A 72,089-nucleotide genomic window follows, 5' to 3' on the forward strand; every position below is an offset into this window, starting at 1 on the left:
ATAAACGCAAATATGGGATAAACGAAAATATGGGATAAACGAAAATATGGGATAAACGAAAATATGGGATAAACGAAAATATGGGATAAACGAAAATATGGGATAAACGAAAATATGGGATAAACGAAAATATGGGAAGCCGGAAGTATGGGAAAATGCAAATATGGGACAAGACAACTTGTGGCTCAACTTGACAATAGGCAAGAATCGGTTGGTAGGTCAGTCTGTTTCAAGGGTACGCAAATGTGGGAAAGACGCAAATGTGGGAAAGACGCAAATGTGGGAAAGACGCAAATGTGGGAAAGACGCAAATGTGGGAAAGACGCAAGTGTGGGAAAGACGCAAGTGTGGGAAAGACGCAAGTGTGGGAAAGACGCAAGTGTGGGAAAGACGCAAGTGTGGGAAAGACGCAAGTGTGGGAAAGACGCAAGTGTGGGAAAGACGCAAATATGGGAAAAACGCAAATATGGGAAAAACGCAAATATGGGAAAAACGCAAATATGGGAAAAACGCAAATATGGGAAAAACGCAAATATGGGAAAAACGCAAATATGGGAAAAACGCAAATATGGGAAAAACGCAAATATGGGAAAAACGCAAATAAGGGAAATACGGAAATAAGGGAAATACGCAAATAAGGGAAATACGCAAATAAGGGAAATACGCAAATAAGGGAAATACGCAGTAATGGGATAAACGCAGTAATGGGATAAACGCAGTAATGGGATAAACGCAGTAATGGGATAAACGCAGTAATGGGATAAACGCAGTAATGGGATAAACGCAGTAATGGGAAAAACGCAGTAATGGGAAAAACGCAGTAATGGGAAAAACGCAGTAATGGGAAAAACGCAGTTATGGGAAAAACGCAGTTATGGGAAAAACGCAGTTATGGGAAAAACGCAGTTATGGGAAAAACGCAGTTATGGGAAAAACGCAGTTATGGGAAAAACGCAGTTATGGGAAAAACGCAGTTATGGGAAAAACGCAAACATGAGAAAAACGCAAACATGAGAAAAACGCAAATATGGGAAAAACGAAATTATGGGAAAGCCGCAAATGTCATAAGAACGCAAATATGGGAGAAACGCAAATATGGGAAAAACGCAAATATGGGAAAAACGCCAATATGGGAAAAACGCCAACATGGGAAAAACGCCAACATGGGAAAAACGCCAACATGGGAAAAACGCCAACATGGGAAAAACGCCAACATGGGAAAAACGCCAACATGGGAAAAACGCCAACATGGGAAAAACGCCAACATGGGAAAAACGCCAACATGGGAAAAACGCCAACATGGGAAAAACGCCAACATGGGAAAAACGCCAACATGGGAAAAACGCCAACATGGGAAAAACGCCAATATGGGAAAAACGCCAATATGGGAAAAACGCCAACATGGGAAAAACGCCAACATGGGAAAAACGCCAACATGGGAAAAACGCCAACATGGGAAAAACGCCAACATGGGAAAAACGCCAACATGGGAAAAACGCCAACATGGGAAAAACGCCAACATGGGAAAAACGCCAACATGGGAAAAACGCCAACATGGGAAAAACGCCAATATGGGAAAAACGCCAATATGGGAAAAACGCCAATATGGGAAAAACGCCAATATGGGAAAAACGCCAATATGGGAAAAACGCCAATATGGGAAAAACGCCAATATGGGAAAAACGCCAATATGGGAAAAACGCCAATATGGGAAAAACGCCAATATGGGAAAAACGCCAATATGGGAAAAACGCCAATATGGGAAAAACGCCAATATGGGAAAAACGCCAATATGGGAAAAACGCCAATATGGGAAAAACGCCAATATGGGAAAAACGCCAATATGGGAAAAACGCCAATATGGGAAAAACGCCAATATGGGAAAAACGCCAATATGGGAAAAACGCCAATATGGGAAAAACGCCAATATGGGAAAAACGCCAATATGGGAAAAACGCCAATATGGGAAAAACGCCAATATGGGAAAAACGCCAATATGGGAAAAACGCCAATATGGGAAAAACGCCAATATGGGAAAAACGCCAATATGGGAAAAACGCCAATATGGGAAAAACGCCAATATTGGAAAGACGAAAATTTGGGAAAAACGGTAACGTAGTTAAAACACAAATAAGGGAAAAACGCAAATACGATAAAAACGCAAATACGATAAAAACGCAAATACGATAAAAACGCAAATACGATAAAAACGCAAATACGATAAAAACGCAAATACGATAAAAACGCAAATACGGGAAAAACGCAAATACGGGAAAAACGAAAATACGGGAAAAACGAAAATACGGGAAAAACGAAAATACGGGAAAAACGAAAATACGGGAAAAACGAAAATACGGGAAAAACGAAAATACGGGAAAAACGAAAATACGGGAAAAACGAAAATACGGGAAAAACGAAAATACGGGAAAAACGAAAATACGGGAAAAACGAAAATACGGGAAAAACGAAAATACGGGAAAAACGAAAATACGGGAAAAACGAAAATACGGGAAAAACGAAAATACGGGAAAAACGAAAATACGGGAAAAACGAAAATACGGGAAAAACGAAAATACGGGAAAAACGAAAATACGGGAAAAACGCAATTATGGGAAAAACGCAATTATGGGAAAAACGCAATTATGGGAAAAACGCAAATATGGGAAAAACGCAAATATGGGAAAAACGCAAATATGGGAAAAACGCAAATATGGGAAAAACGCAAATATGGGAAAAACGCAAATATGGGAAAAACGCAAATATGGGGAAAACGGAAATATGGGAAAAACAGAAATGTAGTTAAAACGCAAATATCTGAAAAACGCAAATATGATAAAAACGCAAATACGGGAAAATCGCAAATATGGGAAAAACGCAAATTTGGGAAAACGCAAATATGGGAAAACGCAATTATGGGAAAACGCAATTATGGGACGAGAAAACTTGTTTCTCAACTTGACAACAGGCAAGAATCGGTTGGTAGGACAGTCTGTATCAAGGGTTCGCAAAATGTGGGAAAGGCGCAAATGTGGGAAAGACGCAAATGTGGGAAAGACGCAAAGGTGGGAAAGCCGGAAATGTGGGAAAGCCGCAAGTGTGGGGAAAGTCGCACGTGTGGGGAAAGTCGCACGTGTGGGGAAAGTCGCACGTGTGGGGAAAGTCGCACGTGTGGGGAAAGTCGCACGTGTGGGGAAAGTCGCACGTGTGGGGAAAGTCGCAAGTGTGGGGAAAGTCGCAAGTGTGGGGAAAGTCGCAAGTGTGGGGAAACGCAAGTGTGGGGAAACGCAAGTGTGGGGAAACGCAAGTGTGGGGAAACGCAAGTGTGGGGAAACGCAAGTGTGGGGAAACGCAAGTGTGGGGAAACGCAAATATGGGAGAAACGCAAATATGGGAGAAACGCAAATATGGGAAAAACGCAAATATGGGAGAAACGCAAATATGGGAAAAACGCAAATATGGGAAAAACGCAAATATGGGAAAAACGCAAATATGGGAAAAACGCAAATATGGGAAAAACGCAAATATGGGAAAAACGCAAATATGGGAAAAACGCAAATATGGGAAAAACGCAAATATGGGAGAAACGCAAATATGGGAAAAACGCAAATATGGGGGAAACGCAAATATGGGGGAAACGCAAATATGGGGGAAACGCAAATATGGGGGAAACGCAAATATGGGAACAACGCAAAAATGGGAACAACGCAAAAATGGGAACAACGCAAAAATGGGAACAACGCAAAAATGGGAACAACGCAAAAATGGGAACAACGCAAAAATGGGAACAACGCAAATATGGGAACAACGCAAATATGGGAACAACGCAAATATGGGAACAACGCAAATATGGGAACAACGCAAATATGGGAACAATGCAAATATGGGAAAAACGCAAATATGGGAAAAACGCAAATATGGGAAAAACGCAAATATGGGAAAAACGCAAATATGGGAAAAACGCAAATATGGGAAAAACGCAAATATGGGAAAAACGCAAATATGGGAAAAACGCAAATATGGGAAAAACGCAAATATGGGAAAAACGCAAATATGGGAAAAACGCAAATATGGGAAAAACGCAAATATGGGAAAAACGCAAATATGGGAAAAACGCAAATATGGGAAAAACGCAAATATGGGAAAAACGCAAATATGGGAAAAACGCAAATATGGGAAAAACGCAAATATGGGAAAAACGCAAATATGGGAAAAACGCAAATATGGGAAAAACGCAAATATGGGAAAAACGCAAATATGGGAAAAACGCAAATATGGGAAAAACGCAAATATGGGAAAAACGCAAATATGGGAAAAACGCAAATATGGGATAAACGGGAATGTAGTTAAAACACAAATATCTGAAAAACGCAAATATGATAAAAACGCAAATATGGGAAAACGCAAATATGGGAAAACGCAATTATGGGACGAGAAAACTTGTTTCTCAACTTGACAACAGGCAAGAATCGGTTGGTAGGACAGTCTGTATCAAGGGTTCGCAAAATGTGGGAAAGACGCAAATACGGGGGAAACACGCAAATACGGGGGAAACACGCAAATACGGGGGAAAAACGCAAATACGGGGGAAAAACGCAAATACGGGGGAAAAACGCAAATACGGGGGAAAAACGCAAATACGCGAAAAACGCAAATACGGGAAAATTACAAATACGCGAAAAACGCAAATACGCGAAAAACGCAAATACGCGAAAAACGCAAATACGCGAAAAACGCAAATACGCGAAAAACGCAAATACGCGAAAAACGCAAATACGCGAAAAACGCAAATACGCGAAAAACGCAAATACGCGAAAAACGCAAATACGGGGAAACCGCAAATACGGGGAAACCGCAAATACGGGGAAACCGCAAATACGGGGAAACCGCAAATACGGGGAAACCGCAAATACGGGGAAACCGCAAATACGGGGAAACCGCAAATACGGGGAAACCGCAAATACGGGGAAACCGCAAATACGGGGAAACCGCAAATACGGGGAAACCGCAAATACGGGGAAACCGCAAATACGGGGAAACCGCAAATACGGGGAAACCGCAAATACGGGGAAACCGCAAATACGGGGAAACCGCAAATACGGGGAAACCGCAAATACGGGGAAACCGCAAATACGGGGAAACCGCAAATACGGGGAAACCGCAAATACGGGGAAACCGCAAATACGGGGAAACCGCAAATACGGGGAAACCGCAAATACGGGGAAACCGCAAATACGGGGAAACCGCAAATACGGGGAAACCGCAAATACGGGAAAACCGCAAATACGGGAAAAGCGCAAATACGGGAAAAGCGCAAATACGGGAAAAGCGCAAATACGGGAAAAGCGCAAATACGGGAAAAGCGCAAATACGGGAAAAGCGCAAATACGGGAAAAGCGCAAATACGGGAAAAGCGCAAATACGGGAAAAGCGCAAATACGGGAAAAGCGCAAATACGGGAAAAGCGCAAATACGGGAAAAGCGCAAATACGGGAAAAGCGCAAATACGGGAAAAGCGCAAATACGGGAAAAGCGCAAATATGGGAAAAGCGCAAATATGGGAAAAGCGCAAATATGGGAAAAACGCAAATATGCGAAAAACGCAAATACGGGAAGCCGGAAGTATGGGAAAATGCAAATATGGGACAAGAAAACTTGTGGCTCAACTTGACAATAGGCAAGAATCTGTTGGTAGGACAGTGTTTCAAGGGGTCGCAAAATGTGGGAAGGGCGCAAATGTGGGAAAGACGGAAATGTGGGAAAAACGCCAATATGGGGAAAACGCCAATATGGCAAAAACGCAAATATGGCAAAAACGCAAATATGGCAAAAACGCAAATATGGCAAAAACGCAAATATGGCAAAAACGCAAATATGGCAAAAACGCAAATATGGCAAAAACGCAAATATGGCAAAAACGCAAATATGGCAAAAACGCAAATATGGCAAAAACGCAAATATGGCAAAAACGCAAATATGGCAAAAACGCAAATATGGCAAAAACGCAAATATGGCAAAAACGCAAATATGGCAAAAACGCAAATATGGCAAAAACGCAAATATGGCAAAAACGCAAATATGGCAAAAACGCAAATATGGCAAAAACGCAAATATGGCAAAAACGCAAATATGGCAAAAACGCAAATATGGCAAAAACGCAAATATGGCAAAAACGCAAATATGGCAAAAACGCAAATATGGCAAAAACGCAAATATGGCAAAAACGCAAATATGGCAAAAACGCAAATATGGCAAAAACGCAAATATGGCAAAAACGCAAATATGGCAAAAACGCAAATATGGCAAAAACGCAAATATGGCAAAAACGCAAATATGGCAAAAACGCAAATATGGCAAAAACGCAAATATGGCAAAAACGCAAATATGGCAAAAACGCAAATAAGGCAAAAACGCAAATAAGGCAAAAACGCAAATATGGCAAAAACGCTAATATGGCAAAAACGCTAATATGGCAAAAACGCTAATATGGCAAAAACGCTAATATGGCAAAAACGCTAATATGGCAAAAACGCTAATATGGCAAAAACGCTAATATGGCAAAAACGCTAATATGGCAAAAACGCTAATATGGCAAAAACGCTAATATGGCAAAAACGCTAATATGGCAAAAACGCTAATATGGCAAAAACGCTAATATGGCTAAAACGCTAATATGGCTAAAACGCTAATATGGCTAAAACGCTAATATGGCTAAAACGCTAATATGGCTAAAACGCTAATATGGGTAAAACGCTAATATGGCTAAAACGCTAATATGGCTAAAACGCTAATATGGCTAAAACGCTAATATGGCTAAAAAGCTAATATGGCTAAAACGCTAATATGGCTAAAACGCTAATATGGCTAAAAGGCTAATATGGCTAAAAGGCTAATATGGCTAAAAGGCTAATATGGCTAAAAGGCTAATATGGCTAAAAGGCTAATATGGCTAAAAGGCTAATATGGCTAAAAGGCTAATATGGCTAAAACGCTAATATGGGATAACTCCAATATGGGACAAGAAAACTTGTGGCTCAACTTGACAACAGGCAAGAATCGGTTGGTAGGACAGTCTGCATCAAGGGTTCGCAACATGTGGGAAAGACGCAAATGCGGGGAAGACGCAAATGGGGGGAAGACGCAAATGGGGGGAAGACGCAAATGGGGGGAAGACGCAAATGGGGGGAAGACGCAAATGGGGGGAAGACGCAAATGGGGGGAAGACGCAAATGGGGGGAAGACGCAAATGGGGGGAAGACGCAAATGGGGGGAAGACGCAAATGGGGGGAAGACGCAAATGGGGGGAAGACGCAAATGGGGGGAAGACGCAAATGGGGGGAAGACGCAAATGGGGGGAAGACGCAAATGGGGGGTAGACGCAATTGTGGGGAAGACGCAATTGTGGGGTAGACGCAATTGTGGGGAAGACGCAATTGTGGGGAAGACGCAATTGTGGGGAAGACGCAATTGTGGGGTAGACGCAATTGTGGGGTAGACGCAATTGTGGGGAAGACGCAATTGTGGGGAAGACGCAATTGTGGGGAAGACGCAATTGTGGGGAAGACGCAATTGTGGGGAAGACGCAATTGTGGGGAAGACGCAATTGTGGGGAAGACGCAATTGTGGGGAAGACGCAATTGTGGGGAAGACGCAATTGTGGGGAAGACGCAATTGTGGGGAAGACGCAATTGTGGGGAAGACGCAATTGTGGGGAAGACGCAATTGTGGGGAAGACGCAATTGTGGGGAAGACGCAATTGTGGGGAAGACGCAATTGTGGGGAAGACGCAATTGTGGGGAAGACGCAATTGTGGGGAAGACGCAATTGTGGGGAAGACGCAATTGTGGGGAAGACGCAATTGTGGGGAAGACGCAATTGTGGGGAAGACGCAATTGTGGGGAAGACGCAATTGTGGGGAAGACGCAATTGTGGGGAAGACGCAATTGTGGGGAAGACGCAATTGTGGGGAAGACGCAATTGTGGGGAAGACGCAATTGTGGGGAAGACGCAATTGTGGGGAAGACGCAATTGTGGGGAAGACGCAATTGTGGGGAAGACGCAATTGTGGGGAAGACGCAATTGTGGGGAAGACGCAATTGTGGGGAAGACGCAATTGTGGGGAAGACGCAATTGTGGGGAAGACGCAATTGTGGGGAAGACGCAATTGTGGGGAAGACGCAATTGTGGGGAAGACGCAATTGTGGGGAAGACGCAATTGTGGGGAAGACGCAATTGTGGGGAAGACGCAATTGTGGGGAAGACGCAATTGTGGGGAAGACGCAATTGTGGGGAAGACGCAATTGTGGGGAAGACGCAATTGTGGGGAAGACGCAATTGTGGGGAAGACGCAATTGTGGGGAAGACGCAATTGTGGGGAAGACGCAATTGTGGGGAAGACGCAATTGTGGGGAAGACGCAATTGTGGGGAAGACGCAATTGTGGGGAAGACGCAATTGTGGGGAAGACGCAATTGTGGGGAAGACGCAATTGTGGGGAAGACGCAATTGTGGGGAAGACGCAATTGTGGGGAAGACGCAATTGTGGGGAAGACGCAATTGTGGGGAAGACGCAATTGTGGGGAAGACGCAATTGTGGGGAAGACGCAATTGTGGGGAAGACGCAATTGTGGGGAAGACGCAATTGTGGGGAAGACGCAATTGTGGGGAAGACGCAATTGTGGGGAAGACGCAATTGTGGGGAAGACGCAATTGTGGGGAAGACGCAATTGTGGGGAAGACGCAATTGTGGGGAAGACGCAATTGTGGGGAAGACGCAATTGTGGGGAAGACGCAATTGTGGGGAAGACGCAATTGTGGGGAAGACGCAATTGTGGGGAAGACGCAATTGTGGGGAAGACGCAATTGTGGGGAAGACGCAATTGTGGGGAAGACGCAATTGTGGGGAAGACGCAATTGTGGGGAAGACGCAATTGTGGGGAAGACGCAATTGTGGGGAAGACGCAATTGTGGGGAAGACGCAATTGTGGGGAAGACGCAATTGTGGGGAAGACGCAATTGTGGGGAAGACGCAATTGTGGGGAAGACGCAATTGTGGGGAAGACGCAATTGTGGGGAAGACGCAATTGTGGGGAAGACGCAATTGTGGGGAAGACGCAATTGTGGGGAAGACGCAATTGTGGGAAACACGCAATTGTGGGAAACACGCAATTGTGGGAAACACGCAATTGTGGGAAAAACGCAATTGTGGGAAAAACGCAATTGTGGGAAAAACGCAAATGTGGGAAAAACGCAAATGTGGGAAAAACGCAAATGTGGGAAAAACGCAAATGTGGGAAAAACGCAAATGTGGGAAAAACGCAAATGTGGGAAAAACGCAAATGTGGGAAAAACGCAAATGTGGGAAAAACGCAAATGTGGGAAAAACGCAAATGTGGGAAAAACGCAAATGTGGGAAAAACGCAAATGTGGGAAAAACGCAAATGTGGGAAAAACGCAAATGTGGGAAAAACGCAAATGTGTGAAAAACGCAAGTGTGTGAAAAACGCAAGTGTGTGAAAAACGCAAGTGTGTGAAAAACGCAAGTGTGTGAAAAACGCAAGTGTGTGAAAAACCCAAGTATGTGAAAAACCCAAGTATGTGAAAAACCCAAGTATGTGAAAAACCCAAGTATGTGAAAAACCCAAGTATGTGAAAAACCCAAGTATGTGAAAAACCCAAGTATGTGAAAAACCCAAGTATGTGAAAAACGCAAGTATGTGAAAAACGCAAGTATGTGAAAAACGCAAGTATGTGAAAAACGCAAGTATGTGAAAAACGCAAGTATGTGAAAAACGCAAGTATGTGAAAAACGCAAGTATGTGAAAAACGCAAGTATGTGAAAAACGCAAGTATGTGAAAAACGGAAATGTGGTTGAAACACAAATATGAGAAGGATAGAAATATAATAAAAACGCAAATATCGGAAAGACGCAAATATGGGACAAGAGAAAGTTGTGGCACAACTTGACAACAGGAAAGAATCGGTTGGTAGGACTGTCTGAAGCATCATCAAGGGTTCGCAAAATTTGGGAAAAACGTATATGTGAGGAAAATGTGGGGAAAGAGGCGAATGTGGGGAAAAGAGGCGAATGTGGGGAAAAGAGGCAAATGTGGGGAAAAGAGGCAAATGTGGGGAAAAGAGGCAAATGTGGGGAAAAGAGGCAAATGTGGGGAAAAGAGGCAAATGTGGGGAAAAGAGGCAAATGTGGGGAAAAGAGGCAAATGTGGGGAAAAGAGGCAAATGTGGGGAAAAGAGGCAAATGTGGGGAAAAGAGGCAAATGTGGGGAAAAGAGGCAAATGTGGCGAAAAGAGGCAAATGTGGCGAAAAGAGGCAAATGTGGCGAAAAGAGGCAAATGTGGCGAAAAGAGGCAAATGTGGCGAAAAGAGGCAAATGTGGCGAAAAGAGGCAAATGTGGCGAAAAGAGGCAAATGTGGCGAAAAGAGGCAAATGTGGCGAAAAGAGGCAAATGTGGCGAAAAGAGGCAAATGTGGCGAAAAGAGGCAAATGTGGCGAAAAGAGGCAAATGTGGCGAAAAGAGGCAAATGTGGCGAAAAGAGGCAAATGTGGCGAAAAGAGGCAAATGTGGCGAAAAGAGGCAAATGTGGCGAAAAGAGGCAAATGTGGCGAAAAGAGGCAAATGTGGCGAAAAGAGGCAAATGTGGCGAAAAGAGGCAAATGTGGCGAAAAGAGGCAAATGTGGCGAAAAGAGGCAAATGTGGCGAAAAGAGGCAAATGTGGCGAAAAGAGGCAAATGTGGCGAAAAGAGGCAAATGTGGCGAAAAGAGGCAAATGTGGCGAAAAGAGGCAAATGTGGCGAAAAGAGGCAAATGTGGCGAAAAGAGGCAAATGTGGCGAAAAGAGGCAAATGTGGCGAAAAGAGGCAAATGTGGCGAAAAGAGGCAAATGTGGCGAAAAGAGGCAAATGTGGCGAAAAGAGGCAAATGTGGCGAAAAGAGGCAAATGTGGCGAAAAGAGGCAAATGTGGCGAAAAGAGGCAAATGTGGCGAAAAGAGGCAAATGTGGCGAAAAGAGGCAAATGTGGCGAAAAGAGGCAAATGTGGCGAAAAGAGGCAAATGTGGCGAAAAGAGGCAAATGTGGCGAAAAGAGGCAAATGTGGCGAAAAGAGGCAAATGTGGCGAAAAGAGGCAAATGTGGCGAAAAGAGGCAAATGTGGCGAAAAGAGGCAAATGTGGCGAAAAGAGGCAAATGTGGCGAAAAGAGGCAAATGTGGCGAAAAGAGGCAAATGTGGCGAAAAGAGGCAAATGTGGCGAAAAGAGGCAAATGTGGCGAAAAGAGGCAAATGTGGCGAAAAGAGGCAAATGTGGCGAAAAGAGGCAAATGTGGCGAAAAGAGGCAAATGTGGCGAAAAGAGGCAAATGTGGCGAAAAGAGGCAAATGTGGCGAAAAGAGGCAAATGTGGCGAAAAGAGGCAAATGTGGCGAAAAGAGGCAAATGTGGCAAGAAGGCAAATGTGGCAAAAAGGCAAATGTGGCAAAAAGGCAAATGTGGCAAAAAGGCAAATATGGCAAAAAGGCAAATATGGCAAAAAGGCAAATATGGCAAAAAGGCAAATATGGCAAAAAGGCAAATATGGCAAAAAGGCAAATATGGCAAAAAGGCAAATATGGCAAAAAGGCAAATATGGCAAAAAGGCAAATATGGCAAAAAGGCAAATATGGCAAAAAGGCAAATATGGCAAAAAGGCAAATATGGCAAAAAGGCAAATATGGCAAAAAGGCAAATATGGCAAAAAGGCAAGTATGGCAAAAAGGCAAGTATGGCAAAAAGGCAAGTATGGCAAAAAGGCAAGTATGGCAAAAAGGCAAGTATGGCAAAAAGGCAAGTATGGCAAATAGGCAAGTATGGCAAATAGGCAAGTATGGCAAATAGGCAAGTATGGCAAATAGGCAAGTATGGCAAATAGGCAAGTATGGCAAATAGGCAAGTATGGCATAAAGGCAAGTATGGCATAAAGGCAAGTATGGCATAAAGGCAAGTATGGCATAAAGGCAAGTATGGCATAAAGGCAAGTATGGCATAAAGGCAAGTATGGCATAAAGGCAAGTATGGCATAAAGGCAAGTATGGCATAAAGGCAAGTATGGCATAAAGGCAAGTATGGCATAAAGGCAAGTATGGCAAAAAGGCAAGTATGGCAAAAAGGCAAGTATGGCAAAAAGGCAAGTATGGCAAAAAGGCAAGTATGGCAAAAAGGCAAGTATGGCATAAAGGCAAGTATGGCATAAAGGCAAGTATGGCATAAAGGCAAGTATGGCATAAAGGCAAGTATGGCATAAAGGCAAGTATGGCATAAAGGCAAGTATGGCATAAAGGCAAGTATGGCATAAAGGCAAGTATGGCATAAAGGCAAGTATGGCATAAAGGCAAGTATGGCATAAAGGCAAGTATGGCAAAAAGGCAAGTATGGCAAAAAGGCAAGTATGGCAAAAAGGCAAGTATGGCAAAAAGGCAAGTATGGCAAAAAGGCAAGTATGGCAAAAAGGCAAGTATGGCAAAAAGGCAAGTATGGCAAAAAGGCAAGTATGGCAAAAAGGCAAGTATGGCAAAAAGGCAAGTATGGCAAAAAGGCAAGTATGGCAAAAAGGCAAGTATGGCAAAAAGGCAAGTATGGCAAAAAGGCAAGTATGGCAAAAAGGCAAGTATGGCAAAAAGGCAAGTATGGCAAAAAGGCAAGTATGGCAAAAAGGCAAGTATGGCAAAAAGGCAAGTATGGCAAAAAGGCAAGTATGGCAAAAAGGCAAGTATGGCAAAAAGGCAAGTATGGCAAAAAGGCAAGTATGGCAAAAAGGCAAGTATGGCAAAAAGGCAAGTATGGCAAAAAGGCAAGTATGGCAAAAAGGCAAGTATGGCAAAAAGGCAAGTATGGCAAAAAGGCAAGTATGGCAAAAAGGCAAGTATGGCAAAAAGGCAAGTATGGCAAAAAGGCAAGTATGGCAAAAAGGCAAGTATGGCAAAAAGGCAAGTATGGCAAAAAGGCAAGTATGGCAAAAAGGCAAGTATGGCAAAAAGGCAAGTATGGCAAAAAGGCAAGTATGGCAAAAAGGCAAGTATGGCAAAAAGGCAAGTATGGCAAAAAGGCAAGTATGGCAAAAAGGCAAGTATGGCAAAAAGGCAAGTATGGCAAAAAGGCAAGTATGGCAAAAAGGCAAGTATGGCAAAAAGGCAAGTATGGCAAAAAGGCAAGTATGGCAAAAAGGCAAGTATGGCAAAAAGGCAAGTATGTCAAAAAGGCAAATATGGCAAAAGCACAATTATGGGAAAAAAGCAAATATGATAAAAACGCAAGTATGGGAAATACGCAAATATGGGAAAAAAGGAAATAAGGGAGAAGTGGAACTTGTTGCATAACTTGTCAACAGGAAAGTGACGGTTGGTAGGACAGTCTGAAGCATCAAGGGTTCGCAAGATGTGGGAAAAACGCCAATGCGGGGAAAAACGAAAATGCGGGGAAAAACGAAAATGCGGGGAAAAACGAAAATGCGGGGAAAAACGAAAATGCGGGGAAAAACGAAAATGCGGGGAAAAACGAAAATGCGGGGAAAAACGAAAATGCGGGGAAAAACGAAAATGCGGGGAGAAACGAAAATGCGGGGAGAAACGAAAATGCGGGGAGAAACGAAAATGCGGGGAGAAACGAAAATGCGGGGAGAAACGAAAATGCGGGGAGAAACGAAAATGCGGGGAGAAACGAAAATGCGGGGAAAAACGAAAATGCGGGGAAAAACGAAAATGCGGGGAAAAACGAAAATGCGTGGGAAAAACGAAAATGCGTGGGAAAAAGGAAAATGCGTGGGAAAAACGAAAATGCGTGGGAAAAACGAAAATGCGTGGGAAAAACGAAAATGCGTGGGAAAAACGAAAATGCGTGGGAAAAACGAAAATGCGTGGGAAAAACGAAAATGCGTGGGAAAAACGAAAATGCGTGGGAAAAACGAAAATGCGTGGGAAAAACGAAAATGCGTGGGAAAAACGAAAATGCGTGGGAAAAACGAAAATGCGTGGGAAAAACGAAAATGCGTGGGAAAAACGAAAATGCGTGGGAAAAACGAAAATGCGTGGGAAAAACGAAAATGTGGGGAAAAACGAAAATGTGGGGAAAAATAAAAATGTGGGGAAAAACAAAAATGTGGGGAAAAATAAAAATGTGGGGAAAAACAAAAATGTGGGGAAAAATGCAAAGGAAATGTGCGAAAAACGCAAAGGAAATGTGCGAAAAACGCAAAGGGGATGTGCGAAAAACGCAAAGGGGATGTGCGAAAACGCAAAGGGGATGTGCGAAAACGCAAAGGAAATATATGAAAAACGCAAAGGGTATGTGCGAAAAACGCAAAGGATATGTGCGAAAAACGCAAAGGATATGTGCGAAAAACGCAAAGGAAATGTGCGAAAAACGCAAAGGAAATGTGCGAAAAACGCAAAGGAAATGTGCGATTCACAGAAATATGGGAAAATGGAAATATGATTAAAATGCAAATATGGGAGAAGAGAAATTTGTGGCACAACTTGACAAGAGGAAAGAATCGGTTGGTAGGACATAGTCTGTAGCATCAAGGGTTCACGAAATATGGGACAAACGCAAATATGGGATAAACGCAAATATGGGATAAACGCAAATATGGGAAAAACGCAAATATGGGAAAAACGCAAGTATGGGAAAAACGCAAATTTGGGGAAAAACACAAACGTAGGGAAAAACGCAAATGTCAGTTTACCTGGACGTGGCTTTCTGCCTACCGGCGCCAACTATCGTGTTTCCACAATGACACAGCGGATCTCGGGCGTCCAGTGTTTTGGTTTTCAGGAGAGCCAACACCGTGTTACTAGAGGAGGCCGAAAGGCACGTGTTTTAGCTCACGCAGGCTGGCGTGAGGTCTGGAACATGACAAGGAAATTAGAATTTAGAAAAACGGACGTAGCTGGTGGAATACTTAACTTCAATCCGTTAATGAAGAACGTCGGTCTTGACGGTACATGAATCATTATCAATAGTAACTGATAATGGCGACTTGCTAGGTCGTAGCAAATGACGTAGCTGAAGGCTATGCTAAACTATCGTCTCGGCAAATGTGAGCGTATTTTGTCAGTGAACCATCGCTAGCAAAATCGGTTGTACCACTGGGGCGAGTGTTAGGAAGTCTCTCTAGACCGGCCGTGTGGCGGCGCTCGGTCTGCAGTCTCTGATAGTGGCGACACGCGGGTCCGACGTATACTAACGGACCGCGGCCGATTTAAAGGCTACCACCTAGCAAGTGTGGTGTCTGGCGATGACACCACATCCAGAAATGTTTTCACCGAGATTCTGCAGAAAAAAACGCGCTCTTCTTGGCCCACCGGCGCCGTGCTTTTACTGCAGTCGTTTAAACTGGCACCCTATACCTCTGAATGCAGGTAAGGCTTACCGTTATTACTTCCTTAGAGCACACAAGCAAGAGCATGAACTACTGCTCACCATTTCATTATGATGTAGGAAGTCAAACTGCAATAAAGATCGCCCGCATCTCGTGGTCGTGTGGTAGCGTTCTCGCTTCCCACGCCCGGGTTCCCGGGTTCGATTCCCGGCGGGGTCAGGGATTTTCTCTGCCTCGTGATGGCTGGGTGTTGTATGCTGTCCTTAGGGTAGTTAGGTTTAAGTAGTTCTAAGTTCTAGGGGACTGATGACCATAGATGTTAAGTCCCATAGTGCTCAGAGCCATTTGAACCATTTTTTTGCAATAAAGATCACATTTCCTAAGAACATGAAGTGGCATAATACCAATCAGAAGTGAGAGTGCCCTGCAATATCTCACATTTTACGTGCATACGTGTGCCTCAGTGTCACAACATCTTTGATCGAACATTTGTCTGCTTTATAGGGTGTATTACGTTCTAGAAGTACAGCATCTACTTCCCCAGGAATGCTATCAGGGACTTCATGTAGGTCCGAAAGTACGGCATTAACGGCTTCAGCCCTGTGTATGGCTTTTGACAATGGCTGCAAGAGGCGCCATACTTCATCAAACTGCTGCCATTTTTCGCCTCTTTTTTCTTTAGTGTTATTTCGTCTCCCAGCGTCCTAGAAGAGTTTGGAGGGGGAGGGCAGGATGAGCTGTCAGCGGTACAGGCAACCCACTCTTCAGCCAATGGACAGTTAAAATAGAAAAAGTAGGTGATAAGAAATAAATAAAGGAGATATATACTCTAAATTTAAAACTTTTTAAAATGGAAGTTTTTGAGATATACAATGGATGACTTTTTGCAGTGATACTTGAAAATAATAATAATAGAAGGTAAAATACGATAAGCGCACAGTTAAGACATTTAAAACATGTTGCCGAAACACTGATATGTGAAAGAAGGATTTTCCTGTCACTAGAAACTGGAAAGATCTGCCACGGAATAGGTCAGTTATTGGAGGGGAAAAGGTTGGCTGGTGAAGAGGGTTGGAATGTGGTGATATAAGGATGGAGGATTGGTTCATTGCAGCGACGGAGCAGGAGTGGCTGTTGAGATAGAAGAGGGGTAGAGTAGAGGGGGAACTGGTGATACTAATAGTTGTTGGGAAAAGGGGTGGGAGGTGAGGAAAGAAAAGCAGAAGGGAAATATAGGGGGTTAAGAAATGTGGAAAGGAGAAGAAGCCCTGATGAGGTGGATTGGGTGGGATGGACCTATAGGTGGTAGGATGGGTAAAAGTCGGGACAGAGTTCATGATCTGGAATGGGGGGATGGTTTAAGTTTCTCTGGGAGAATATGTGAAAGCTATGTAAGTATAGGGCTGGTGGAATGTGTTGGTAAAGGCGCAGCAGTGTATGGGGACTGGAAAGCAGAGGGGAAACGACAGGATTATTGGTGTCGGGTTTCTGCATGGTGTGGTTTGTTCGGAGGTGTTCAGTTTGAGTGAGGAGAGGCGGGAATGTAATGAGTTGATAAAGCATCCTTGCTGTGGAAAGTAAACGGATGCGGAAATTGAGGCAGAGCGCATGGCATTCAATGATCTGGAGGGACTTGTAGGACTTAGGAGGGTTAATTTTCCGTCTGCTAACACAGAACCTTTAGGAGTTTTGTCGTAACTGCACGGTTGAGCATACAATAGTGTGTGTACAACATCTGTATTATAAAGTGAACCATCCAAAAAAAATCACTGTACCTGCCTAACGTGTTGGTGATCGAAGCTGTAATATCACGAATGTATGACCATACTCCTCTTTCCTCTTTGTTTGCAATAAGGCATGGGGGACATGGCACTCCTTAAGGAATGTCACTTTTTTTTCACTAAATGAAAGCATTCCTCCAGCTTTCTCAGTGACATTGTGTTCTTTATTGCTAGATTAAATATATGTGCTGCACAACCTATACAGGATATGTATATACAGAGTGATTTCTTCCACAGTGTACAAGCTCTGCGGATTGATCGATGAGAAGATACGGATTAAAAAAGGTCTTATGAATTTACGTCCGGTAGTGCAAGGTTTCCAAGATAGAGACCATTTATTCAATTATACTTTGTTACAGAGACTGCAGTCTAATATGTGTTGTACCATGCAGCTACAGTTAGAGTATGCTTTGAAAATTGTTTCCATGTGCCTCAAGGCATGCATGTACACCCCGTAGCATGTTCTGTCTCACACGTTTACATCGATCACGTTGCGTCCGAGCAGTGTCAAAGACAGCATGCATATTATGCGCGTTGTCAGTGGTCAGTGGCCAGTACTACGAACCTCTCCGCATTTATTTCACTAATGACTTAATTAGTTACGAAGAAAAATATTGTGTGGCTTTCCTTTCCTCAGGAGATCGCGTACTTTTATAGAATATTGTATTGGTGTTGTCACGATAAAGCTCATGACATTGAGAGGCACCCACATGCCTTGCTCATACTATGGCATCAAGCAGTCAGGCCTGCAAGATGAGTGGTCTGCAAAGCGAGTGGATTCATTCTTATTTATCGAGTAACATGAACTCTCGTACTCACAACTGAGTCACAAATTATCCTCCTGTGTGAATAATACGCAACGGAAACGCACGACTGACTATTAGTAATTTACAGAACTCTGACTGTTCACTACGCACTGGCAATGCCACATTTTCTTTTTTCTTTTATTTAACGGCTTTTATCAACACGTGGCCATCGCACTGAATATGAATGACGCACACATTACAAATTCGGGACATCATGAAAACATACAATTCCAAGGAAAAGTCCACCAATCTTTTTCTTTTCACTATCTTATTTATTCCGATAAATTCTATAACCTAAACACACAAATTCTATAACCTACAACAATAACACATGAGAAATTCCGCCCAGTGGGCATGGCTTTACATTGGTGATTCTCTACCTTATGGTCTCGTAATTATTTAAGGCTACAGTGCACTTTCTGGATAGGATGGTGGATCTTTTATTATATCTCACACTTCGACTCTCACAATCATCATCACGAAACTTTCCTCCAGACCGAGCGGTACAAAAGGAACACGCATAACCCACTACCTCTGCAACTACCTAGCTACTCTCCCATGCAAACCACACATACCCAAATTACATGACATACACCACACTACAACATGGAATACAATACAATAAATAGTCACAACACTACCACTTTCAGCTTTCCCACTTCAATTAGTATTTATCCCAGTTTCACACGACACTGCCCCACTTCGTAATTCTTCTTTCCTACTATGAACTCTGCAGATATATGCACGTCTTCCTGTGCAATGCAAGCCAAGTGGCGTTGCTGGATAGACGGCTGACTCACCTTGCCTCTCTCTCATAGTATTATAGTTTGAATCAAGTGTCACACGGAAACATAACATGCAAAGTAATATTAAGAGCATATTCATCACATACGCGAGTCCTCAACTGGTACCATGGACGAGTACTTCTCTTTATCTTTTGTCTCATAAACAGATTGAGACTCACACAGTACTCACCACGTGGAAGTACTCGTCTCTAATTTCAAGTTCTGCACGCGCCATTTCTTAAATATTTCAACTTATAGTACACACGCTAGTAATTCAGCTTAACTTAAGCACATGGAAGTATTTCAACTTATTGCTACACGTGGCTTCATTGTGAGCGTTGGTCACTTCCAAAGATTACTATGATCCCATTAATATTACCTGCCTGACATTTAATTCTCCTCACAAGAGTTCCTGAAATAGAGAAATTATTATTTCAAACTACTCTTAAATATTCCACATGCATACCATGTCTCCACTCTTTTGTCTTTACGGAGCACACCTAAGACAGGTCTTAACAACACAAGATCCAGCGGCAGAGTGCTGAAACATGGCCGTTCTTCAGGTCCTCTCGCACCTCTGTCGAAGTGGGGGGGGGGGGGGGCACCTTGCTACCGTATTGGTCAGCCACATTTCAGGCGCTCAAAGCTCAGGTAGATTTCATCTCTTTGGTCCCACCAAAGGTGGCCAAAGGATTGTCTCAAAGATGATCATATATTCACATTCACTATCTTCGGTTAGCAGACGACCATACATTCATTCATTTCACAGGTCTCACCAAACTGGATGTAGGAATTTATTTTGTGGGAGTGCACATGTGATCAATTAAATAAATAAATTGTCATTCTCTCCCACACTGGTATCCGGCTTCGCTGTATTAATTGAAATTGAGTTATTTTACAAAAAAAATGTGTTGTTCTCACAAGAATAATGAAGTATGTTGTACCTATTTTCAATGTCGGGCGGTACTGTACCCTTTCACCACCAGCTACCCATGCAGAAAAAAATGGCACGGTACTATCCTTGCAATGCGAGGGTAGTTCCGAACATTTTTTTAAGAAAGCTGTATTAGAACAAACGTAGCAAGTCATCAAAATAACCAGGAGGAGACATTAGCCCCTGGTGACCTCAAATAGACGACCAAATGCTGTTACTTTACCAAATTATTGACACAGTTGTTGCATTATTGTACTCTCCACAATCCGGAGTAACGTACACATACAAATTTACAACAATCCACATGACAAATAAAACAATCCACATGACAAACAAAACATTACATCATACAAATAAAAAAATAATGTTGAGATAAAAATTTGCTTAGTTACTGGGATCTTCATTATTTTTATGAGTAATCCAAACTTCACTAATTCTATGACAAATAAAAAAAATACTAATTGTACTCATGAAATTTTAAATAGCTCACCGTCCAAACACAGAACAAGTAATCCGACATTCATAAATTGCGTTGTAATAATCTTTACATGGCAATGTCTAAATACAAAACAAAATCAACAAAAGAAAAATATTGCGTACACTAGTTACACTTAGAAGTCAGGCTCCATATCAGTACTCTAAAATATACATCAAACCTACAGAGAAATAAAACTGAGAAGAAAAACAATGAAATATACCACAAGTTACATACTGGTTACGTAATATAGTCAACCTAATACATCATGTCATACCTCATTAACTATCATCACTTAAGCAATTGCCACCACACCTCGCCTGTGGGTTTAACCTTATCCTTGTCCACCAGTACAAATACCTGCTGCTGAACCAGTCATACACGCAGTAAATAGTTTAGCAACAAGTGCTTGAATCCACCAGTAGCTCTCGTATCTTACTCTACTGCTCATTTCTCTGTTGTTACACATTTAGACGACAAGAACTTGCATTTCGACTAGCCTTCGTTACACTTTAATGTGAAATATCACCACTGTGATAATGAAAATAAGTGGCTTCAGTCAACACACCAACAAGATCATTACTGTCCACGACATCAAAATGCATCAGTTAATTCCGATATTTGTTGTGCAATGCAAAGTCTTGTCCCCTGTGACAACCTTACTGACCAATGCGACAAGAGCCGCTACGTTAGTATTACGCCACTGGCTAATAATTAAAGCATCATTGTACCAAATATTCTAATAAACATGCTACGTGAACTGGTAACCCAGAACAAAAACACTAACTATTCTAAACACAAATGTTAATGAAATACAATTACACTCGCTTTGTATTTGAGCGCTGTTTTTTTCTGAGGTGCGTCCCAGAATCTTACGGCGTGTCATCTGGTGCAATAACAGGCAATATTCAACATACGTCTGAAATTGCACTGACGGCTGCAGTACCGATTCAGATCACGTATTTTATGTAATAACGTCAGTGTAATAGCTGCGTTAGTTACTTTAATATTTGTTCGGAATTCAGTATAAGTGCAGCTCAATGGCGGGCCCCAGAGCTCGAAAGAGAACACATATAACATGTGTGTGATTCTTAATTAGACAATAGATGGAAAAGGTAATAATGAACTACAAACAGTCACAACAGGTAAAGATAATCAGAATGATTATCCTCAATGCTATATTTTGTTGCTTGATATATGTGATTTTTACGCAACATTTTTCCTGATAATTATTTTTATAAGCATCTTAAATGTGTGGCAAGATGTTGTCTCAGGCTCAGACAATTCTTGGAACTCAGAAATGGACATTTACCTTGCAGTACGGTAAAGAAAATTACCGCTCTGCTAAGATTGATATCGCAGTTGCAGCTGATGAGGTAATCATTCACTTGGAATTGTCATTTGGTTCTAGAAACCTGGTGTTGGAGCAACCATTTTGGTAGAGGGTAGTCCATACACAATTCACTCAAAACAAGCAAACAAAATAATACGCAGTTTGCAGAGTTATTTGGTAGCTGAAATCGTATATGCTAGTGGTCTTAACTTTTCTATTCATAAGCTTCATACCAGCAATGCTGATCGAATTTTCGTGTGGAAATGAAAGCGACAGAAGACTCATTCAATCTTTAAAAGTTACACGTCACAAACTGCATGCAGACAGTAATGTTTTTTGTTACCGTAACATTTTGTCTGGTGAAATATAAATTTTACTTTTATAGTCAGTATTTTGACAGATTATGTTACGTGCGTAGCAGCTGTGGTTATTTCTGTGTCCGCTGCACGTTCAAAACGATTACCAGCTTCCACCAATTCGGTGAAGTTGATAGATTCCTTCGCTATTGTCTAAGCGCAATTCTGACTGTTGCTATACACTGCTGTTGTTTTTCTCTTTTATTGTATCATCATACAGTTTTGTGATGCAGATCGTCATCGGAGTAAATCTGTGTTGTAAGTCTCCTACGCCGTTTCCGCATGTAACATACTGCCGAGGATCGGAGCCTGCGGAGGCGTCTTTCCGTCGTCCAGCCCTTCGCTTTCTCAACGCGATCTCCACGTTATTGCGTTTGTGCGTGAGCCCCTGCAGGATTCATTGCACGCACTTGCCTGTCGTGACGGCTCAGGGCTTTGGAGCTACGAGTCCACGATAGCCCCTCTCCATCCAGTCAATTCTACTGTAGCTGGTGACCAAAGCCTTCTCTCTGGTGAACACATTTATAGTTCCATGAAGAAATTCCGTTCTTAAAATGGAAAAAAATGTCTATATAAACGAGGGACGTTCAATAAGTAACGCAACAAATTCTTTTTCTCGACCAATTTCCCTTGAAAAAAATGCAAAATTTGTTGTAGCCCATCGAGGACTATTGCTGTTTCAGTCGCTTTATCTTCATGAAGTTCCGACTGGTGGCGGCACTATACGTAGTTTCCAAAATGGCATCAGTAACGGAGGTGTGTTCCAAGCAGATAACTGTCATTGAGTTTCTTTCGGCGGAAAGCCAGAGCATCACAGATATTCATAGGCGCTTGCAGAATATCTACGGACACCTGGCAGTGAAAAATATCACGGTGAGTCGTTGGACGAGGCGTCTTTCATCATCGCACTAAGGTCGCCACGCACACCTGTCAGATCTTCCGCGTGGCAGACGGCCGCACACAGCTCCAGTGTTGGAACGTGCGGACACTCTAGTTCGAGGTAACTTAGAGATCAGAATTAATTACCTCGTTGCACAACTGGATGCATCTGTTGGCAGTGCTGACACACTCGTCCACCATTTGGGTGCTCAAAGGTGTGTGCTGCTGGGTTCCTCGCCGCATAACAGAAGACCATAGAGGGCAACGAAGGACCGGCATTGCTTGCTTATCTTGACAATTTTTTGTCACAGGCAATGAAACATGGATTCATCTCTCCGAACCAGACACAAAACGACAATCCACTGAGTGGCACCACACCATCTCTCTTCCCAACAAAAAGATCAAAGCCGCACCTTCAGCCGGTAAAGTCATGATGACGGGTTTCTGGGACTCTGAAGGGGTTATTCTGCTTGATATCCACGTTCACGGTCGAACGATCAACTCAGAAGTGTATTGTGCTGCCCTCAAGAAATTGAAGAAACGACTTCAGCGGGTTCGGCGCCACGAAAATGCAAACGAACTTAGCCTTCTCCATGACAAAGCAAGGCTTCACACAAGTCTTCGCACACGCTAGCAAAACGTCATTGGACTGCTATTCTTCATCGGCCCTACAACCTTTCCGCAGCTCGTTGTCTCGCGGTTGCGTTCTCGCCTCCCGAGCACGGGGTCCCGGGTTCGATTCCCGGCGGGATCAGGGATTTTCAGCTGCCTCAAGATGACTGGGTGCTGTTGTGTCGTCTTCATCATCATCATTCATCCCCATTACAGTCGGAGGAAGGCAATGGCAAACCAACTCCACTAAGACATTGCCCAGTACGGCGGTGCGGGTCTCCCGCATCGTTCCCATACGCTCTGTCAAGGAGTATGGGACTTCATCATCATCATCACCCTACAACCTGGTTCTCGCAGTTTCCGTCTTCCATCTGTTTGACCCAATAAAGGAAGCAGTACGTGGATGATGAAAAGGTTATTGTTGCAACAAAATGTTGGCTCTGATGTCGACCAGCAGAGTGGCATTATACAGGCACACAGGCCCTCCCAGTAAGGTAACGTAAAGCCGTCGCATTGAACGGAGATTATGTTGAAAAATAGCGTTTTGTAGAGAATAATATGGCGTACAGTAAGACACGCCACGGTAGCCGAGCTTCCTGGACTCGGGTAGGCGCGCCAGCCCAGGATAGACTCCGCCTGGCGGATTAACGACGACGGCCGGTGTGCCGACCAGCCTGGATGTGGTTTTTAGGCGGTTTTCCACATCCTCCTAGGTGAATACTGGGCTGGTCCCCACGTGCCACCACAGTTACACGAGTCGTAGACATTTGCAACACATTCACACTATTCCACGATTTACACTAGATGCAGACAGCTGGGGTACACTACTTCTGTCCCGGGGGGTATGGGGTGGGTGCAGGAAGGGCATCTGGCCACCCCTTAAAATTAACCATGCCAATTCCGTACTTAACCCTGCCGACCCTGCGCACAATGCGGGATAAAGGCGGTAGCAAAAGAAAGAAAGAAGGAACGATTATGGTGTACAGTAATCCTGAATGAAATCAACCTGCTTTCAGAAAAAATGAGTTGCATTACTTTTTGAACACCCGTCGTACTAATCACAAATAACCTGTGACACTCCAGTATCATCATTATTTGTCTGTGTCCAGCCACAGTCACATATGTCTAAGTATTTTGGATTTATTCATCCTAGGTAATAATTCGTGTAAGTTGCTGAGGCATGTCGTGGCTTGTGCCTACCTTCATCTTTTGCTCTGAGATCCGAGACCGAAATACATACGGTCGGCTGATCGCCCTTGGGTGATGATATCCGGGCAGGTCAAGCATACAAATCTGTTGGGGCAGATGCGGTGGAGCCGCAGGCAACGCTTGTGGTAGCTAGGGGGTGCGAGCTCGCTACCGCCGTAGCTGTCTCAAGACTGCCGATCGTGGCCAGCGCAGGCCCCGTTTGACAGTGGCTTACATTTTACACTACTGGCCATTAAAATTGCTGCACCAAGAAGAAATGCAGATGATAAACTGGTATTCATTGGACAAGTATATTATACTAGAACAGACATGTGAGAACATTTTCACGCAATTTGGGTGCATGGATCCTGAGAAATCAGTACCCAGAACAACCAACTCTGGCGGTAATAACGGCCTTGATACGCCTGGGCATTGAGTCAAACAGAGCTTGGATGGCGTGTACAGGTACAGCTGCCCATGCAGCTTCAACACGATACCACAGTTCATCAAGAGTAGTGACTGGCGTAATGTGACGAGCCAGTTGCTCGGCCACCATTGACCAGACGTTTTCAATTGGTGAGAAATCTGGAGAATGTGCTGGCCAGGGCAGCAGTCGAACATTTTCTGTATCCAGAAAGGCCCGTACAGGACCTGCTACATGCGGCCGTGCATTATCCTGCTGAAATGTAGGAATTTGCAGGGATCGAATGAAGGGTAGAGTCATTGGGTCGCAACACATCTGAAATGTAACGCCCACTGTTCAAAGTGCCGTCAATGTGAACAAGGGGTGACCGAGACGTGTAACCAATGGCACCCTATACCATCACGCCGGGTGATACGCCAGTATGGCGATGACGATTACACGCTTCCAATGTGCGTTCACCGCGATGTCACCAAACACGGATGCGACCATCATGATGCTGTAAACAGAACCTGGATTCATCAGAAAAAATGATCTCTTGTCATTCGTGTACCCATGATAGTCATCGAGTACACCATCGCAGGCGCTCCTGTCTGTGATGCAGCGTCAAGGGTATCCGCAGCCATGGTATCCGAGCTGATAGTCCATGCTGCTGCAGACGTCATCGAACTGTTCGTGCAGATGATTGTTGTCTTGCAAACGTCCCCATCTGTTGACTCAGGGATCGAGAAAGTGGCTGCACGATCCGCTACAGCCATACGGATAAGATGCCTGTCATCTCGACTGCTAGTGATACAAGGCCATTGGGATCGAGCACGGCGTTCCGTATTACCCTCCTGAACCCACCGATTCCATATTCTGCTAACAGTCATTGGATCTCGACCAACGCGAGCAGCAATGTCGCGATACGATAAACCGCAATCGCGATAGGGTACAATCCGACCTTTATCAAAGTCGGAAACGTGATGGGACGCATTTCTCCTCCTTACACGACGCTTCACAAGAACGTTTCACCAGGCAACGCTGGTCAACTGCTGTTTGTGTATGCGAAATCGGTTTGGTAACTTTCCTCATGTCAGCACGTTGTAAGTGTCGCCACCGGCGCCAACCTTGTGTGAATGCTCTGAAAAGCTAATGATTTACATGTCACAGCATCTTATTCCTGATGGTTAAATTTCGCGTCTGTAGCACGTCATCTTCGTGGTGTAGCAATTTTAATGGCCAATAGTGTATTAGCTCAGGCCAGAAATATATTACTTTAAATAAACTGTTGGCCGTATGCAACAGACGTCAAATTGGCGTGATTTGTTCTATAAAGGGTGATCAAAAAGTTTCTGTTTGAGGAAGTTGCTGCAGCATATATTCGCCGGCCGGTGTGACCGAGCGGATCTAGGCGCTTCAGTCTGGATCCGCGCGACCGCTACTGTCGCAGGTTCGAATGCTGCCTCGGGCATGGATGTGTGTGATGTCCTTAGGTTAGTTAGGTTTAAGTAGTTCTAAGTTCTAGGGGACTGATGACCTCAGATGTTAAGTCCCATAGCGCTCAGAGCCATTTGAGCCATGTGATTATCATGCCTTCGGTTCCTTCATAAAGGCCTTGAAGAGCCGACGATTCCAATCAAGGAGGATGTGCAGCAGGCAATTACACTTCTTTACGCAGCAAGGTTGGTGACTGTAGTCTGTCTTCGAGGCTACAGGGTCACAACCAGATAAAGCAAAACCACATACTGCCCTGCTGTCATGACGTACTTCTATAGAGAGGCTGTTCGACTGTTGCCACGAGAAACTCGTTCTCCTAGTCTCTCACCCACTGGTAACATCTGGTCGTGAGCTGCTGAGGGACTGGGACATCACTAAACAAGTGCCATTGATGAATCCTGTCGTATAGTTGAAAGAAAAGCATACACCATCGAAGAGGCCTTGAAGACCGAGCGGTACCGACAGGCCGCCGTCTCATACTCAGCCCACAGGCGTCACTGGATTCGGATATGTAGTGACATGTGGCCAGAGCACCGCTCTCACGGCCGTCGTCACCGATACCATCACTTCTCAAACAAGTAGCTCCTCAATTGGCCTCACAGGAGCTGAGTGCACCTGGCTTGCCCACAGCACACGGCAGACCCGTTCGGTGACCCATCCAAGCGCTAGCCAAGCCCAACAGCGCTTAACCTCTGTGATCTGACGGGAACCGGTATTACCACTGCTGCAACGCCATTAGCCGGCATGTTATTGCAGCAGCATGAAAAGACGTAGCCTTATCTGTCATTCAAGCTCAGTTCAACTCGATGCCCAGCTGGGTTACAGTCGTGGTTGCTGCGACAGGTGGCATTGCTATGTACTAAAATTCACACCCTATATTGTCCCAACTCACCTACAAATACGATCATATTTTCACCCTATTATATTATATCATCACAGTAAGTAAAATTTCGTTAACCTGCCAGGATAGCCGACAGCGCTAAAACGCTGCATCCTGGACTCGGATAGGAACGCCGGCCACGGATCGAATCCGCCTGGCGGATTAACGATGAAGGGCTGGTGCGCTGGCCAGCCTGGTTGTGGTTTTTAGGCAGTTTTCCACATCCCACTAGGTGAATACCGGGCTGGTCCCCACGTCCCACCTCTAAATCCTCAAACAAACGAAAAAATGGCTCACATCGAAATAAGTGTCCAAGGAATAGAAAAGCAACTGGAATCACTCAACAGAGGAAAGTCCACTGGACCTGACGGGATATCCATTCGATTCTACATAGAGTACGCGAAAGAGCTTACCCCCCTTCTAACAGCCGTGTAGACTCGAACTGGTATCCCGTCAGGTCCAGTGCACTTCCCTCTGTTGAGTGATTCCAGTTGCTTTTCTATTCCTTGGACACTTATTTCGATGTCAGCCATTTTTTCGTTTGTGCGAGGATTTAGAGAAGGAACTGCAGTGCGGTCTTCCTCTGTGAAACAGCTTTGGAAAAAGGTGTTTAGTATTTCAGCTTTACGCGTGTCATCCTCTGTTTCAATGCCATCATTATCCCGGAGTGTCTGGATATGCTGTTTCGAGCCACTTACTGATTTAACGTAAGACCAGAACTTCCTAGGATTTTCTGACAAGTCGGTACATAGAATTTTACTTTCAAATTCACTGAACGCTTTACGCATAGCTCTCCTTACGCTAACTTTGGCATCGTTTAGCTTCTGTTTGTCTGAGAGGTTTTGGCTGCGTTTAAACTTGCAGTGAAGCTCTCTTTGCTTTCGCAGTAGTTTCCTAACTTTGTTGTTGTACCACGGTGGGTTTTTCCCGTCCCTCACAGTTTTACTCGGCGCGTACCTGTCTAAAACGCATTTTACGATTGCCTTGAACTTTTTCCATAAACACTCAACATTGTCAGTGCCGGAACAGAAATTTTCGTTTTGATCTGTTAGGTAGTCTGAAATCTGCCTTCTATTTCTCTTGCTAAACAGATAAACCTTCCTCCCTTTTTATTATATTCGTGTTAACTTCCATATTCAGGGATGCTGCAACGGCCTTATGATCACTGATTCCCTATTCTACACATACAGAGTCGAAAAGTTCGGGTCTGTTTGTTATCAGTAGGTCCAAGATGTTATCTCCACGAGTCGGTTCTCTGTTTAATTGCTCAAGGTAATTTTCGGATAGTGCACTCAGTATAATGTCACTCGATGCTCTGTCCCTACCTCCCGTCCTAAACATCGGAGGGTCCCAGTCTATATCTGGTAAATTGAAATCTCCACCTAAGACTATAACATGCTGAGAAAATTTATGTGAAATGTATTCCAAATTTTCTCTCAGTTGTTCTGCCACTAATGCTGCTGAGTCGGGAGGTCGGTAAAAGGAGCCAATTATTAACCTAGCTCGGTTGTTGAGTGTAACCTCCACCCATAATAATTCACAGGAACTATCCACTTCTACTTCACTACAGGATGAACTACTACTAACAGCGACGAACACTCCACCACCGGTTGCATGCAATCTATCCTTTCTAAACACCGTCTGTACCTTTGTAAAAATTTCGGCAGAATTTATCTCTGGCTTCAGCCAGCTTTCTGTACCTATAACGATTTCAGCTTCGGTGCTTTCTATTATCGCTTGAAGTTCCGGTACTTTACCAACGCAGCTTCGACAGTTTACAATTACAATACCGATTTCTGCTTGGTACCCGCATGTCCTGACTTTGCCCCGCACCCGTTGAGGCTGTTGCCCTTTCTGTACTTGCCCAAGGCCATCTAACCTAAAAAACCGCCCAGCCCACGCCACACAACCCCTGCTACCCGTGTATCCGCTTGTTGCGTGTAGTGGACTCCTGACCTATCCAGCGGAACCCGAAACCCCACCACCCTATGGCGCAAGTCAAGGTATCTGCAGCCCACACGGTCGCAGAACCGTCTCAGCCTCTGATTCAGACCCTCCACTCGGCTCTGTATCAAAGGTCCGCAGTCAGTCCTGTCGACGATGCTGCAGATGGTGAGCTCTGCTTTCATCCCCCTAGTGAGACTGGCAGTCTTCACCAAATCAGATATCCGCCGGAAGCCAGAGAGGATTTCCTCGGATCCATAGCGACACACATCATTGGTGCCAACATGAGCGACCACCTGCAGATGGGTGCACCCTGTACCCTTCATGGCATCCGGAAGGACCCTTTCCACATCTGGAATGACTCCCCCCGGTATGCACACGGAGTGCACATTGGTTTTCTTCCCCTCTCTTGCTGCCATATCCCTAAGGGGCCCCATTACGCGCCTGACGTTGGAGCTCCCAACTACCAGAAAGCCCACCCTCTGCGACCGCCCGGATCTTGCAGACTGTGGGGCAACCTCTGGAACAGGACAAGCAGCCATGTCAGGCCGAAGATCAGTATCAGCCTGAGACAGAGCCTGAAACCGGTTCGTCAGACAAACTGGAGAGGCCTTCCGTTCAGCCCTCCGGAATGTCTTTCGCCCCCTGCCACACCTTGAGACGACATCCCACTCTACCACAGGTCAGGGATCAGCCTCAATGCTGGCAGTATCCTGGGCAACCACAGTCGTAGTCCGATCGGGGGATGCGTGGGACGAGCTGGCCGTCCCCGAAAAACCCCCAACCGGACCCCCACAGTGATGCCCATTGGCAACAGCCTCAAGCTGTGTGACCGAAGCCAACACTGCCTGAAGCTGGGAGCGAAGGGATGCCAACTCAGCCTGCATCCGAACACAGCAGTTGCAGTCCCTATCCATGCTAAAAACTGTTGTGCAAAGAACGTCTGAACTAATCTATAGAGAGCGCAAACAAATCGATACAAAATTTAAACGGTTATTAAAATACAAGATTGCCTAGTAAATGCAGTAATGCTGCTACTTGCGCACTGCTGACACACTGCTCGGCGGCGGAAGGAGACTACGCGATTTTACACTATTCAGGTACTAAAACGCGATGCTACAACTCTCAAATACTATAATACGCCCGAAATTTATTAATTAAACAATGCAAGTACCAAAAACACGCAAAGAAATTAAGAATTAAACTATGTAACAAATGAATGAGCTAGGAGTATACGACTTGCTGCTGCAGCTGCTTATCCAACGGCGGCAGGGAGCACACTGACTGTGAATCGTATTGGAAATGAATTCAATTTTTATTCCAATAATGGGTTACTAGTTTCCGAAGGTACACTACTGGCCATTAAAATTGCTACACCACGAAGATGACGTGCTACAGACGTGAAATTTAACCGGCAGGTAGAAGATGCTGTGATATGCAAGTGATTAGCTTTTCAGAGCATTCACACAAGGTTGGCGCCGGTGGCGAGACCTACAACGTGCTAACATGAGGAAAGTTTCCAACCGATTTCCCATACACAAACAGCATTTGACCGCCGTTGCCTGGTGAAACGTTGTTGTGATGCCTCGTGTAAGGAGGAGAAATGCGTACCATCACGTTTCCGACTTTGATAAAGATCGGATTGTAGCCTATCGCGATTGCCCTTTATCGTATCGCCACATTGCTGCTCGCGTTGGTCGAGATCCAATGACTGTTAGCAGAATATGAAATCGGTGGGTTCAGGAGGGTAATACGGAACGCCGTGCTGGATCCCAACGGACTCGTATCACTAGCAGTTAAGATGACAGGCATCTTATACCCATGGCTGTAACGGATCGTGCAGCCACGTCTCGATCCCTGAGTCAACAGATGGAGACGTTTGCAAGACAACAACCAACTGCACGAACAGTTCGACGACGTTTGCAGCAGCATTGACTATCTGCTCGGAGACCATGCTGCGGATACCCTTAACGCTGCATTACAGACAAGAGCGCCCACGATTGTGTACTCAACGACGAACCTGGGTGCACGAATGGCAAAACGTCATTTTTTCGGATGAATCCAGGTTCTGTTTACAACATCATGATGGTCACATCGCGGTGAACGCACATTGGAAGCGTGTATTCGTCATCGCCATACTGGCGTATCACCCGGCGTGATGGTATGGGGTGCCATTGGTTACACGTCTCGGTCACCTCTTGTTCGCATTGACGGCACTTTGAACAGTGGACGTTAGCTTTCAGACGTTTTACGACCCGTGGCTCTACCCTTCATTCGATTCCTGCGAAACCCTACATTTCAGGAGGATAATGCACGGCCGCATGTTGAAGATCCTGTACGGCCCTTTCTGGATACAGAAAATGTTCGACTGCTGGCCTGGCCAGCACATTCTGCAGATCTCTCACGAAATGAAAACGTCTGGTCAGTGGTGGTCGAGCAACTGGCTCGTCACAATACGCCAATCATTACTCTTGATGAACTGTGGTATCGTGTTGAAGGTGCATGGGCAGCTGTACCCGTACACGCCATCCAAGCTCTGTTTGACTCAATGCCCAGGCGTATCAAGGCCGTTATTACGGGCAGAGGTGGTTGTTCTGGGTACTGATTTCTCAGGGTTTACACACTCAAATTGCGTGAAAATGTAATCACATGTCAGTTCTAGTATAATATATTTGTCCAATGAATACCCGTTTATCATCTGCATTTCTTCTTGGTGTAGCAATTTTAATGGCCAGTAATGTAATATAAGATCAGCCACATGCATTCCCGAGACCATCCTGAACATGGTTGCTGGGAGTCACGTCGGAGTAGCGACTGGAATGGACTCCTCCACCTGCTGAATTGTTTTGTATTGAAACTATTCCTCACTGAAGCGCAGTTTTCTTAAAGTTTTAAATCATTACCTGTCCCATAGATCTGCATACACGTAATTGCAAGTTGGAGACATCGATAATGGCCGCTACCTACAGATACATTATTTTACGCAGTCACTACGTTTGTGGAAGTTTTGATGCATGATTATGACTTCTGGCTTCTCACTGGATTAAAAATATCCGATATCACTTTCAAGGTATGCAAGGGCTCATCTGAGAAGATGACGCCAAGGATCACCATTTGTATCGCATATGTCTTCTCTGACTCATCGCCTATACTAATCTCAGACATCTAGTATCAGGTATTTAGAGTTGATTTAAGTGGACTGAAACATCAGTACTTTGCCTACTGCAATGCTGTGCGTCAATATTGAGGTAACAACACGGAAGGCTTTGCTGTAAACTGCGTGCAGTTAACGGTAAGTCTGATCTCTCGTTGCGGCTCTAAAATGGCTCGAAGCACTATGGGACTTAACGAGGCCCACGAGAAAGACAGGCCGCGGCGCGTACGTCACGAAGGTAGTCTTGAACTCGCTCGCTCGCTCAGCTCAGCAGACAAAATGCGTTTCTAAACCTGTTAACTCGCATCTGAGAGTGTAAGTACTAACGAGAATTGCATCTTCCACTGGAATCTGCTGTTATGAAGTCTTACTGATTAACAGTACTACAGCAAAACTTAATTTAAGATCAATACTCGATATAAATGGTATGGCGGCTTGTTTATAGCATTTAGTCTCTTCTGCTTAACAGTACTTATTACATACTGGAAGCGGTGCCTTATGCAACTGATAATCATTTTAGCATTATTTTTTTTTATTGTACGCCAGTGCAGCCGTAACAAATTACAAGCAGCCCCATGGGCTTCCCATCATTATTGGGCTAATAACAGTAAGATTTCATAATAGCAGATTCCAGTAGAAGATTCAGTTTTCATTTGTACCGACACGCCTAGTTACGAGTTAACACTTGTAGAAACGTAGTTTGTCTGCTGATTTGAGCTATCGAGCGAGGGCAGGACTACCTTCGTGACGTACGCGCCGCTGCCTGTCTTTCTCGTAGGCCTCGGGACTTAACTTCTGAGGTCATCAGTGCCCTAAACTTGGAACTACTTAAACCTAACTAACCTAAGGACATCACACACATCCATGCCCGAGGCAGGATGCGAACCTGTGACCGTAGCAGCAGCGCGGTTCCGGACTGAAGCACCTAGAACCGCTCGGCCACAGCGGCCGGCTCACGTTACCGTTGCTGGAAATCGTGCTGGAAACACAACTATCTGTATGCGAGTAACTACCATACTGTGAGAAATGCTGAGTCCTAGCACATTCGGTTACAAGCCATCCTCAAGAATGAAATGATTCGCAAATTGCGCATGTGGTACCACAACAGCTGTAGTACAAATTACTAGAAACATATGAAAGTTTGTGCCGGACCAGGACTCGAACCCAGATTTCCTCCCTTGTTGCTAGAGGTCACCTTAACTACTACAGCTACCCGAGTACACTTCGTGCACCGACCCAAATCTCCATACGTCCCAGTGTCTGTTTCCCACAGTGCTCGCACTGTTATGTGGTTCTCGCACAGGGAAATACTAATTGATTTTTCTCGTCAGGTTGTTTTGGCTCTGGTATAAAATAGATTAGTGCCGTGTCTGTATTTGGCAGTGTCTGTTTAGTTCGATGTAAAAGGACACAAAACTCCCCTGTTTTCGTTTTTCGTTTAGTGTATTCTTCACTCCAGCCCAGTGGCATACCTGCCGTTCTATTTCCGGACGGAGACCAACATCACTCGTGACCTGGAGCATTTTCTCAGCATACAATGGCCGCAGTACGCTCGCGGACGGCGAGTGTGAGATACTCCTTCTTTAGCCCTTGTAGTGGCGCCTACCAAATGTTTTCGCTTCCACCTGAATCTTCTATCTACACGTCGGAGCTATTGGTCATCAGTGACGCTATTCATTATGGTACCCGGACATTCAGGTTTGTCCAGATACATACGGACTCTCCAAGTGTGTTGCAGAAACTGCAACACCCCGCGTTAGATAAGCAGACCAATAGACATGTTCTGGACGTCTTGGCGGCCGTAACAGGCGCTCAGACCTTGGCCATTGCCGTACAATTACTCTGAATTAAAGGACATCATGGTATTCTTGATAATGAACCTGTTGACCGCCTTGCCAAGAGGAGTATTACATAAGAGCAGTTACGTCAAACGCCTATCCCTTCTGCGGATCTCACATCGACAATACGGAAGACTGCTTATCACGCTTGGAACTGTGAATGGTATGTCTCTCAGCATTCTAATGGCGGCCACCTGACGACTATACATTCTAACATCTCTTCTCGACCATGGATCGCCTCGGTGCAGCTTCGTAGACGTCGAGTGACTTCTGTCATTCGCATGAGGCTAGGACACTGGTGTTACCCCGCACACCTATATCGGTTGAAGATTATCACGTCTGGACACTGCGATAAGGACACAACGGCAGTAGCGGATCACAACCAGATCATACTGGCATGTTCCAAGTGCACGACTACACAATCAGCCTTGTATAAGGAATTGGTTGCGAGAGGTTACCCCCTCCTCAACAGTTATCTTGGTTTGCTCCACAGTTTTGATAAAAGTAACTTGCACACAGACTATTTGAAAGCCACCGGCATCCAAATTTAATTTATGAGTTGCCGAGGGTTTCATTTGTGCACAGCATCAGCCGGATTCGTAATCGGGTGCGTAATTATGTGTTTTAATTTGCGTACATACCTTTATTTGTACATTAAATTTTCATTATTGCTCTCTTACGTATTTTACGTCACTGTTCTACTGAAACTATTGTATATACAGTTGGTTGTATTGCGTTTGTCAGTTTGTGTTTTACTTTAAATACGTCTGCCTGTATGCTACATTTCTCGGATTGTTATATGATGTTATTTGCAATTTTGCTTTTCAGGTAGCGTTGTACTTACTGTAAGATGTACGGTTTTTGCTCTTTCATGATTTGTCTTTTACTGTAAAAGCACATGCATGTTTGTCATAATGTTGCTTTATAGTGGTGTTTGTAATTCGGCTCCAATGTCGTTGTCGTCACTGCCGCCAGCTATCTGGTGTTTGTCTAATTGCGCTTTTATTATACTTTAAGAGTGTGTTTGTATGCTAACTTCGTAATTTAGTGCTATTCTACTTTTTTTTGCGCTTATGTTTCTGTGGCAATTTATAACCATTGTTGGCTGTATGGTCCTCGTAACCCAAAGCCAAAGCAAAACAATGAAAAAAGAAGGATTCTTACATCGAAATATACAGAAACTGCACTAATGCATCCCTGAGCATTCAGAGAACGAAATCCGCCAGCTTCCTTTATATACCAGGATCAGAGTGACGATCAAAGATACGGCTGAAAAGATACAATCTATTTTGAAATTTTTTCGGATATGTTTTAAACGGATCTGAAGATGGTTACCACTGACCGAGTTCGAAGTCTGAGAACAATTTTTGTTATCAGAGACAGGGGGGGGGGGGATGGAGGGGAAGAATCAAATATATCTCTTGATATAACGATTTCATTAGATGATTGGAACATGATTAATAGAACTACACATCTTACTTTATAAAAAATCTTTCAATATGTGGAACGCAGCCCGTCACCGGGCTACCTGGTCTGAAGGCAGGTATAGTGCAGCCTTTCTTCGCCGTAACACAAGGAGGACGAGGATGGATGACCCCATCGGTCCAGGCCTCTTTCACCTACGCGATACGCCAGTACTCATACGATAGCAGGCGGAGTGGACCTGGGACCGTTTTGGAGAGATTGGAATGAGGAAATTCCCCGCTCCTAGTCAGAATTGAACCTGGGACCTCCAGAGCTAGAGATTTGTGCCTACCTGCTAACTCACTATAGCTACACAGGTTTATTGGACAAAGGAACTTACATACAGCGTTTTAGCACAAGGGTATGTTTACATACGTTTTGATTTTACAATATGTGAGGTACGTCTAAGGACAGTGAATTATAAAGATAAGTATCTGTTATACTGGAACGTTGGTGAAATACAGTACATAAACTGAACCACACATTGAAATAACGTAAACAGTTTGTCTTTACTGTCAGGGATACTAATTTAACACAACATTTTTTGAATGTCTCATAAATTATGGAATCAAAGAAACTTGATCCTTGAAGTGAGTGCTACGCTGTAGCTCTCTCATCTCAGGATGGACGTAATGAGGTACATTAACAGCCACTAGTGAAATCTGTTTAATAATTTAATCGAAATCAGTTTAGAGTCATGTGATGTCACAGTACCTCCTTGAGAACTCTTTATACAGCGTTTCAATCAGTGAAACCTAGTCAATCATGTCTACTTCGAAACGGTCTAACTTGAAGTCCAGGAAATCTTCCATGTCATGAACATGAAGTTCATCTTTTCATTGGGATCTGGTTATTGTTTCAAATCATCGATTGTTTCAGTCATAGAGGAGATGTAATGTTTTTCTCTTTGTACTGAGAAGCTTATGGAATACAAATAACATCTCTAGAAATGAAATTTCATTGCCTCAGGTCGTCTTTTTACCTGATCTTGTATTGGATTTAATAGAATGGTCTTTTTTTTAGCACATAATAGAGTGGTGGCACATTACCGATACGAAAAAGTAAAGCAACAATACTACACTTTGAAATAAGTGGGTTCCACTCGCCTTCTTCTGAGCAAGTACATGATATGAAATGGATTAAAGTGTAGGTTAACAGGAGGAGAAACTTTGCAATGGACATGGGTCTTGAAACGGATGCTGTGTCGGAGAATTGCTAATGTGTGGTTACGAGCTGCCACTCACTTCGGTACGAAATATTCTCCCACTTAGTACAATTGTAAACTTCAACATTACATCCCTTATGTGTCCTACATGGTAGCACACACTCAATAACTGGTTGTCTAAGGCCGTAGTCAGTTAGCATTTGATTCATGCACCTATGACAGGGTTTCAGGCAGGATCCTCCGTTTCGTAAGATGCTGAGATCCTATTCCAATACAGTTGGAAAGACTCTGCAATACTATTCGAAGACAGTTGGACGACCTGTGCAATGTTGTTCGAATGTAGGGCGAATACCAAGTGGGATGAGGAGCGAACGGGAGTTTTGATTGAGGAGGGAGGCATGTTAGGGCAGTTCGTGCAGGTGTGCAAATCTATTGCGTTAGGGTGGTATAGTGGTTAACGAATCTGCCTAGTGAGGAGGAGACTCGGGTTCGAATCCTGGCTTTGGTACAAATTTTCGTTCGTCGCTGCATGTGCAGGGTTAATAGCCTAAAACTTGCACAAATAATATTGCGGAAAAGGAAAGTGCTATTGATGTGCCGTTTTCACAGAGTGGTAGTCAGCGGCTCATATTATTAATCAATAAACAAATTATAATAATACTTAGAAAGTGTATTTTTGTGCAAACATACATTTTTTTTAATCGAACAATACCTGTTGACAGTAACAAACTAAAAGTAGGGTAAATTAGAATGTCAGTGGTATTTTTTCCAGGATTATAATGCGAGCCGTTGACGACGTAATGTATTTTGAAAAGTTCACACACCGACACTTGCACAATACCTGTGGTAGGACACACTAAAGAGCAACATAAGTGCATACACTAGTTATGTGGGTTCTGACCAGTAACGAGACACTTGGCCATCTCAGATGCGTTCAAAATGACCACCGGCAACGGTAATACACACTTCCAACCTGGTATGGAATGACTGCTGCACGCGTGCTAACGTTCCAGCGGAGATATCTGAGCACGTTGTTGTGTTTCACCGGGTGTAGTTGGTATGTCTTTGTAGACAGAGTCTTTCAGTTCTCCACACAGAAAAAATGTCTACAGGCGTCAAATCCGGGGAACCGGGCAGCTAAGGTAAAGATCCTCTGCGTCAAATCCAACGATTTGGAAACAATTCGTGAAGACATGCTGTAGCACTTCGTGCCCTATTGGCTGGACAGCCATCGTATTGGTACCACAGATTCCGCTTAGTCGGCAGAGGACCGTCTTCAAGGATCCGTGAAAGATGGTCTGTTAGGAGGCTGCGATACTTGGTCGCTTTCAAATGTTCCGTTTATGAAGCACTGGCCTATGAGCTGATGGTTCACTATTTCACACCACACGTTTACAGTCCATGGGCGGTGACGTTCCACCTGACGAAGTCAATGGGGACTGTCAACAGACAAATAGTGCACGTTTCGGCAGTTTACCTGGCCATGATTGGTAAATATGGCTTCATTACTAAACAAGATACGTGATAATCTGGAGAATCCTGTCTTAATGTCCATGTACAGAAGTTAACACAATTCTTATAATCGTTTCGATGCAACTCTCGATGGAGAGAGAAGTGATAGGAATGGAACCTATGTCGATGGAAAATGTGTAGGACACTTACCTTACTCATGCCAATTCATCGTGCGACGGCACGGGAGCTGACGCGTGGATCAACTGCTACAGCAGCAAGAACATTCATTTACCCCCCTTCTGTCGTCCCTTGTTTCCTCCTGTTGTCTAGGCGTTACAGTACCACTTTTGCGTAACTTGCTGATAGGGTCTGCATCGTCTACTAAATTTTATTTCGGCTAAAAGTTTCTATCCGATTGTGCATGAAGAACTTTTTCCTTGTCTCTGAAGGTAAACTTTATTTCATTGAATTTATCTGAATCAGGGAACAATCAGATCAGAAAAAAGTTGCAGTACTTCATTAGATGATTCCCATATAATCAGAATGATTCCCTGCTCCACAAAAGTTAAGAATTTTGCAATATCTGTCGTGATTTGATTTCTGAAAATTGTAAGAGAGAATTGTGGCTTTCTTATTTAGGAAAATTGGTGAAGGCGCACTTAATACGTATAACCTACAGGAAATTGACAATAGAATACAACACTTGTCCGAAATACTTTTTGTATCACAAGGCACACGTCTTTCAATTTTTTAAATAGGCACATGTACTATGCCCAGGAGCGCAGATTGTCCTCCTCAAAACAGGAAATTTAATGTGTTGCTGAGGTAAATTCATTGTCACATTTCCAGTAAACTGTTATAGATATAATCAATATTCAAGTTTTATTGGGATCACCATGAAAATTTATGAAGGATGGTAGATTAAAATTACTGTGGCTTCATTCCCTGAATTACTACACTATTAAATAGTTTTCATAAACAGAAATGTTCCGTATTTTAGGCGGCCTTTTATATATGCTCATTGAGATTCTAGCAGAATTTTATAGCAGAATTTAGTAAGACGCTCATGACTTACGGAACCAAAGAGAACGAAATGAGGTAACGCCCAATAGGTATGCAACACACTTACCGTAATGGTAACAGGGTTACGATCTTAACTGACAAAAGCTACTACCAGTACTACGGTAGTCTGCATTCACTTAAGTTAGTCTACTGCAGCCTACGGTGGTTTTACAACTATACGTGGGGATGAAGTATCCAAGCACTTCGCTACCTGCATTACAAGCGTGGTCTGCAAGTTGCTTGCTCCACCTCCGCAGGAAACACTCCCTTGTCAGATTCAGATGGAAAAGTATGGCAGGCACAACGTGTCAACCAGAATCTGGATCGAGTCCAAAACACATCGGTCTGTTTTGAAGTGCAGTTCCAGCTTGAACCATGGAAACGTGCGACTCCAGCTTTGCCACTATAGGTGGCAGCATGGAGACCAACGGTGCGTGTATACCGGATAACAGCGCCACAATCAGAAGCTCTACTTTGCCACCGCGAATCACGTGGCATCCGACCATTGAGCAGTATCATTCACCTGGGTGTAATTTTAGGATGGAGCCCGGTTGCTCTCGGCCAGTTCAGTCCGCTGAGCCTCTGCAAGCAATTCCGATGAGAAGCGACCACCAAGATTAACACCACGTGGTTCCGGAAGAAGCCCATCTGGTGGATACCACATTGCAGTCACTCTGAGCAGCCAGCCGTCGCCCAGGGAACGTGGCCTCCAGTGGACTCGGTGCTCCATCACTGGTACTCTTGCGTGGAACTTACACTGTCAACTGTGGTCAGTAACTAACGTCACTACACTACGAAACAGACTGACTTTGTCGCACTTCCTATATAGGTGACAGTAAAAACCGAACACTTTCGTAGTTCAGTGAATTCTGTCATCACGACTCCTTCCGTGGAACTTCTAATATTTTAAGCGACTTCATGCACTGCAATTAAACACACTGATAAGACAAAACATTATGACCACAGCCCACTGCATCGTTGGACACCGTCTCGTGGCGTTGCGGGCAACGTGACGCGATAACAAAAGTATGTAAGCGGAGCAAACACTGGCGCGGGATTAACCTAGCGAAGATATGGGCTGAAAATGCGGAAATCCAATGAGATAAAATGGTTCAAATGGCTCTGAGCACTATGGGACTTAACATCTGAGGTCATCAGTCCCCTAGAACTTAGAACTATTTAAACCTAACTAACCTAAGGACATCACACATATCCATGCCCGAGGCAGGATTCGAACCTGCGACCGTAGCGGTCGCGCGGGTCCAGACTGAAGCGCCTAGAACCCCTCGGCCACCGCGGCCGGCCCAATGAGATAAGCGACATTGAGAAAGGGCAGGTTATTACTACGCAGAGCCTGTGAACGAGTATATCGAAACGAGCGAAGCTGGTCGAATGATCACGTGCTACTGTCGTGGGCTTCTGCAGAGAGAAGTATAAGGACAGTGAAACTAACACTAGTCACTAAATGGTTGGACATCCAAGACTATTCACAGAACGTGGGGTTAGGAGGCATCACTGCTCTGTAAAATGGGACAGCTGGTGATCTGTGGCATCACTGTCGAAAGAGCACAATGCTAGTGCACGCGCAAGTATTTCGGGGTACACCGTTCATCGTACATTGTTGAACACGGTACTCCGCAACTGACGACGCTGGGTGTTCATATGTTGACCCAACGACATCAGTTGGGATTTCAATGGGCATGGGACCATCAGGATTCGATCTTCGATCAATCGGAACCTGTCGGCTTTTCGGTTGAATCACATTTTTGCGACACTAGGTTGATGGTTGCCTCTGCAAACACCGCCATCGAGTGAACAGCAGCTCGAAACGCACAGGGCGCCACGGACGCAGGCTGGTGGGAGCAGTATTGCGCTATGGGAGACGTTCTACTGCGCTTGCATGGGGCCTCTGTTAGCAATCGAAGATACGCTGACAGCTGCGAACCACTTGCACCCCTTCATGCCTTAGGTCTTCCCCGACGGCGATGTCATCTTTCAGCACTATAATTATCCGTGTCTCGCAGCCGGAACCTGCTACAGTTGCTTGAGGCGCATAATAGTGAACTCAGGTTGTTGTATCGGCGTCCAAATTCGCTGATGTAAATTCTATGGAACCCGTCTGAATCGCTATCGGGCACCGTCACCGCTTACAGCTGCCCGCTATTTACATGAATTACATGACCTGCGCGTAGACATTTAATGCCACATACCTCCACAAACCTACAGACTAACTATCCCTGATACGCGGAATCTGTGATGTATTTCGTTCCAAATTTATCAGTCATTAATTTGTTGTTAGGTCCAATCGGCACACTAACTCAGTGCCGAGCAAGTTGATTTATATTATTGCATTTTTGAGTGGAACGAAAATAGCTGCTAATTGAATTAAACTATATCAAGACTCAAAATCTATGATGTATACAGGGCGAATCATCTAAAACTTGCACCGCAAATATCGCGGATATGGAAAGTACTATTGACGTGCAGTTTTCACAGAATGGATTGGTGCTCATGGGCTCGTATTATTAGCCAATAAACAGATTGCAATAATACTTAGGAAGTGTATTTTTTGTCCAAACTTACATTTTTCTTTTATTGTAACCATACCCACTGACGTTATCAGACTAAAAGCAAGGTAAATTAGAATGTCGGTGCTGTCTGTGGTACGATTCTAGTACGAGTCGTTTACTAGATACCGTATTTTGAAAAGTTTCCGGAGAGGCACTTGTTTCCGCCACGCAACCTGCGTAGTTGCTAGATACGATGTTGTTATGTTTGCTTACAGTATGCTTGTGTGTTCCTTGAGTGCACTACGACTTACTAATCAGCTAGTGTGTAACAGTCTAAGCAGTAGGTTGTGAGTGGACGATGGGATTTGCAGAAAAAGCCGACATGCTCATGGATGTATAAAAGATGGTGGAAGAACGCACCTCGATCTTGTACGGTTTCAACAAGAAAGAGGAAAGCCTAAAGGTAAACGGATCCTGGCTTCCCGTACTGCAGCGAACGACCGTCGCAGGTAGCAAGAGCAGAACCGCACCGGGAATGACCGCAGAGAAGCCCTCGGACGTTGGCGCGCCAGGCACAAATAGTTTGCGAGCTGGACTCCAGTTTACCACCGGCAATGAAGGGTGAAGCTTTGACAGTGCCAGCCACTCGTGCTGACGAAACGTCCGTAAAATCATGAGGTGAACGTCGGCCGAAGAACCCGAGACAGAAGCCAATAGTCAGTTTGTCACATGCGGTTCTTCTTCGTCGAAAAGTTTTGGCTAAAACTCGTCTAGGGTTTGAACCGCACGTGTCACATTACACGCCCTAAATTAGACATTTGTGACCCTTTGGTTAAATTGTCTGGCTGATGGCAAGTCTGCTAAATTGGATGAAACATACAACGTTAATATAACATATAACAATAATAATAATAATAATAATATCAGGAGCTAAATTAACGACCCATAAATGATGTAGGCCACACAGTTGCGATTTGTTTAGAATAATGTTTATTCAGAAAGCCAACTAATAGCTAAAGTGGTCGTATTTATAACTACTATTATATTCGAGCGCATATCCATTTGACACTGTTCGATCATTCACAATCTCATCGCGAATTAAAGTTCAATATTCCACCTCGTTAACTACGCGAAAAGTTAGAGTTCACACCAGGCGCGCGGCTGGTCACCATTCAAAGACTAAGTCCTGCGATACCACACAACGCGAAATTTTCTAAGTCACTCCACTTCCTAGCTATCTTAAGACCGACCGTCCGCTTTCGCGTCTCCACCAGCACTGTCCCTCTGCCTGTCCCCGGCCGCGTTTCCTGCGTGTCGAACACCCTCCCTCAACTGACTGGGGCAGTTCCCTTTCCTGAAGCCATCCATCTGATTGTCTACAGCTTATTCTACATTATTTTACATTTTAACATATTTAAATAATCAAAGCTTGACCATTTTCACGTTCTAAATAAAGTAACAATAATATCCATTACATAATAAACCTTAAATTCTTTTACATAAAACCAATATAATTTCCTTCTTAGCTTTAAATGTTACGGCCAGTAGCCTTTCACCACTGTGCTTTCTGATAAATAAATAAATATCAAAAGTAGCTATTATGCACTAAGCTTTACAACAAATATTCTATTACCTAACAATTCAATAAGGTGTCATGCTGTGATCGTTCAATGTGTTTTGTGTGGAGCAAATGATGATCTGATGCTTAACTGAAAAAACTGATAATTTAAATTTACTGTATCTTTTAAACAAATAAAGTTACAGAGTTGATATTTATAACATTTGTCATTTTAATGATGCGCTTCTATATGAAATTCCGATCGTTAAGATCGATCAAAGCGTTCAGATTTTAGCATTCAGGTCGTTGTTACAAAACTGGGCAAAGCGTCTCTTCAAAGACCAAGTATGTATAAATCTACTTCGCTTTAGATTGGGAAATATTGCACTTACACATGACAGTATCAGTTTCTACTTATAGGACTTTTTAGAAGTTCATCTGTAGTTTTTGTTATCAGTACTGGCATACGTATGCAAACGCCGTTTGACACATTTGATTTTACGAGTTACACAGGCTTAAAAATTTGTAGAATGTAGTGCCTACCCTGAGGTGACAGAAGTTATGAAATAGCATTACTTACATGTACAGATGATGGTAGTATCGTGTACACAAGGTATAAAAGGACAGTGCATTGGAGGAGCAGTCATTTGTACTTAGGTGATTCATGTCAAAAGGTTTCTGACCTGATTATAGCCGCACAACGAGAATGAAGAGATGACGAACACAGAATGGTAGTTGGAACTTCGCGAATGTACACTCCTGGAAATTGAAATAAGAACACCATGAATTCATTGTCCCAGGAAGGGGAAACTTTATTGACACATTCCTGGAGTCAGATACATCACATGATCACACTGACAGAACCACAGGCACATAGACACAGGCAACAGAGCATGCACAATGTCGGCACTAGTACAGTGTATATCCACCTTTCGCAGCAATGCAGGCTGCTATTCTCCCGTGGAGACGATCGTAGAGATGCTGGATGTAGTCCTGTGGAACGGCTTGCCATGCCATTTCCACCTGGCGCCTCAGTTGGACCAGCGTTCGTGCTGGACGTGCAGACCGCGTGAGACGACGCTTCATCCAGTCCCAAACATGCTCAATGGGGGACAGATCCGGAGATCTTGCTGGCCAGGGTAGTTGACTTACACCTTCTAGAGCACGTTGGGTGGCACGGGATACATGCGGACGTGCATTGTCCTGTTGGAACAGCAAGTTCCCTTGCCGGTCTAGGAATGGTAGAACGATGGGTTCGATGACGGTTTGGATGTACCGTGCACTATTCAGTGTCCCCTCGACGATCACCAGTGGTGTACGGCCAGTGTAGGAGATCGCTCCCCACACCATGATGCCGGGTGTTGGCCCTGTGTGCCTCGGTCGTATGCAGTCCTGATTGTGGCGCTCACCTGCACGGCGCCAAACACGCATACGACCATCATTGGCACCAAGGCAGAAGCGACTCTCATCGCTGAAGACGACACGTCTCCATTCGTCCCTCCATTCACGCCTGTCGCGACACCACTGGAGGCGGGCTGCACGATGTTGGGGCGTGAGCAGAAGACGGCCTAACGGTGTGCGGGACCGTAGCCCAGCTTCATGGAGACGGTTGCGAATGGTCCTCGCCGATACCCCAGGAGCAACAGTGTCCCTAATTTGCTGGGAAGTGGCGGTGCGGTCCCCTACGGCACTGCGTAGGATCCTACGGTCTTGGCGTGCATCCGTGCGTCGCTGCGGTCCGGTCCCAGGTCGACGGGCACGTGCACCTTCCGCCGACCACTGGCGACAACATCGATGTACTGTGGAGACCTCACGCCCCACGTGTTGAGCAATTCGGCGGTACGTCCACCCGGCCTCCCGCATGCTCACTATACGCCCTCGCTCAAAGTCCGTCAACTGCACATACGGTTCACGTCCACGCTGTCGCGGCATGCTACCAGTGTTAAAGACTGCGATGGAGCTCCGTATGCCACGGCAAACTGGCTGACACTGACGGCGGCGGTGCACAAATGCTGCGCAGCTAGCGCCATTCGACGACCAACACCGCGGTTCCTGGTGTGTCCGCTGTGCCGTGCGTGTGATCATTGCTTGTACAGCCCTCTCGCAGTGTCCGGAGCAAGTATGGTGGGTCTGACACACCGGTGTCAATGTGTTCTTTTTTCCATTTCCAGGAGTGTACATTTCATTTCGGAGATCGCTAGGGAATTCAGTATTCAGAGATCCACAGAGTCAAGAGTGTGCCGAGAGTACCAAATTTTAGCCATGACCTCTTACCGCGGACAGCTCAGTGGCCGATGGCCATCACTTAACGACCGGGATCAGCGGCGTTTGCACAGAGTTGTCAGCGCTAACAGACAAGCGACACTGCGTGAAATCACCGCAGAAATCAATGTGGGACGTACGACAGGGCGCAAAATCTGGAATTAGTGGGCTGTGGCTGCAGACGACCGACGCGAGTGCCTTTGCTAACAGCACGACATAACCACTCCTGGTCTCGTGACCATATAGGTTGGATCCTAGACGACTGGAAAACCCTGGACTGATGAATCCCTATTTCAGCTGGTAATACCTGATGGTAGAGTTCGGGTGTAGTGCAGACGCCACGAAACCATGAACCCAAGTTGTCAACAAGAAACTGTGCAAGCTGGTTATGGCCCGGAATAGGTGTGGGATGAGTTTACATGGACAGGATTGCGCCCTCTTATCCAACTGAAGCGATCATTGGATGGAAATGGCTATGATCGGCTACTTGGAGACCATATGCAGCCATTTATGTCACCGGGCCACAGTTGTTTGCAATTGGTTAACAGAACATTGTGGATACTTCGTGCGAATGATTTAGCCACCGACATTGCGCGACTTCAATCCCATCGAACATTTATGAGACGTAATCGAGAGCTCAGTTCGTTTACAAAATCCTGCACCGGCAACACTTTCACGATTTTGCACGGCAGTAGAGGCAGCATGGCTCAGTATTTCAGCAGCGGACTTCCAATATTTTGTTAAGTCCATACCACCTTAAGTTCGTGCACTTCAGGGCGCAAAAGGAGATCCGACACGATATTGGGAGGTATACCATGACTTGTCATCTCAATGCAATCTATCGGTTTCTATTGCATCTCATGGCTTTGTTTTGAACCAATCAGCAAAGTACACTACTGGCCATTAAAATTGCTACACCACGAAAATGACGTGCGACAGACGCGAAATTTTACCGACGGGAAGAAGATGCTGTGATATGCAAATGATTAGCTTTTCAGAGCATTCACACAAGGTTGGCGCCGGTGGCGACATCTATAACGTGCTGACATGAGGAAAGTTTCCAACCGATTTCTCATACACAAACAGCAGTTGACTGGCGTTCCCTGGTGAAACGATGTTGTGATGCCTCGTGTAAGGAAGAGAAATGCGTACCATCACGTTTCTGTCTTTGATAAAGGTCGGATTGTAGCCTATCACGATTGCCCTTTATCGTGTCGCCACATTGCTGCTCGCGTTGGTCGAGATCCAATGACTGTTAGCAGAATATGAAATCGGTGGTTTCAGGAAGGTAATACGTAACGCCGTGCTGGATCCCAACGGCCTCGTATCACTAGCAGTCGAGATGACAGGCATCTTATCCGCGTGGTTGTAACGGATCGTGCAACTGCGTCTCGATCCCTGAGTCAACAGATGGGGACGTTTGTAAGGCAACAACCATCTGCACGAACAGTTCGACGACGTTTGCAGCAGCATGGACTATCAGCTCGGAGACCATGGCTGCGGTTATCCTTGACGCTGTATCACAGGCAGGAGCGCCTGCGATGGTGTACTCAACGACGAACCTGGGTGCACGAATGTCAAAACGTCATTTTTTTTTCGGATGAGTCCAGGTTCTGTTTACAGCATCATGATGGTCGCATCCGAGTTTGGCGACATATCGCGGTGAACGCTCGTTGGAAGCGTGTATTCGTCATCGCCATACTGGTGTATCACCCGGCGTGATGGTATGGGGTGCCATTTGTTACACGTCTCGGTCACCTCTTGTTCGCATTGACGGCACTTTGAACAGTGGACGTTACATTTCAGATGTGTTACGACCCGTGGCTCTACCCATCATTCGATCCCTGTGAGACCCTACATTTCAGCAGGATAATGCACGACCACATGTTGCAGGTCCTGTACGGGCCTTTCTGGATACAGAAAATGTTCGACTGCTGCCCTGGCCAGCACATTCTCCAGATCTCTCACGAATTGAAAACGTCTGGTCAATGGTGGCCGAGCAACTGGCTCGTCACAATACGCCAGTCACTACTCTTGATGAACTGTGATATCGTGTTGAAGCTGCATGGGCAGCTGTACCTGTACACGCCATCCAAGCTCTGTTTGACTCAATGCCCAGGCGTATCAAGGCCGTTATTCCTGCCACAGGTGGTTGTTCTGGGTACTAATTTGTCAGGATCTATACACCCAAATTGCGTGAAAATGTAATCACATGTCAGTTCTAGTATAATATATTTGTCCAATGAATACCCGTTTCTCATGTGCATTTTTCTTGGTGTAGCAATTTTAATGGCCAGTAATGTGTAAGTGAAAATAAAGCAGAAACAGGTTTCTAGTCAGCCTCTCAGTCTTCGGCTCACACTCGAGTTTTGAAATATACCGCAGAGTTGCACCTTTGTTACTACCAGTTTTGAGATAATTCATTTTGTTCTTCATATGATGTATTAGTAATGCGGGCGTAGAAGCCGAAGTATTCTATTTTGTGTTCTGCTAGCACCTGGTGTCGCCATGCTGTACTCAGGCGAGGATCTGGGTTAGCACGCTCATGCAGCTGCAGTTCAACAAAAAAAATGTTCAAATGTGTGTGAAATCTTATGGGACTTAACTGCTAAGGTCATCAGTCCCTAAGCTTACACACTACTTAACCTAAATTATCCTAAGGACAAACACACACACCCATGCCCGAGGGAGGACTCGAACCTCCGCCAGGATCAGCCGCACAGTCCATGACTGCAGCGCCTTAGACCGCGCGCCTAATCCTGCGCGCAGTTCAACATCCAGAGTTGCTAGAGATCACTGGATTCTCCAAAGCCAGCTGTCTAAGCCTATTTCTCGTGAAATATCACTACAGTGTTACGGCAGTTAACCATGTAAAGCACGGAAAAATGGGATTATCCTTACAGTGGATAACTAGAAATAGAGGGCTATGTACTTCATCAGGGAGATCATCAGACGTCTTTTTGTTTTCCTTCTTGGTATGTAAATGAAATGGACAAGTATCCGAATTTCCTAACTCGACGTCAAAAAGAGAATAAAAGATACAATAAGGCATTGTAGCGAAAAATGTTAAACACCGTTGATTCGGCGCGTGTCCGTGATCCATAATGGCTCTTTGCGAATCGTTTCCTCTGCTAAATAAAATTACAGCTTGTAATTTTCACTCTGCAGTGGAGTGTGCGCTGATATGAAACTTCATCGCAGATTAAAACTGTGTGCCGGACCGAAACTCGAAATCGGGACCTTTGCCTTTTGCGGGTGCACCATCTGACCTACTGAAGCACGGCTCACGAGCCGCCCTCGGAGCTTTAATTACGCCAGTACCTCGTCTTCTACCTTCCAAACGTCACAGAAGCTCTCCTACAGACCTTGCAGAAGAAAGGATATTCTCCTAGAAGAAAGGATATTGCGGAGACATGGCTTAGCCACAGCCTACTGGATGTTTTCACTTGCTAGCGAAATGTAAAGGTCCCGAGTAGGTGTCTCGGTCTGGCACACAGTTTTTATCTGCCAGGAAGTTTCATATCAGCTCACATTCCACTGGAGAGGAAAAATTTCATTCAGCCAGGCTGTGGCTAAGTCATGTCTCCGCAATGTGCTAGTTCTGCAAAGTCTGCAGGAGAGCTTTTGTGAAGTTTGGAAGGTAGGAGACGAGGTCCTGGCGAAATTGAAGCTGTGAGGAGGGGTCGTGAGTCGTGCTTGGGTAGCCCAGGCGGTGGAGCACTGCCCGCGAAAGACAAAGGTCCCGAGTTCGAGTCTCGGTCCGGCACGCAGTTTTAATCTGCCAGGATTACTGAGACAAGAATATTATAAATAACTTAAAATTGAGCATATCGCATGAAAAAGGCATCCTGTAGATCGCAGATGGCTACTTATATTGAGGCCAACGGCGTATCATTTTTAAAAAAGAAAAAATGGTTCAAATGGCTCTGAGCACTATGGGACTTAACTTCTGAGGTCATCAGTCTCCTAGAACTTAGAACTACTTAAACCTAACTAACCTAAGGACGTCACACACATCCATGCCCGAGGCAGGATTCGAACCTGCGACCGTAGCGGTCACGCGGTTCCAGACTGTAGAGCCTAGAACCGCTCGGCCACCCCGGCCGGCGGATCATAGTCAATAACATATAAAATCAGACTCTTAAAAGAAGACAAAATAAGAGTATAATTTGGACTCACATTTGATTTACATTTTCAGTTTTTCTATCTCGGCGATAATAGCTAGTCCTATCAGGAACATAAGGAGCATTTCACTACACACACTGGAGTTCAGAGTAATTAATTTAACACATTTGTAGGAATAATATTAAATTGGATTATTGGTATTACCTCGGTCTTACGAGGAACATGTAATGGTGGAGGATTAGTGAAATCACTATACAGTACAAAATAGCTTCACATTTTCTATATTGACACAAACGTGTACAGCTAAAGAAAGAGATCCAAATTCAAACAGGCGAAACTGTTATGTCTTACTTATTCACTGACTGTCTTTAGACGTTCATCAGTGTATGAAATTTAACGTATGTTATTTGATTTCGCTAGAACTTGACCCAGCACCAAATTTTCGTATGTTAGTGTGGGCGGAACGTAGCTCTACCTTTATAGCCTTTGTAGGAAGAACCAAAATAGCTATCAGGGTAGTGAACGGAAGCCGATATGAGCGTGCAAAAAAGTCAATTTCCTCTCCTGGGAAGGTTATGGCTAGTGTTTTATGAGATACAAAACGAATTAAACGAATTCCTGATGATGTCGGTTATCTTGAGTAAAGTTAAATAACAACTGGAGACTATCCTGAATGAGCTGGGTGAAATTATGAGAAGAGCACTGAATTACAAAACAAAAGGAAAAGAAACATCATCGAGGAGGAAATGAAATAAATTCAGACAACGGCCGTAGTTGGGCTCTAAACGAATTCATTGACGACAAGTGAAAATTTTGAGCAGGACGAAGAATCATACCGAAATTTCCCTCTTTAAACAAACGGTCGCCTTAAACTCTTCGTCACACACTACTTACGAAGCACCCCCTGTCCATCATATTCATTGCTGTCCCATCACGCTGGATTATCGCAAAAGTTCGGGAGAGATAGTGAACCCACAATGAAATGATCTTGATGGCTGTCAAGGCATACATATTTATATATGTGTGGTTCTGTTGTGCAGACAAGACACATGTATAAATATATACGGTTTGACGGACATAAAAGTCGCTTCAGTGTGGGTGTACTCTCACTCATGACCTTTTCCGGGAGTCCGGCGTGATGCTGCGAATAATGACTGCGGTGGACAGAGGGCGCTACGTAACTAGTGTGCAGCAAGATGGTAATTTGGGTTGGATGGAAAGCGAGCTCGGGTAGCCGAATGGTTATGGTGACGGTCGCGTAAAGCGGGAAATCCTGGTTCAAGCCACGGTCCAGCACAGATTTTCACTTGTTGCCACAGAATTCATTTCAATGTCTAGTTGTGGCCGATGCCCGAATTTACTTCATTTCATCATATATATGGCAACAGAAAGCCATAGAACTCCAAAATATTTCAGATGCAAGGAACCTGCGTGGCTTCTACGCTGGTATTAAAGAGCTGTATGGACCTATCCACTCCTCATCAGGAACACTGAAAGCTGCTGACAACTCCGCCATTCTTACTGAAAGTCAGGACGTCTTAAATCGTTGGAAAGAGCACTTCAGCTCACTGTTAAACCGCCCTTCTACTGCCGCTGCAGATTTTCTCAAAAATGTCCCACAGCACCCTCCACAACCCTGGATGGCTGATCCTCCAATTTTTCAAGAATTTTGCAAGGCACTCAACAGTGTGAAACATAGGAAGGCTCCTGGACCTGACAGCATCCCGATGGAGCTTATTGAGGGTGGCGGCTTGCCTCTAAAAACTAGACTCTTCTCACTCATTCTATTAATGTGGGAAACCCGCAAGGTACCAGCTGACTTGAAGAACTCCACAATTGTCACCATCTTCAAGAAGGGCGACAGAAGCGTCTGTGGTAACTACCGGGGAATATCTCTACTCTCTGTCACTGGCAAAACTTTTGCAAGTATCCTTTTAAATCGCCTCCAGACACTTTCGGAGACTATACTACCTCAGTCTCAATGCGGGTTTCGACCTTCAAGAGGGACAATTGACATGATTTTCTGTGCACGACAACTACCCCAGAAGTGCAGAGAACAGCAAATGCCTTTACTACTTGTTTTCTACGATCTAGAAAAGGCCTTTGATACAGTTCCCAGAGAAGCCATGTGGATGGTCTTAAAACGCTTCGGCTGCCCTGAACATTTTGTTGACTCGATTGAAGCTCTCCACGATGATATGACTGGACAGGTCCTCTGCCAGAATGAAACAGCTGGTGAATTCCCAATAACAAGTGGGCTTAAACAAGGATGCGTTCTTGCACCAACATTATTTGCATTGTATCTGGCAGCTACGATTTATGAGACATCCGTAAACAATGCAGGAATAGAACTAAAGTACAGGTTCGATGGAGGATTATTCCAGACTCCATTCAAAAAGGTTCACCAGTACCACTCGAGTGACAGAGCTGCAGTATGCTGATGACAATGCTTCTCCAGCTCATTCACCTGCAGAGTTACAGCTGTCAGTTGATTACTTCAGCAGGGAGTACGAACGATTTGGTCTCTCCATCAATATTCCAAAGACAAAAGTGATGACGAAGCCAAATCCTGGCTCCTCCGTTCCTGATTTCAGCATATCCATTTATGATACACTCTTGGAACAAGTGGACCATTTCCTCTACCTAGGAAGCATACTGTCATCTAACTGCTCATCTGGAAAAGATGTGGAGAATAGATTACGTGCTGCCCATGTAGCATTTGGACGTCTTACAAAGCGTGTCTTCCTGAATAAAGACCTAACACTGTACACCAAACTGATGGTGTACAAAGCTGTAGTCATTTCCACCCTGCTATATGGTTGCGAAACCTGGACGTTATATTGCTGTGACCTGAAGAAACTAGAACGCTTCAACCAACAGAAGCTAAGATATATCATGAACCTGAAATGGGATGACTTCATATCCAACACGGCTGTACTTGAGAAAGCAAAAATGTATAGCATGGAAGCTCTTATCATTGGGCATCAAATGTTGTACAAATGCTGTACAGCGAAGTGTGCACAGGTAAAAGGCCACGAGGTGCCGCTCTCAAACGTTATAAGGATCAGTACAAGAAAAATCTGAAAAACTTGGACATCGATCCGAGTAACTGGTCCACAATAGCAGAAGATCGAAGCCGCTGGCGCTCAGTTACCTCAAATGCTCTTCAAAACTTTGAGCTGGAACATCGAAGAATGGAGAATGACAAACGCCGGAGACGTAAACTCCTCCAGGCTCAGCCACGTCCTCCACCTTCCATCAGCTGTAATGTCTGTGACCGCCTGTTCCACGCTAGGATTGGATTGCTAAGCCATCAACAACACTTCCACGCCTGAACCGTGATACCAAAAGAAATCTCAGGAGAGAAATGAAAATTCGGATACGAGTATCAGCCGACGACGACGATATATGTACGGCTGTGTGTTCTGTGGACATGTCTGAAAGAACAGACATCACACATACAGAAACATCTTTAATCAGAATAGAACACCTATCAACATACGTGCTTCAGTGATGACAAAATTGATGGTTCTGAATTACAAATTGTTGGACCATCCATCTTGTTCATCATGTTTGACGCACTGTGACTTCCATCTGTTCGCAAAAACAGAAAAACATTTTATTGGAAACGAGGTTATGGTAGCTACATTAACGGCATAAAATCTAATTTAAATTACAGGTTGCTTCTTTTATTACAGTCGTTGAGTTTCGTGTAAAGCCCATTATGGACAGAATTAGATTTACGTTGATACAGAGCGATAGCTATTTCCTTGTTATAGGTTTACACAAAGTTAACAAAAGTAGTGGAATACCTCCTAATATCGTGTCGGACCGCATTTTGCCCGGCGTAGTGAAGCAGCTGGACACGGCGTGGACTAAACAAGTCGTTGGAAGCCCCTACAGAAATGTTGAGTCATACTACCACTACAGCCGTCCATAGTTGCGAGAGTGTTGCGGGAGCAGGATTTTGTGCAAGAACTGACCTCTCGATTATGCCTCATAAATGTTCGACGTTATTTATGTGGCCTGATCTGGGTGGGCAAATCATTCGCTGGAACTGTCCAGAATGTTCTTCAAACTAATCGTGAACAATTGTGGTTCAGTGACATGGCGCATTGCCATTGATAAAGAATACATCTTTGTCCGGGGACATGAAGTCCATAAATGGCTGCAAAAGGTCTCCAGGTAGCCGAACGTAACCATTTCTAGTCAATGATCGGTTCGGTTGGACCAGAGTACCCCCAGTCTATTCCATGTAAACACAGCCCATACCATTATGGAGCCACCACAAACTTGCACAGTGCCTTGTTGACAACTTTGGTTGTCTGCGCCACTCTCGATCCCTACCATCGGCTCTTACCAACCGAAATCGGGACTCATCTGACCAGGTCATGGTTTTTCAGTCGTCTAGGATCCAACCGATACAGCCACGAGCTGAGGAGAGGTGCTGCAGGCGATGTCGTGCTGCTAGCAAAGGCACTCACGTTGGTCGTCTGCTGCGATGACCCAAAAAAAAAAAAAGTTCAAATGGCTCTGAGCACTATGAGACTTAACTTCTAAGTTCATCAGTCCCCTAGAACTTAGAACTACTTAAACCTAACTAACCTAAGGACATCACATACATCCATGCCCGAGGCAGGATTCGAACCTGCGACCGTTGCGGTCGCGCAGTTCCAGACTGAAGCGCCTAGAACCGCTCGGCCACACCGGCCGGCTGTGATGACCCACTAATACCAAATTTCACCTCACTGTCCTAACGGATACGTTCGTCGTTCGTCCCACATTGATTTCTGCGGTTATTTCACGCAGTATCGTTTGTCTGTTAGCAATGACAACTCTAAGAAAATGCCGCTAATCTCGGTCGTTAAGTGAACCCGTCTGCCACTGAATTATCGCGGTGAGAGGTAATGCCCGAAATGTGTTATTCTCAGCACACTCGTGACACTGTGGATCCCGGAATAATAAATTTCCTAATGATTTCCGAAATGGAATGTCCCATGCGTCTAGCTCCTACTACCATTCCGCGTTCAAAGTCTGTTAATTCGCGTCGTGCGGCCATAATCACGCCGGAGACCTTTTCATATGAATCACCTGAGTACAAATGACAGATTCGCCCATGCGCTGCCCTTTTATACCTTGTGTACCCGATATTACCGCGATCTATATATGTGGGTATGGCTATCCCTTCACTTTTGTCACCTCATTCTACCTTGTTCATTTGTGTTATTTATGTGAGGAAACGAGGAAGGGCCTTCCTTGCCATAAAATGTAAGTGACATATTTGTTGAGTTAGTTACAGTCTCTTATTAATGATCCCTTTTGAAGAAAAAGATAGCATGTTGTTGATCGTATAGCTCTGCTATCGAAATGAATTTTAACTGCTCTGTTGTCTTAAGAAAGAGTATTAGATCGGATTGGTAGTTTTGATTGTGTTTATAATAATATCAGATGAACTGATAAATTGATGCATTGCAAATTTTTTCTTTCACGGCAAATATATTTTGGTGTATTTTTTCAACTAAGATGCATAATTTTAGAAGTGAAAACTGTGTAACTGTCTCAAGTTTCATTCTTCAAACCGATATCATGATTCTTTTTAATTAACTAGTGCATCGTGGTCTCTAAGAATATTATGGATTATTTGCAGTCATGAGATTTATAGTCTTCAGCTACGTTACGCATTCAGCGATGCTGGGCGGTGGAAGAGGCAATGGTCCTCGGTTCTTCACGAGTGAGATTCAAGCCCCTGACCGACTATCCACCTTTAGACTTTACATTGTTTTCCTTAAGCGTGAATTTCGGAATGGTTCATTCGGAAATGCCATCGAGATTCCTTACCCCAAATATGTCCCTTCTGACGCTGAGCAACTTTTCTAATAAGCTCGTCAGCGGCTTAAAGTTCAACTTCCATCTTCCTTCTTTACGGTTAATGTTAAGCTCTACACAGATTAGCAACTTTTATTTGCCTAGCTCTAAAATAGGAAACTACTGGTGCAACTTCGTTTTTAAGCAGTTTCGCTTGTAGAAGGCATTGTATATTGTGAAATATTTTTCGAGCTTTATACAAAATGTTTCTGTAAGTTCTTGAATGGAGCGTATCTTGTGAACACCGTAAATCATATTTTCACTGACATAATTGTCTTCTGAGAAGAAGAGGAGGTGTTTTATGACGTCTGGCCATAGAACAGTCGACTACACAGGAAAAGGCAAGAGGATCGCTGACTAGCAAATTTCTTTCTCTGCCCTTCGCGAATAATTAGAAAATGTGGATCTAGAGTTACGGTCGTTATACAGAGAATAAGAAATTGGGAGCTGTAGAGTGCTGAAAATAAAGTCCTGGAAGGGGAGACTTTTTTCGCAGATCTGACCCTCAGTTAATGCGGCTTTTTATTGAACTATGGAAGAAGGAGACTCGTCCAGACTCTATGTCTCAAATGTCGGCCATTGTGAACTTTTGCTGGAGTATTCAGGTTACATGAATAGCAAAACAGAAGAGTAATAAAAGAACTGTCTTATTAAGAATCCACTGCTTTCAGTCTTCCCACTAAACATTCCCTCAGTTCACTTGGAAAATACTGTCTCCCCATCACACTCAAGAAAGTGTCTGTGGGCACGGGGTAGTGTGGGTGCGGATGTCACGGGTGCGAGTCCAGCCTCAGCATGGGTGCCGTTACTGTGAGTATCCACTATAGTCACGCGAGTAAATGATAGAAATTAGTAAATGTGAGTATGCATTGCGCACTAACGAAGAATAAGGTATTTTACATTACATTTTCTTTGAGACATTGATTACATTAACAACCTTGCTGTATGGTGTATTTTATGAATAGCAAACAACAACTTACCAGAACGAGATTTTCACTCTTCAGCGGAGTGTGCGCTGATATGAAACTTCCTGGCAGATTAAAACTGTGTGCCGGACCGAGACTCGAACTCGGGACCTTTGCCTTTCGCGGGCAAGTGCTCTACCCAAGCACCCGTGTTCGAGTCTCGGTCGGGCACACAGTTTTAAGCTGCCAGGAAGTTTCATATCAGAGCACACTCCGCTGCAGAGTGAAAATCTCATTCTGGAAACATCCCCCAGGCTGTGGCTAAGCCATGTCTCCACAATATCCTTCCTTTCAGGAGTGCTAGTTCTGCAAGGTTCGCAGGAGAGCTTCTGTAAAGCTTGGAAGGTAGGAGACGAGGTACTGGCAGAACTAAAGCTGTGAGGATGGGGCGTGAGTCGTGCTTGGGTAGCTCAGTTGGTGTAGCACTTGCCCGCAAAAGGCAAAGGTCCCGAGTTCGAGTCTCGGTCCGACACACAGTTTGAATCTGCCAGGAAGTTTCAAAGACCAACTTACTCATTTATTTGTGTCATTTTGAATTACCGTACATAACCTCTTTAAATTTTTTCTCGACACCTCATAACTTATGGAAAGTTGTGCTGTGAGGCAACAACGCTTCTGCTACTTCTCAGAACATGGGTATCCATTTCTTCCTCGTTATTTCATTATAAACGCTACATTAGGTTTCATTTCCTTAAATCAGTTACAGCACAGCCACTTTCAGCTTTAATTCATTAAATCATGTCACGCATACTTGAGATACGAGGGCTATTCGGAAAGTAGAGCACGATCAGTTGCGATATGGAAACCACTGTGAAAATGCAACAGTTAGCTACATCTTCCAGCTACTTCTGTGCATAGTCGCCGTTCCGACTTAGATGTTTGTTGTAGCGTTGTATCAACTTTCCAATACCCTCGTCACAGAAAGCAGCCACCTGTGCTTTCCGCCAATTCTCTGCGCTGATCTACAGCTCGTTGCCTGTGCCGAACCGTTGTCTTCATAGCCAGCGGTTAATGTGAGCAGAGACGAAATTCAGGGGGAGTCAATTACAGGCTGTGTTATGGGTGATCAAACACATTCCATTTAAAACACTGCAGTGGCATTTTTATTACCCCAAGCCCTGACGTGATGCGATCGACGGTCGTACTAGAGACACTGTACGAAACATATTTGCAAAGCTTCATCGGATTTTCACCGTGGTTTCCATTTCGTACTCGATCTGACCTTAATTTCCGAGGAGCCTTCGTACAACTAACGCCGATAAAAATTGAAGCTCATGAAGGATAGGAAATAATGAAATTTTGCTTATTGCACTTATACAGTACAGTAGGAAGAATGCATGACAAAATTTTTAATTGATACCATGGTATATAGGGTGCAGAATTTAGGACCAACAGCTCTGAGCCGTGGTAAAATTTGCTGTTTTGAAAAGCGCGCCGCAGCGCGTTGTGTAAAGGTCGCCCTCCGTTTCTGGCGGTGGCGCCGCTGTGGAAATCGCAGCTTTGGTGTCTCCCTCTGGTGGAAAAGGCGAAAGGTTGCCTGTTCGCGTGCATTTAAGGGGCGCGATAAGCTCTCCAGTTGATCAGTTTGTCAGCCGGGTCAGTGTGGGGCAGTCAGTGTCCGTCTGTCGTCCGGAGTGCTAGTATGTGTTAGGCCGCCAGTCTGCTCGAGTTTGTTCAGGCAATGGTCATTGGCGGTTGGATCGATCGGTTGGTCGGTCGCGCACTGAGACACAAGATAACTTGTCCGTCTTGAGCGTCGGGGCATGTGAAGTCGCCACGTCAGTCCAGTGGGCCGCGCCGTATAGCGAGGGTTAGTGGCTTTGTGGCCGACACGAGAGCAACAGGAGTCAACCCACGACATCGGTCTGGCCGGTCCGAGCTGCGACGCCGTGAGACGGGAGATCGGCGCGCCTTCCTGCGTCTGTTGAAGCGGCTGGCAGCGGACGGTTCGGGAGAGCGTTTTGGGGGTGCTGCGTCAGGTCTTCGCCAGACATCGTAGTTTATTAGAAGTTAAGTGATTCGTGATACGTTGTTTCATTTACTTGTTAAATTCTACTTGTTTTCTTGGTCAGTCTCTCGTCCCCAGCTTGCTCGTCTGTCTCTCGTGCGCATTTGTTAGGCAGTTAGTGTCTGTCTGTCTGTCGGTTTCCCGTACGTTAATAGCTGCGTCTGTCATGTTTGTCGGATTCGGTGTTAACGAATTTATTGCTTAAGGTGTAAAGGCCAAATTCCTGAAATATGTTTTTATCTTGCCTATCATCTTGAGAGGCAGTATATGTGTAATGTTGAGCATGTTTGTACATTTTATGTACAGGTCTTCGCCAGACATCGTAGTTTATTAGAAGTTAAGTGATTCGTGATACGTTGTTTCATTTACTTGTTAAATTCTACTTGTTTTCTTGGTCAGTCTCTCGTCCCCAGCTTGCTCGTCTGTCTCTCGTGCGCATTTGTTAGGCAGTTAGTGTCTGTCTGTCTGTCGGTTTCCCGTACGTTAATATCTGCGTCTGGCATGTTTGTCGGATTCGGTGTTAACGAATTTATTGCTTAAGGTGTAAAGGCCAAATTCCTGAAATATGTTTTTATCTTGCCTATCATCTTGAGAGGCAGTATATGTGTAATGTTGAGCATGTTTGTACATTTTATGTAAGATTGCATTTCATGGGTTTTTATTTAAATAGTCATTTTAGTATATAAAGTTGCCACCCTTCCACCGTAAGCGTTTTCTTTTAAAAACAAGTTGCACTTTCGGTGGGAAGTAATTTCTTTAATGTTAGTGTTTTGTACCATTTCCATCCCTCCTACGGGGTGCATAGTTTATGTGTTTGTATGAGTTGTTAAAATTTTTAGTTTAAAGTAATCTGGTGTGTTGCAGATTTGCACCAGTGTAGTCTTTCAGAGGTTGTTGTGAGCGGTCGTGACTATGGCCGTGTTAAAAGGGAGCAGCAAGTTTCTCAGCCCGAAAGCTCATACTGTCAAAAAGTTATTTCTGCCTCTGAATAAATTGTAACTTCATATTTAGAGGGTGCTTCCTGACTATAATTTTTAAATCTGTTTTTTTTTTTAAAAAAAGAAATGGTTTTTAGGAATAAAATTTCCATTTGTTGAAAGAAATTTGTTTTAATCAGTTACCTACTGGCAACAACTTCCACGCTCACATAGTGTGATTAAATGTGTTAATGTTCTTGATGAATCGCTAGTAAATAAAGTAAATTCCTTAAGAAAAGATTTTTAAAGTAAATCCACGGTTCAAGCTACAACATAGTCTCTGACACAGCTAGGTGTAAACTCAATCTGAGCTTCTATGACCTATACCTGTACGTCATTCCATGCTGCTTCAACTCTGTGACATACTTTAACAATCCTAGATGCTGGCAAATGGAGGGGCGTCAGTTTCTCGGCAACATATGACCAGATATGTTCAACGGATGAGAGATATACAGAAATAGCTGGGCAGGTCAACAGTCGAATAAACACTGTACTGAGGGAAGTCGGTACAGCAAGAGCAGTATGCCATCTTGCATTATCTTTTTGAGAGATAACATAATAGAAACATCAAAAATAGTTCACAGCCGTCGGCCTTAACACGTCAGAAACGTAACGCTGGCTGTATGAATTACCAGTTTTGCACTCAGAGGTGACCGTGTTGGGTACAAAATACAATGGGCGATCAAAACGTTTCCGTTTAAGGACGTTCATGCAGCGTATAGGCAACGTAACGCGACTCCGATGCGGATAATTAAGCACTGATATGTAGGCAAGGGATAAATGTGGCATTCGTGTCTTTCCGACGTGCGTCCCACAAATGCGGAAACCGAACTACAGCGACTTTATTACGCAAATGCGTCCAAACAGGACCAACGAGTTGTTATTCGTTTCTTGGCTGCAGAAGGAGAAACGCCAGTAGAATGAGACATCCCTCAGAAAATGAGAATGAGTTCGGAAAATCTGCGACAAGAAGTGCTGTTGCTCCATAATAACGCACGTCACCATATCGAAAACGCCGTAACACAGAAGTTACGCCAACTCAAGTGGGGTACACTCGAGCCCCGCCATTTGATCAAGATCTCTTGTCATGCAATAACCACGCCGTCGGTCCCTTAAAAAAAGGCCTTGATGGATCAATGATTCCTGTCGGACGAGGATGTGCAGTAGGTGGGCATGGACTACTTCACACAGCAGGACACAGTGTTTTACCAAACGGGTATCTTCGAACTAGTGCATAGGTAGGATGATAGCGTCGGTGCTCACGCTCATTTTGTCTGATTGGCATATCAATTCTGGACTGTACGGCCTTCGAACAGAAACTTTTTGATCGCCCATTGTAGTAAGAGGAAAGGAGATTTCTGGCGAAAAACGCTGACTCAGCACATGTTGGCACTTTTTTCTAGTGTCGTGTTGCAGCCGATGAAACTTAAGTCTGTTATATTCAAGGCCGCCCCCTCCTCTCCCCTCCCGTCCCCACTCCTCCCTCTCCCCTCCCCTCGCCCTCCCCTTCACCTCTCCACTCCCCTACCCCGTTTGTTTTCACCCACAGGGATCATTCAACGTCTGTACTCTGCAGCAAAGGGATCGTAATGGAGCGATACCAGCAGAAATCGGCCACTACCTCCAAACGGCAGAAGACTGAAGGTAACTATGTATCCATCAGTTATTGATATTACTGTTGTTAATATATTCGTTAATACTTGTAGCTTTCTTTGTCAGCAGCACAACTGGACCCTGATTTGGTAGTAGCTGAAATGCACACTGTTTCCCAATGAAATTGCAACACCAGGAATGGGGAATGCAACAAGCATCATCTTGGCATGAAGTGCAATATGTGCTTGGATATGCAAATCATTACAATCTCAGAGCAAAGCGCACAAAGGAGATTGGAGTAAGCCTTACACATTCACTATATAAGGAGAAATGATGCACTGGGTTTCTATTTCAGGGTTTCCGAAAATGCCAATGCTGTCTGCTGAAGAACTTCTTATGTCGTGTCTTTCAAATGGCTCTGAGCACTATGCGACTTAACTTCTGAGGTCATCAGTCCCCTAGAACTTAGAACTAATTAAACCTAACTAACCTAATGCCATCACACACATCCATGCCCGAGGCAGGATTCGAACCTGCGACCGTAGCGGTCGCTCGGTTCCAGACTGCAGCGCCTAGAACCTCACGGCCACTCCGGCCGGCGTCGTGTCTTTGACAGTACCTAGTGTTAACGGTTGTGTCTGAGATATTGTATTTGTCCAATAAATTTCTGTTGGTATGCAAATGTGATGAATGTAATTTCTACCATAAAGGATCCTTTCATGCTGTTTTAGTAGTGCTAGCTCCATCTTATAGCTGCACATAGTATTCTTTGTTACTGCAGATTTATTTAAATTTTAATTGTCGGTTGGGTACAAGCAGCTCTTCAGTGTACGCACTGACACCACTTACCTACACAGCAGCCTTTATAATTGTCACAGGGAAAAGAGTTCCATAGCACTAATGGTGGTATATTGCGGTGTGATACCACACCATGGGCGTCACAGTTGTGAAAAGAATTGCAAGTTTCCATCTGATGCCGATAGTACTCGCGCTGGATCTGGTAGACTCAATGGCGTGTGCTTGCTGAGCCACGCCTCTAGTGGTTCCGTACCATGAGCTCCCTCATCTGCTGCAACATAGGAGAGCCGGTGGCAGCTGATCAGCCTGCTTGCACTTGTGGCCTCTTCTTTATGACGGCATCGTTCGTGCTTAGTACAGCAAGCCTCATCCTAGGTGATATTGTATGAGCTGGACTCTAATTCTTGCTGAATTGTCTGTAATAAGTCTTCATGCACTTGAAGAAATTAACTTGAAGAAGTTAAGTAAATCTTCTGTTCATTGTTTTAACTTGTTTGCTAATCATTCCTGCTGCTGTCCAGTTTTCCTACAACGACAGTTGCCACACCACTCTGCAGCCCACCCCTGCTTACCATTGTATGTGAAGTCGTACATAATACACTCCTGGAAATTGAAATAAGAACACCGTGAATTCATTGTCCCAGGAAGGGGAAACTTTATTGACACATTCCTGGGGTCAGATACATCACATGATCACACTGACAGAACCACAGGCACATAGACACAGGCAACAGAGCATGCACAATGTCGGCACTAGTACAGTGTATATCCACCTTTCGCAGCAATGCAGGCTGCTATTCTCCCATGGAGACGATCGTAGAGATGCTGGATGTAGTCCTGTGGAACGGCTTGCCATGCCATTTCCACCTGGCGCCTCAGTTGGACCAGCGTTCGTGCTGGACGTGCAGACCGCGTGAGACGACGCTTCATCCAGTCCCAAACATGCTCAATGGGGGACAGATCCGGAGATCTTGCTGGCCAGGGTAGTTGACTTACACCTTCTAGAGCACGTTGGGTGGCACGGGATACATGCGGACGTGCATTGTCCTGTTGGAACAGCAAGTTCCCTTGCCGGTCTAGGAATGGTAGAACGATGGGTTCGATGACGGTTTGGATGTACCGTGCACTATTCAGTGTCCCCTCGACGATCACCAGTGGTGTACGGCCAGTGTAGGAGATCGCTCCCCACACCATGATGCCGGGTGTTGGCCCTGTGTGCCTCGGTCGTATGCAGTCCTGATTGTGGCGCTCACCTGCACGGCGCCAAACACGCATACGACCATCATTGGCACCAAGGCAGAAGCGATTCTCATCGCTGAAGACGACACGTCTCCATTCGTCCCTCCATTCACGCCTGTCGCGACACCACTGGAGGCGGGCTGCACGATGTTGGGGCGTGAGTGGAAGACGGCCTAACGGTGTGCGGGACCGTAGCCCAGCTTCATGGAGACGGTTGCGAATGGTCCTCGCCGATACCCCAGGAGCAACAGTGTCCCTAATTTGCTGGGAAGTGGTGGTGCGGTCCCCTACGGCACTGCGTAGGATCCTACGGTCTTGGCGTGCATCCGTGCGTCGCTGCGGTCCGGTCCCAGGTCGACGGGCACGTGCACCTTCCGCCGACCACTGGCGACAACATCGATGTACTGTGGAGACCTCACGCCCCACGTGTTGAGCAATTCGGCGGTACGTCCACCCGGCCTCCCGCATGCCCACTATACGCCCTCGCTCAAAGTCCGTCAACTGCACATACGGTTCACGTCCACGCTGTCGCGGCATGCTGCCAGTGTTAAAGACTGCGATGGAGCTCCGTATGCCACGGCAAACTGGCTGACACTGACGGCGGCGGTGCACAAATGCTGCGCAGCTAGCGCCATTCGACGGCCAACACCGCGGTTCCTGGTGTGTCAGCTGTGCCGTGCGTGTGATCATTGCTTGTACAGCCCTCTCGCAGTGTCCGGAGCAAGTATGGTGGGTCTGACACACCGGTGTCAATGTGTTCTTTTTTCCCTTTCCAGGAGTGTATATATGATTGGTCTGTCGATTTGGCAGCAAACATAAATTTGTGGCGTGAAAATGTCTATTCGGTGAACCGTTGAACGTTCTTGTGTGGCCAGCCGGTATCGCCGAGCGGTTTTAGGCGCTTCAGTCTGGAACCGCGTGATCGCTACAGTCGCAGCTTCGAATCCTGCCTCGGGCATGGATGTGCGTGATGTCCTTCAGTTAGTTAGGTTTAAGTACTTCTAAGTTCTATGGGACTGATGACCTCAGATGTTAAGTCCCATAGTGCTCAGAGCCATTTGATTTTTCTTGTGTGACAATATGCCATCAGACTTCAATTGCTAATACCTATGAGACTAATAATGTGTAAACAGTGGTTGAGTCCACAATGGATAGATCATGTCTGTATGTGTTCCTTGAGTAATGTTTGTTTTTTCTGTGATGTTATTGCACCAGGGTATGCACAAACGTTTGATTGTTGTGAACTAGTTCGGTGTAAATGTATTAACTGGTATGGTGTGGAAACTGTATTGATAGGACATTGATTCAGGTGTCATAGTGAAGAGCATGCAGTGCACTAACAGGACCCAAAGTAAGATAATAAAAATGTTTGCTACAGCATGACTGAAGACCGAAGCTAAATTGGAAATTATAAAATAATGAAAGATGATATCTCACGTGACTCATAGATATAGTCGGAATTTAGGAAAATGCAAGTCAGATGAAATCTCACAGTGAAATGAATCCATAAAGCCTAAAGGGAACATTGCTGAGCGAATGCGATATTTACGGCAGTGTCTAAAAAGAAATAGAGAAAACAATGCAAAGCATTTACGAAACACTCCTATTGGGCTTCAGCGCCCAGCGACAGTCCAGATTTGTGGTTTATCTACTCTGTAACAATTATACTACTCTATGCAACCATTGTATTAAAGACGTTAATAACTAAATTATGCTTCAATACAAAACACTTGTTATGATTTTATCCTGACGTTTAAACGAAAAATCTAGGACACAGACCACAACTACGCACCCATCAATTTTTTTTGGGACTGAACATTGATTGCCATCTGATGTTTGCGACGGGGTGGTAAATAAAGTGCGGTTGAAAAGTTCACACGATTATGCATATACAAATGTTCGTTAAAAAACGTTAGTGCAAATTTTGGCTCTCACATAAGTTTCAGGGGATGATTTTCACAGTTGATGCATTAGTACACTGTTCCACACCCGCTCATTAGCTATAATTTTTGAATTAATATTCATGAGTACAGTTTATGCTATGGAACGAAAATATGGCGATTATTATAGCACGATCAGTTTTTCATGACACAGTTCAATCACTATTTATTGGCGTTGTCCTTCTTCTTTCACACAATGAAATTAGCACTGGTGAGACGGTTCACAGTTTTACTTTAATAATAATTTGACTCGGAGCCCCTAATAGCAGTAATGTAGGCTGCTATAAACGAATTTTACACACTCATTTCGAACAGAACCACGAGTCCCACTGTCCTCTTTGTTCTAGCAGTTTTGGCGCGAAATCACAGATCGCCACATGTTCACTTACGCCGATATATACCTCGTAATTCGCACTCACGTAAATAACCGTAGCACTTCCAGTTCACCAAATATATGCATGCACACTTGCACTATTAAACAATACTCTTTTTCGAAATAAATCGGCACGAAAAAAAATTCTTACTCGAACGACCACATGGGCCGCCCAAAAGTGGGGCTTGCTCGTCACCCACCGGCTCCCCGACTGCCGAACGACTGACCAACGACTGACTCCCGGCCAAGATGGCCACTCGCTTATATAGGCTCGGACGTCTACCCCCGTGGTTATGCTAGTACCAATCTCACCAGTTAAGGTTACAAATTTTGATACATACATCCCTTGACAGAAAGAAGTACACCAGCGGAACCGCGCTAAAAAGTACATCTCATTTACTATGTTACATTAATTTCTAGGATTATTCTATCGCCCGTAAATCAAGTCTTAGTTTTTGCTAAATTTTTCCACTTAGCGCAAATTTGTTTGTTTATATCTGTGCTGCAAAGTTTTAACGTAGAACTGCATATAGCACCGTTTTTAGACGTAATCGATAGCCATCTAAAGATTGCGCTGCTCAAGATCTTCAATCTATAATAATTAATTAATTATGGGCGATAAATGTTAATAATAATTTGCAAACAATGAAAAACTATTGCAAGTCAAGTTTATAGTATTACTTAACTAGTTTAAAATACGTGTGATGCCGCCCAAAATATTATATAGTGCCGTACTTTACGTCATGAATTTTCTATTGAATTTTGCCGGCCGAGGTGACCGAGCGGTTCTAGGCGCTACAGTCTGGAACCGCGCGACCGCTACGGTCGCAGGTTCGAATCCTGCCTCGGGCATGGATGTGTGCGATGTCCTTAGGTTAGTTAGGTTTACGTAGTTCTAAGTTCTAGGAGTCTGATGACCTCAGAAGTTAAGTCCCATAGTGCTCAGAGCCATTTGAACTATTTGAATTTCTATTGAGTTTTATAACCAATTCTCCATCAAACTTTGTTTATTGTTCTTTACGGGCTTAATTATTTATGAATCATAACATATGACGACGGCACTCTATCCGCTATGACGAAACGTTTTTAATGAGTGTTCGCTCATCGCTGTAAAAGGTTATTTACTATTTTTATTAATCTTTCAGTATTCGTGATATTAACCGATTTTGAGGTTACTATAACTTTTGCGTCTCGTGACTTGAAATAAAGATCGATCTTTCAGAAGGTGCATACTGCTGACCACAGTCCACTGCCGCATCGGTCTTCACCATAAGTTACATAGTTTTCGCGTAATGCGCGAAATACCAAACAATGCCCCAAGCTGCGGGCCACGTGCGCCAGAGACATCCCACCGACCGTTACAAATCTCGCGCAGGCGCGCCATGCGCTTCTGCGAATCGTCCACCATGTCGCGCGCTCGCTCTCCACAAAGCAATTCTTGCATACTAGATCTATTCACCTAGTAACGGGGGTTTGTACCGTCGCATGTGGTATGAACACATAATACTAGGACAGATAATATTATCGACATGTTACACCTTTCATAAGTTTGTAGCAGACAATGCCTTTTAAGTATATACCATTCATACATACACTCGGTCCTTAGATATGGAATCATTTATTTGGTAACCAATACTCAGGACGTGGACACAACTTTTCAAATACAATGAAGGACCATAGTAATAAAAATAATCAAAAGTATAATTTTGCCCATTAAAATGATTTTGTGAAACTCTGCAGCTGTGAAAACAACTAAAAATTACGCGTATACTGGAGTAAAGTCAACAAAATGATTCAGAACCATACACATCAAAAACATTACGAAAAACTGGCATAGTACACAGAGAAAACGAACTTGAAGACGGGAATCATTTCCTGAAAAGCGTCATGTAAAATATGAGCAAAAGAAAATCATGACTGGTAGCAGAAAAGTTATTTGTAAACAGACCCATAGCCATAAATATCTGCTTCAACAGCTGGGGATTCTAGCTGCATCAAGTGAGTAGATCTACTAGTCTGTTATGCAATATGATAGCGACAACGTACGGAATGTGACGGTGAATCTACGATCGAGATAGAACTGTAATAGAGGAGATTCCCTTCTCGCTAATACATTTGTTTCTTCAAAGGCATGTGTGTAATGAATCTACAAGTTATTTGACTGAAGTTAGTAGGGTCAAGCACCGTTTTCCCATTGTGATAGTATGTCATGAAATTTGCAGATTGTTGACTGAGGCAGCATATTCCTACCCCCCGAGTTTATGTTCCAATAAAGTAATTAAATCACTTACATGGTATGTGGTCTTTTCTATTGGCCTATCCTCTGCTATATATGGGGCGATCAAAAAGTTCCTGTTCAAAGGCCATACAGTGCAGAATCGGTAAGCCAGTCAGGCAAAATCGCTGTGAGCATTGAGACAATCATTTCACCGACACACAATGTTGAAAATACCCGTTCGGTAATACACCGTGTCCTGCTGCGTGAGTCCGTAAATGTCTGCTGCACATCATTGTCTGACAGGAATCGTTAAAGTTTTCTTTTAAGGGACCAAATACGTGATAATCTCATGGGGAGAGATGAGGACTATAGGCCGGTTGCTTGACTGTCGCCTACTTGAGTTGACATAACTTCTGCTGGAGTCCCAGATCGACCAGCGTCTGAGTCGAAGCACGACCAGCACGGAACTTGGCGCACCATTCCACAAATGTGGTTTTCGACAGACATGCTGCCCCATTCGCATTCTTCATTCTTTGATGGATGTCTACTTGCAGCTAAGAGAAGAATAACAAGTTGGTCCTGTTTGGACGCTTTTGGTAATAACGTCTCCATAGCTCATGTTTCCACATTTACCGGACGCACGTCAGAAGGACACGAAAGTCACATCAATCCTTAGCCTACATGTTGATGCTTATATATCCGCCTCGGAGTAGCACTACATTGCATATATGCTGCAATAACGCCCTCAAACAGAAACTTCTTGTCGCTCCTCATGTATTCTGTTCAAATTAATTCAAATGGAATAGATTTCTACTTCCCTTCATCACCGAGAACGATCTGACGTCTTCTTTATCTCGCAGATACCCCGTGGTGTCCCTGGTCTAGCGACACGAGTCTCTGTTACAGCCGATTTTCTGCCCGATATCGCCTTTTGGGCTCCTGTGGAAGGGATGGTAGCGATGGCGGCCGTTTCCTGAGTCATGCTGCGGGGCACCGTAGTGTCGCAAGCGAGTGGAAGAATGTGGATGCCTCACGCCTTCAGAAAGATCGTGGCGGGAGGAGAAGGGGAAGCGTCCCTTACACGGGAAGACGTCGATCCTCAAGCGACAGGGCGCCACGGAAAGAAAAGGAGAAAAAAAAATCACAATATGTAGGTAGCTCAAAACGTTGACTACACAGTTCCATGTCAGTCCAATGACTTGATGCGGTTAAACAAATTTAACGTGTTAGACTGCTGTCATCCTACCGAAAGCACAGTTTCCGTGAAACCCGAGTTCGCCTACGTGTTCTGTCTCACTTTAGGAAGCGTATTCTTGTAACAGAGTTTTCTTTTCTGCGGAATTTAATTAGGTAATATGACAACTTCTAAAAAAGCAGCTATGCCACGAAATTTTGTTTCTTGATAGATTCCTTAAACTGACATCAAGGTCACTGCAGTACCAATAACGGAATATTGTCTTCGCATTTTTAAGAGAATTACGTGGAATCGGGCCCTACGAATAATATGTTTACGGTAGTATGTCATCTTTCTTTTAACTCCAAGTAAACTCACAAAAAAGGATTTTTTAGTAGAAAACACATTACTATACAATAATTGTATCCTCTACTGAAGCTAGTTGAGAAATTTACTGTTTATTTAAAAGTGGATCAAGTTCATTAAAAGCCCCATACTGCGCATCTGTTATCTGCTTGAAATTAAAGTCTCTCTGTGAACATCTACTTTTTACCGACAAAATTAAGCAGATGACAGAAATATTAACTTTAAAGCTATCTTTCCAGAGCTGTTGACCTAATATTCAAACACCTGTATCAAAGTCACCATTATCTACATTCGTCATCAAATGAAAACAACTTAAAAACTAGAACAGGATAGTCCTTAAAGTTACCTACAGCGTCCGGGAGCTCAAGAAAGAGTTAACAGGAAAAGCACATAGTTGCTTCTCCGTATGATTGTGTGCACCAAGTCTTAGTCTAGCCCCTCGTACAGATCGCGCTAATCATAACCTTTTGGTAATACAGTGGATATTCCTCTCACGCGTTAACATGACAAAATTGAAAATAAAGAAGAGAAAAAATTAAAGCTAGCATTGTTGTTACACTATGTGATCAAAAGTATCCGGACACCCCCAAAACATACGTTTTTCATATTAGGTGCATTGTGCTGCCAGCTACTGCCAGGTACTTCATATCAGCGATCTCAGTAGTCCTTTGACATCGTGAGAGAGAAGAATGGGGCACTCCGCGAAACTCACGGACTTCAAACGTGGTCATGTGATTGGGTGTCACTTGTGTCATACATCTGTACGCGAGATTTCCCCACTCCTAAACATCCCTAAGTCAACTGTTTCCGTTGTGAAAGTGAAGTGGAAACGTGAAGGGACACTTACAGCACAAAAGCGTACAGGCGGACCTCGTCTGTTGACTGATAGAGACCGCCGATAGTTGAAGAGGGTCTTAGTGTGTAATAGGCAGACATCTATCCAGACCATCACACAGGAATTCCAAACTGCATCAGGACCCACTGCAAGTGCTATGATACTTAGGCGGGAGGTGAGAAAATCTGCATTTCGTGGTCGAGTCGCTGCTCATAAGCCACACATCACGCCAGTAAATGTCAAACGTCGCCTCGCTTAGTGTAAGGAGCGTAAACATTGGACGACTGAACGGTGGAGAAACGTTGTGTGGAGTGTGGCGATCCGATGGCAGAATGTGGATTTATCGAATGCCCAGTGAACGTTATCTGCCAACGTGTGTAGTGCCAACAGTAAAATTCGGAGGTGGTGGTGTTATGGTGTGGTCGTGTTTTACATGGAGGGGGCTTGCACCCCTTGTTGCTTTGCGTGGCACTACCTCAGGACAGGCCTACAATGATGTTTTTAGCACCTTCTTGCTTCCCACTATTGAAGAGCAATTCGGGGATGGCGATTGCATCTTTCAATACGATCGAGCACCTGTTCATAATGCACGGCCTGTGGCACAATAACAGCCCTGTAATGGACTGGCCTGCACATAGTCCTGACCTGAGTCGTATAGAACACCTTTGGGATGTTTTGGAACGCCGACGTCGAGCCAGGCCTCACCGAAAGACATCGATACCTCTCCTCAGTGCCGCACTCTGTGAAAATAGGCTTCCATTTCCCAACAAACCTTCCAGCATGTGCTTGAACGCATGCCTGCGAGAGTGGAAGCTGTCATCAAGGCTAAGGGTGGGCCAACACCACATTGAATTCCAGCATTACCGATGGAGGGCGCCACGAACTTGTAAGTCATTTTCAGACAGTCATCCAGATACTTTTGATCACATAGTGCATCAGCCAAATCTGTGGCGCGAGTAATGTTATTAAGCAACATAAAAACTGAGGTAGTTACTGAAAAAAAATTACAATGCGTCTGCTAGCGTAGACACGAAAATAAAAATTGTAATTCAGCTCTAAAAAGGCTATTGGAAACGCAGCTTGGCTACGGTAGTGAGTCGATCGCAGCTGGATACCCCATTTTTCAGTCTGGCAAGGTTATTGAGCAATAAAAAACTCTCGTCTGGTCTCACCCATTGTGACTGGTCGTACCAAAAGCTGAGACTGCAGTGGACTTAAAAGTTCAGCTTGTTACTTCACTGTTGCTTTTATGGTGGATGGGTTAGCTAGGGCCACATTTTTTTCTTTCGTAAACCACAGATTTATGATTAGTTTAGTCACATAAAAATAATTATTTAATCAGGAACATTCTCAGGCTTGCGGTTTCGTCAGCATTGTGCAGTGTTTACCCCGTTGGAACGTGAGAGAGCAGGTGTAACTTTGTCAGCCTGGCCGTTCCATCTGGAACGGAGTGCAGACTTCCACTTTACCACCTTTGGCAGCAGTGGCCGGACTTAGCTTTGTCAGGTTGTCCAGAGCGTGCGGTTTCGTGAGTGGGGAGTAGGAGTAAATCCAGCAATGTTCATGTTTCAGCCAGAGTAATTCACTGGCCTTGTATAGAATACAGTGATGCTCCAGGTCCACGTCGAATGGACAGAGTAGATATCGAACCACGGTCCACGGTGGCGGCCACAGCCGTAAAAGAACAGCGTGGTTAAGATTGGAGCGTTCGTGCTCGGGAAACAGCTGAACATCTGAAGCATAAGACGTTCTCAAACGGGACATGTTTCTCGTCGCTAAGCACATCGGACGTGGTTTACATCGTGATTGGTGCACGCTTGAAACGAGATAGTGCATCACACGTAACGTGCTCCTCACCCTAATTTGAGACCACAGCGCTCTCCAGTGGCAGTAGTCTGTTGTAGCAG

The sequence above is a fragment of the Schistocerca piceifrons genome, chromosome X (assembly GCF_021461385.2).
Source record: "Schistocerca piceifrons isolate TAMUIC-IGC-003096 chromosome X, iqSchPice1.1, whole genome shotgun sequence".
NCBI classification, from domain to species: Eukaryota; Metazoa; Arthropoda; class Insecta; order Orthoptera; family Acrididae; genus Schistocerca; species Schistocerca piceifrons.